This window comes from Falco cherrug, chromosome 1 (assembly GCF_023634085.1).
Source record: "Falco cherrug isolate bFalChe1 chromosome 1, bFalChe1.pri, whole genome shotgun sequence".
NCBI classification, from domain to species: domain Eukaryota; kingdom Metazoa; phylum Chordata; class Aves; order Falconiformes; family Falconidae; genus Falco; species Falco cherrug.
Genome location: NC_073697.1, coordinates 109,364,599 through 109,427,993, shown reverse-complemented (window position 1 = coordinate 109,427,993; position 63,395 = coordinate 109,364,599). Strand labels below are relative to the sequence as shown.

At 44.5% G+C, this 63,395-nt stretch overlaps 6 protein-coding genes across 19 annotated transcripts; 2 read left to right on the top strand and 4 right to left on the bottom strand.

Annotated features, from left to right (window-relative positions):
* Positions 1 to 8,512: 8,512 nt before the first annotated feature.
* On the bottom strand, positions 8,513 to 24,380 carry TRPV1 (transient receptor potential cation channel subfamily V member 1). Of its 4 annotated transcripts, XM_027806449.2 has the most exons (19): positions 22,180 to 24,380; positions 21,093 to 21,290; positions 19,579 to 19,637; positions 18,782 to 19,097; positions 18,081 to 18,247; positions 17,636 to 17,788; positions 17,103 to 17,243; positions 16,325 to 16,623; positions 15,544 to 15,720; positions 15,153 to 15,317; positions 14,790 to 14,885; positions 14,107 to 14,177; positions 13,259 to 13,424; positions 12,468 to 12,534; positions 11,730 to 12,046; positions 11,026 to 11,153; positions 10,658 to 10,773; positions 9,954 to 10,110; positions 8,513 to 9,279 (listed from the first exon to the last, which is right to left on the bottom strand). In XM_027806449.2, exons 3-19 carry the CDS (start codon positions 19,610 to 19,612, stop codon positions 9,219 to 9,221), a joined length of 2,631 nt encoding a protein of 876 aa, XP_027662250.2. In that variant the 5' UTR covers positions 19,613 to 19,637; positions 21,093 to 21,290; positions 22,180 to 24,380; the 3' UTR covers positions 8,513 to 9,218. The 4 variants fall into 4 exon arrangements, with proteins under 4 accessions (XP_027662250.2, XP_027662251.2, XP_055574430.1 ...); XM_027806450.2 differs by lacking the exons at positions 19,579 to 19,637; positions 22,180 to 24,380 and having other exon boundaries at positions 21,093 to 22,171; XM_055718455.1 differs by lacking the exons at positions 21,093 to 21,290; positions 22,180 to 24,380 and having other exon boundaries at positions 19,579 to 20,356.
* A 98-nt stretch (positions 24,381 to 24,478) lies between these two features.
* On the bottom strand, positions 24,479 to 42,675 carry SHPK (sedoheptulokinase). 4 transcript variants are annotated; one of them, XM_055718585.1, is made up of 7 exons: positions 42,540 to 42,675; positions 31,768 to 31,909; positions 28,779 to 28,962; positions 27,388 to 27,540; positions 26,098 to 26,273; positions 25,770 to 25,970; positions 24,479 to 24,902 (listed from the first exon to the last, which is right to left on the bottom strand). In XM_055718585.1, exons 1-7 carry the CDS (start codon positions 42,549 to 42,551, stop codon positions 24,508 to 24,510), a joined length of 1,263 nt encoding a protein of 420 aa, XP_055574560.1. In that variant the 5' UTR covers positions 42,552 to 42,675; the 3' UTR covers positions 24,479 to 24,507. The 4 variants fall into 4 exon arrangements, with proteins under 4 accessions (XP_055574560.1, XP_005439928.1, XP_027662253.1 ...); XM_005439871.4 differs by lacking the exon at positions 42,540 to 42,675 and adding an exon at positions 33,158 to 33,653; XM_027806452.2 differs by lacking the exon at positions 42,540 to 42,675 and adding an exon at positions 33,458 to 33,653.
* CTNS (cystinosin, lysosomal cystine transporter) lies at positions 33,753 to 42,012 on the top strand. 2 transcript variants are annotated; one of them, XM_014280517.3, is made up of 11 exons: positions 33,753 to 33,889; positions 34,310 to 34,383; positions 35,477 to 35,555; positions 37,176 to 37,260; positions 37,353 to 37,456; positions 38,464 to 38,595; positions 39,319 to 39,418; positions 39,521 to 39,640; positions 40,438 to 40,608; positions 40,819 to 40,936; positions 41,297 to 42,012. In XM_014280517.3, the coding sequence occupies exons 2-11, from the start codon at positions 34,326 to 34,328 to the stop codon at positions 41,425 to 41,427; spliced, it is 1,098 nt and encodes a 365-aa protein (XP_014135992.2). In that variant the 5' UTR covers positions 33,753 to 33,889; positions 34,310 to 34,325; the 3' UTR covers positions 41,428 to 42,012. The 2 variants fall into 2 exon arrangements, with proteins under 2 accessions (XP_014135992.2, XP_014135993.3); XM_014280518.3 differs by lacking the exon at positions 33,753 to 33,889 and adding an exon at positions 34,042 to 34,120.
* On the bottom strand, positions 42,650 to 46,392 carry TAX1BP3 (Tax1 binding protein 3). The gene is made up of 4 exons (XM_055718652.1): positions 46,267 to 46,392; positions 44,840 to 44,959; positions 44,434 to 44,511; positions 42,650 to 44,211 (listed from the first exon to the last, which is right to left on the bottom strand). Exons 1-4 carry the CDS (start codon positions 46,303 to 46,305, stop codon positions 44,074 to 44,076), a joined length of 375 nt encoding a protein of 124 aa, XP_055574627.1. The 5' UTR covers positions 46,306 to 46,392; the 3' UTR covers positions 42,650 to 44,073.
* Positions 46,393 to 46,488: 96 nt separating this feature from the next.
* On the top strand, positions 46,489 to 47,392 carry EMC6 (ER membrane protein complex subunit 6). The gene is made up of 2 exons (XM_055718661.1): positions 46,489 to 46,648; positions 46,823 to 47,392. Exon 2 carries the CDS (start codon positions 46,865 to 46,867, stop codon positions 47,195 to 47,197), a length of 333 nt encoding a protein of 110 aa, XP_055574636.1. The 5' UTR covers positions 46,489 to 46,648; positions 46,823 to 46,864; the 3' UTR covers positions 47,198 to 47,392.
* Positions 47,393 to 47,617: 225 nt separating this feature from the next.
* On the bottom strand, positions 47,618 to 62,848 carry P2RX5 (purinergic receptor P2X 5). Of its 7 annotated transcripts, none has more exons than XM_027806431.2 (13): positions 62,132 to 62,848; positions 59,615 to 59,765; positions 57,545 to 57,613; positions 56,345 to 56,464; positions 55,291 to 55,366; positions 54,841 to 54,937; positions 54,374 to 54,454; positions 53,392 to 53,530; positions 52,432 to 52,568; positions 52,061 to 52,154; positions 51,479 to 51,544; positions 51,057 to 51,139; positions 47,618 to 50,623 (listed from the first exon to the last, which is right to left on the bottom strand). In XM_027806431.2, the coding sequence occupies exons 1-13, from the start codon at positions 62,266 to 62,268 to the stop codon at positions 50,548 to 50,550; spliced, it is 1,326 nt and encodes a 441-aa protein (XP_027662232.2). In that variant the 5' UTR covers positions 62,269 to 62,848; the 3' UTR covers positions 47,618 to 50,547. The 7 variants fall into 7 exon arrangements, with proteins under 7 accessions (XP_027662232.2, XP_027662233.2, XP_014136012.2 ...); XM_027806432.2 differs by having other exon boundaries at positions 56,393 to 56,464; positions 62,132 to 62,846; XM_014280537.3 differs by lacking the exon at positions 57,545 to 57,613 and having other exon boundaries at positions 62,132 to 62,844.
* Positions 62,849 to 63,395: the final 547 nt, after the last annotated feature.

Below are 63,395 nucleotides of genomic sequence, written 5' to 3'. Positions count from 1 at the left end.
TGCTAGACTCACTAGAAACTAAAATGAACAAGATGAAGGAAACCCCAGATGGGAGGGATTGAACATTTGGAGATCTGCCATCTGACATCAGTGAGTCAGAGCTGCATTTTCTGTTCTGCTGTTACGTGACATTATCCCAGTCAAACTTGCATTAGAAGTTATTCAATTTTATGTTTAATTCTATGATTTTCAGTACCCCAACAGGGAATCACTAAGGGGAAAAGCCATCATCTAAAAAGTGTTTTTAACATTAACAGGTAACAGCAAGGATAATTGTAAATTATTTATTGTCAGCATTCCATCCCCCAAGCTCCTTAAAAATAATCCACAGCCTAAGTATTAAAACACTGCATGCCAACTACCAGTAGCAGCCCAATTCTCCTGAGCATAATGTTTAATTGATTCACAAGAGTCTTTCATGACTTTTCACTGTGGAAAAAGTGCGTTTAAATTCTTTTTGTTTCTGTGGAAAAGTATGTAGACTTGTTGGTCTGTTGGGGGACGAATCCACAAGATAACCCGTAGAGACTATGGCTTTAAAAGAATGTGTATGCATTTAATGCTAGTAGTATAGTTTATGCTGAAAAACCACATGAAGGTGTACTTCTGTAAGGTGTGATAAGATGGATGAGATACTATCATTTTCCCATAGTTTTTCCAGCTAATCTTTAGCCAGATAGTGAGAAGGAAGGAAGTAGGAGAGAATAGGAAGATCACAACAGTATGGCCATAGTGCTACCTCAACTAGAGCTCAGAAAAGGTGCTTTACTGCCAATCTTTTGTTTCAAGAGTGTAAATGCTGCAGTCATTCCACAGGGGGTGACGCTACAGCAAGGCAAAGCTCTCCTGATCTTACTGGCTTGCTTGCTAATATTGACCTCTTGATTTTAGGAGTCAGGTTTTTTTGGTACAGTCACTTCCCAGCACTGAGAGGTTTTCTGTAACTGATTTCTCTTCAGTCAGTTATGATAAGCAGTCAGTTGTCTCTCTTGCACCAGATCTTTTTTTTATGTTCCTAGAAAATACTCTATCAGAAAGAAAGACATATCATCCCACCTTGAATTGATAGATTGACCTTGATCCTTAGTGCTTCCCTTCACAAGGCATTTCACACAAACTTCGTAAGGGAAAAATAATGCCACAACTATTAATAGATCAGTGTTACTGTTTCCCAGTCTCCCCTACAAAAGAATGGAAGTCTAATCACATAGAATTCTATCTGAATTCAAAGAGATGCACATTGCTTTCTAAAGGTTGCTTTTCTGTTTTCACATTATTTCAGTACAAATATCATCCCAGATGAAACAAATCCTCCTCTAATATGCATGTCAGCATTTCCCCACATTAGAGAGATATGTCAGTCCTGTAAATGATTTAGGCTTTTTAAATAATTATGCTTGACTTTTCACCAAATTGTTCCTTGTTTTATAGATTATGTTATTTCAACATAACATTTTCTATTTCTCACTATTTATTTAGCTATTCTTACTCTGAGGGTTGAAAAAGAAGGGACCCTGCAGATCAGCAAAAGTATGTACTGAGTTTCTTACTGTGCTAACACTTCTGGAAACACACATCATGCTATATCCCAAGTAACTAGTAACAAACACTTTCAGATTCTGAGACTGCAGCCTGCAGAATTAAAATAGCATATTCCTGACTGCTCTTCAAGTACATAGTTTCAGCAACATTCTCTCTGATACAATGCTCTCCTCATTCCTCCAAAGTTAAACTTGCTCTAGGATCATATCTTTGTGCTGCTACTTGCATTTGAAGAGCTTTTCATATTGCTCCAGACAACTGAATAGCACTTGCAAATATTTCAATATTATGCTCATAAAATGTGAGGTACAAGATTGTTTTGTGCAGCCGAGCAACAGAGAAATGAATTAGTCTGTAAGGGTTTGACTGTCACCTAATAGGAGACAGCTTTGTGGAAAATCATACCAGGAAGACACTGGGATATCACTGATCAGTTGGTAGAGTCTAGACTGCAGGGACAGGTCAGCCTTTTTAGCAATACTGTTATGCATATTTGCATAACATATACGCCCAGAGATTTTATTCCCCAGAGATTCCTGCCATGAAAGAACAGTTCCATTCATAGAAGGATAGAGAAGTTACTGGAGCCTCCATCACAAGCGTATTCCCTGCAACTATGTCACTATGCAGCTTATTCTTTCACTCAGGCAAAAAACCAAAGGGAGATTAGCCTAATGCACTGAAGGAATAGCATTATTGTTGGGACTGTCAAAGCTACCCAATAGCCAGGCAACCTAATAATTTCCTGTTCCTCCAAAATTACATTTTCTGGACCCAATTCAAGCAGCTTTCTCCAGCTGCAGTACTGATGCCCTGAGACTGCTGCCTATCAATGAGCAACAGTGCTCATGGTATTCCTCAGCCTGTCTCTGCTACTGCTTTCCTTTCTACAGCAAAGTTTGGAAAGATAAACATTTATATTCTGAGTAGCACCTAACATAGCAGTGCCCTGCTGAACCATAACTAGAGCTCACAGAGGCTACTCTAACACATACGCTAAGAGAACAGAAATGAGCCTGAGCCTGTCTCAGCTCCCACCGGCTCCCCCCCAGCCCCTTGCCAAAGAAACAAAACTCTCCCTTCGTCTGTTATTATAGTCTTTCTCCACCTGAGAGTGCACTCACTTCCACCTGAATCTCTCTAATTCCTGCACCTGTAGCCAATTCCCTACTAAGGGGTGGGTTCAGTCATGAATGAGCTGAAATAAGTGCTGTAAAAATCTATTTAATATAAGTGGTATCAGTATTTGACTTCAGGTCATAGTTACCCTTTCTCTTGGCAAAGTTACAGGGGACTACTTAAGGACAAGATAATAATAAGTGATGGGAAGAATGACTCTCTCACTCTTTTCCTGTATCTGTGCTACTGTTAGGGTTCACTGCCACTCCTAAGGCAAAAAGTAACAGTGCAAACCTACAAAGCTTTACCAGTCAGCACTCTATAGATGTGCAGGGTATTGGGTACTTCTTCTTGTCCCTGTCCTGTGCACATATTCTGTCTGCTGGTACTGTAGGTCACAGGCTATGCACAGTTAGTAGGGGAGGCTCACATGGCTATGCATCCTTTTGAAGCTTCTATTAGAGGAAAACCAGTTTTAAGACCATGAGACAGGCAGGTTTTACTTCTACTAGTTCTCACTTCACAGTCACCCAGGAGGGTACCACGTCTGCTGGGTGAAACATGTAACACTTCCCTGAGGTCTTCAAAGTACAAACTTTGCTTGGTTGCTCTGAGCCTCACAGTCCCAACTAGGTCAGGGTTGTTCTCCAACTATTTCAGCCTGAGTTTGTACCCTCAGTAAATCTTCAGTTGGTGCATAGTTTCTGGTAATGCTTAGCAGTGCAGAGGAATTAAGCAATATGAAAATGCCTCAAGGAATACACCGTGAAGAAAGTGTGCCCCACCTATATGCTAGATTTTATTTTTGCTCGAGTCTGTACTGCCACTGTTTGACTCAAGGAGTCTTTGGAGGGTGATCATCAAAACTGGGGAAGAACCTTAATGTTATAATAATTTCAATCTGAACAGTGGTTCAGTCATTTGATTTTACGAACATCAAACCTCCCCCCTTTTTAAAAGGAAAAGATTTTTATCTGTCTCATCTCTCTAAATCTGGGGAATAGTTCTTTCTCCTTCTCCACCCAAAGATCTGGTTAGACCTGTAAATAACATGAAGGGAATAAAAATTCACCCACTATCAGACCTTACTCTGAAAGTTAAACTTTGCATCAACTATCGCAGCATGTGAGATGCTCACTAACTATGACAAAATAAACTCCCTGCAGCCTCCTTCCACTTTTTGTCAAGCTCTTTCTGGGAAATAAGTGAAGCAGAATTGAAGGTGAACATCTACCAGTTGAAAGAAACCCTCAGGTACTTGGTTTCACCAAAATATGAGAGCTAAAACCTGCAGCTCCCACATCACTGCAGTCAGGATGGCTCTGGATACATTTGCTTAGATGGGCTGAAGTTTGAAACTTCTACTGTTTCCAAAGGGAGTTCTTTGGGCAAACACACATCATATGTGCCCCATAGAAAGATCATCTTCTCAGGATACATTTTCCTTGTCTCAGTTTCAACCTATTATTCTAATTAAAACCCCTTTTATTATGTAGACCATCTCCCCTCCTTGTCAATGCTTCAATTTTCTGTTATTCAGTGCTTAGATAAGATATAGCTGTTTCCATTTGTCCTTGCAAATCAGTGTTTTGAGAAACCTATTTCTAGCCCTAAACTCCATTCTGTATTTTTCTGGTAATGAGTGACACTAGCTTCCTTCTGTCTTCCTCTGTGCCAGTTAAACACTCTTGGCTTTCCCCCTCTGACTAACAGAAACTGAGGATACGATCCCTTTTCTCTAGGTGGTTCATTATCCACATTCTCCTTTGGAATAAGAGGAGCTGTGTGGGCTAAACCTACTATGTCAGCTTGGAAATGAATGACTTTGCCTTAGTGACATGGCTTAAAACTGCTCTTACTGGCCGAGTGAGTCGAACACTTCCTTCCAGTTCCTGTAATTGGGAGCTGCTCCCACTGGCTGTGGAGCAGCTAGCTGACATGGCAATTCCAGGAAACATGAGTTTTCATACCAACATTTGGGTGACTAAAATGTTGAATTTAAATACTGATAATAACAATGACTGAGAAGTATGGTTGTGGATGACGATGAAGTCTGAAAACTTTGGTGATTCTGTAAAGGTTCACATCTCCTCATGTCCACTCATTGCCTGCACATTGAAACAGGAAGTGTTACTAACAATGACGTAGCTCTGCCACAGTATCACAAACACACAAAAAGACAAGTCCAATGAGGTCATTTGGTAATTTCTCCTCCTTCCCAGAGAAACAGGGTAATCATCACCATGTATTTCGAAGTGCTTTGTATAGTTTAACATCTGATGCAGGAGAAATCGGGTCCGTATTTTCTCTGTGGAAACTATTCCAGAGCCAGAAGTAATCCCAGCCTGCACAGTATGGGTGATGGAAAGCACTTCAGAGCCCTATAACCACATCAAGAAGACCCAGGATGTCTATGCTACATCTGGCAGCATCAGTTGAGACCTCATTCTCCCAAGCTCTAGTAAATTCATGTCAGTTGCCTAATGGAGCAAGAAAGATTTGTAAGAAGTATCCTTCACTGCAAGAGGGTTCTCTCTAATGCACCAAAACATGAAAGATGGTGTTAAAATATCCAAGACACTGGCTGATAGTGGGTCGCTCTGAACATCAGCTTATCTGAGATTTTTAACATACATAGATTGTTTTGAGTTTGGAAGTTTGTTTGTTCAAAAACACTGTATGAAATTCCTATTTATGAGGTTCTGAAAACTTCAAGCATCAGAACCTGAGTCCACTGGCTTTATCCCTTAAGGCTATGGGGTTGGCAGGATCCCCTGTGTTTTGTAGTACAGCAGCACTTGCTGGGCACATACCTTGTGGGTTTTTGAGTATTGAGGACTCCAACAAAGATGCATGACGGAGTAATATGTTAGTGTGATATAGATGCCACAGAAGAGTGATAGCATTAACTGGCATTTGGCAAAGATAAATATGATTCTGCATAATGAATTTGATCAGAGGCAGCAAAGTAAGACTGGTGTGAGAGGGAGAGGGGCTTTCCTGGGGCAAGTCAGTTATGGGGTAGCCCAGAGGGACTAGGCAGCGTCCCTGCATGGTGTGGGGACCCTGTTGTGGGCCCTGGTGTCTTCCATGGACCCAACAAAAACTACCAATGTGCTGCCTGAGAATGGATTAACATTACTGTTTAATTAGGACAAGGGCTGTTCAGACTCTAATGCCAGCTGTTGCAGAGGGTACAATGAGCACACAAAAACAACAGGCTATGTGGCTCCAAGTTTTTCAGGTAGGACATATATTTTTCTCAGCTAATTCAGAAATTATTGGAGTTTGAAAGATACAACAGTTCAGTTTATATGGCTGACTAGACAAGGTGCATTTCAGGTATAGCAATGCTGTAAAATACAGAGATCACATTTTTGCTTTTCCACGTTCATCAGTTCATTTTCAAATCCCAGTGAAATGCAGCCCAACTCACCCTCATCTAGCTCACTGCTTCTAGCTATCTCCCATCTCACATACATTTGCAGTCATTGCTAATTACAGTCATCACCCACAGACAGGAGGTGAGCACATCAACACCCTTCATTTCTTTTGCTTTTGTGCCAGTGTGATTATTGGGAGCTGGTGGATATATACAGTTGTTGAACCTGATCATCTCATATTAAGCATTTAGTGTGGACACAAATTACTATGACTAATAACAGTGAGAGGATAGATTTTTACCACCTGCAAGCCTCAGGGAGCAGCTTGGGAACCATGTTCTATTTCTAACCATACCCAGTGTGAAATAGTTATGCAGGCTTCATACTAAAAACATCCCTAAGTGCTCAATACATGGATTCTGCAAGACCATGCAAGATATGTCTGCCAAGGTGAGCAGAACCTCCACAAACCAATCCAAGTAAAGATAATTTATTGCAAAGCCATGCTCCTTCTCAGCCAGTGGAGGCACCCAGCAGTAGGAACAGAAAGGTGCTGGTCCTAGCAAAGCTGTTCTTAAAGCACAAATACTTCCTGACCAGCCACTTCTCTTCCCTGGGGGTTAGTTACAGCCCTCTGCCATGAGGGTGAGTATTTGTGCTCTCTGTCCATTCAGAACAAGTACGTCCCCATAGACATCCCACCTGCCCAGTCTGCATGAACAGAGACACACCTTCATTTCCAAAGGCAATTCTACACACCTAGGTGGAATGAAGATGAAGGAAGTAAACTGTGGCAAACAGATCCCTGGCCAGCTAAGTCTGAATAAATGTGTGTGATACCAGGCTGGAGTCTGCCAAGCTATACCTCCCCATCTGTGGGAAACAAATTTCTGCCAATTGCAGTAACTAAGTGATGGTAGAGCTGGAAATCCTGAGATATAAGTAATAACTCACTCTAGAAAAGTGGAATAATTTTGTTTGCTTCCCAGAGAAGACTAAAGGATTTAAAAAATGCAACCAAACCTACCCCACAAATATAGGGCATTTACATTTTTAACCACAGCATTATACTGATGTAAGTTTTCGGTTTTTTGAAGCATTTCGGTTTTTTTAAGTCCCCTGCAGTCTTTGTAATCTTGTTGGAGCAAAAAAGGACAGGAAAGCAGAGGTCTAGATTCTGTTTGGGTTACGCAGGGCAGCTGGTTAATCCTTCTGGAGAGGCACATGATGCAAAGCAAGATGGAATTTAAGCAATGGCTTAGGTCTCTACCCAGGCTGATATAATTATGAGAAGTGGATCCCTCACAGGGAATACAGAAATTTCATTAATACTTTCCAGCTATATCATGATCCTGGTGTGCTTTCAAACATAAATTTGCCCTGGCACACAAAGGCATGGAGACAATCAACTACGTTTTCCTGGTCAGCCCATTTCTTAATAGTTTTAATAACAAATTACTCCACTGTCTGAGCCTGTCTTGTCTGCTTAGCTATACTTGTTTTACATGTGGACTGTCTCTTGCCATATTCAGCATGGAGCATAATGAAGTCTTGAGTGGATCCTACAGAGACTGCTACCAAGTGTTTAGAGATACACCTTTGTAATGGTATGAAATTCAACACACCTACTTTAAATATCTTTTGTGGTTTCCCTGTCCACCAGAGACAAACTTGTTGGGTTTAAATTCTAATTTTTTTTTCAAGCAATTCTTTCAAATCCCTTGGTGAGTTTCTCTAGGTATACCCTACAAACTCTATGAAAATAAAATTACATTTGTCCTGAAAAACGTTAGCAAAAGAAACAAGAATTACTAGTCCTCTAGATGGTGCTACTATTTCAAACAAAACAGCTGGATGCTTAAAGATTTTGTTGTAATATACTGTATGTTGTAATATGCTGTATTACCCTGTGAGAAATCCTGGCCCTACAAAAGAACTGATGTCGAACAGCCCGAGCAGTCTGTATATAAATATAATAACTGCTTCTCTTTAAGGATAGTAAATGTTTCAGTATCTTACTAAACATAGAAAAATTATAGGACGTATTGATTAAAATTATCTTTCAAAGGTTGGCTCAATTTTCTGTCTTCGATTTCCAATTTTCCCAATAATTTGCAAGTGAGCCCTCCAGCATACACTTTTCAACTTCAATGACTCATATTAATGTTCTCTGGCCACAGCCTTTGGATGCATCACAGGCTAAGCATGATGGGCTTTCCCTGGCAAAGGCTGTGCACTCTGGCCCAATTTCACAGAAGTGGTGTAGCACAACTGTACTTCAAATGCAACCACAAAACCAGTGCTCATAATCAAACTGAAACCCATGGTTAAAAACCTTGCTGGCTTAAGGATACTTGTATACGCATGCTGTACTTGGGCATTAAATGCTGTTAAGTCTAAGTGCTTTAGTGAGACATAGCAAAGAAAGAAGGTAAAACAATTTACCTTTTCTTGCCCAACACAGCTACACAGGTCCAGCACTGAAATTTCAGGCCAGCTGTCTATAAGACAGATTTTCTTATCCTTAGCTCCTTTCTGTCCAGCCACTTTTCAAGAGGATGCCAAAGCTGCTCCTATTCTTCCCTCTCTTTCCATAATTCCTATCTGTAGTTTTGGAATATCTGCCTACTTTCTCTCAGATATATTTCCTGATTCTTTGTAAATCCAGCCAGATGGACTTGCAGCACCAGATTTCTTTCCTCCTGTTGTTGCTGTCAAAGTCAAGAACAAAAACTTTCTGATTTCAAGATTATTATTGTTACACATTATTATACACCTGACCTTTGAAACATATAGTCTCTATAACCACTATCTCTTACTTCGTGCAAAGTTCATCTGTTATCTAAATAAATGTCAAATTTGGGATCATGTTAAGCCTTTAGCCTTAGTAACTATAACTGAATTCTGGAGTTTATTCAGACAGTGTAAAAGAAACATTTATTTCATTGATTTTGACTATTCAACCTTTAAAATTTCACAGAGTATATTTGTTCTTGTGTTACGAGAAAAGAATAACAACATCTCTAGATCATTCACTATTTTGTATTCTTTCTCTGTGTCCCTATTTATTTATCTGCTTTCCAAGAAACTTTCCTCACAGGAACATACCTCTGGGCTCTTGGTGACTTTTACTGCTCTTTTGTGAGTCCTCCGTTCTCATAATAGTTTGGTTGGTTAGTTTCTGAGGGTGCAAAGCCACAAAATCAGGGCCTGTAGCTGCTCACAAAAATAATGTCTAAAAGAAAAAGAATGTAAAAGCAGATGAAGGTATGAAATCTACTATATTCAGGGTGCTGAGTGACAACATTTTTTCTATAGGCGTTTTTATTATTTTCATATTACCAACAGTATATGCACCATCAATGGCCACTTGCACCAACCTGCAAAACTTAGCGAAGATCCTGTTAGCTAAATGAAAATGTCGGCTCAGATCTCAGAAATGTGTCGAGAGAAATTTCGACGAGTACAAGAAATGGATGAAGACTGGACAAAAATCTGCATTAAAAAAGGGCTAGCTATGTTACAGATAGTTCTGAAGTGTGGGAAATTCTCAATGTGTTTCTTTATAAAACAAAACAAACAAAAGAACCTCCAAACTATGGGAACTATTTCTAACACTTCATGAGATACCCTAGATGCAAATATCTAGCCAAGTAAATATAAATCAAGTAGTATAGGCAGTTTCTTGCTGATTTGTATTAAAAATAAACATGAAGACATCAGCTTAAACAACAAGTAGTTTATTTAGCATACTTAATGAATCCTTGCACACAGTAATTTCCTAAGTCCTCTAACTTTTTTCCAAAAACCTCCTCTTATGAATGAAGCGCTCTTACTTGCCCTGCTTGTGAGGGCCAACACAGGCAACTAGAATTAACCTTCTTAAAAATAAAGTAAGATTAGACTGACTTTGGAATTGACTCCTTCAACGTCTCAGCATCTTCTGGCTCATAATAAGGTTCCAAAATAGGTTTTAATTTAACTTCTTCTGGTAGTTTTTGAGTCTCTTCTCTCCTGCTTCCATCTCTTAAAAGCGGAACCAATGTTTTCCAGTTTTTCCCTGAAACTAAAAAGGAATGGTTAATTTTTTCCTATCCACAGAAACAGAAGAAAATATGTAAGTGGTTTAAATAGGAAGCTAATGAAAGAAGCAGGAAGAAAGGGTTTTGTGGTTTTCTTTCCCATACTATTCCATGAGTTTTCCATATTTCAGCTGGCAAGTACAGCAGAGACTGACCATACAATTAAATCCTTCCATGCTGGATGCTGATCTCCCAAACTATAGGGTTTGGGGTCTCCAAAATAGCTTCTTGGCTATTTCGCTGCCATCATACACTGTTCTGTCTCCTCAGGACTTACATATATTATCTGTCTTGTAAAATCTACAATCACATTGATGAATATACGGGGCTTCTATTTCAGAGAGTAAAACTGCGATGTGAATAATGAGCCCACTTAATATTTACATTTTGTGCTGACTGAAAATGCCATTAACTTAGCTACTGCCATTATCATTAAGTGCATAAAACTGACTGCCCTCTAACAATTAATTGATGCTGCTTTTATCACCAGTGTGTAACCCATACTAGGATTTAGGTCCCTGAAACCCTCACCTCTGCCAGGCTTGATAGAGTAACTGGGATTTCGTTTGAGGTCCCCAGAGTACCCAGGGTCTTCGTTGATTATGCCCAGATTGGTATTCCATGTGGACCAGTTCACTTCATCAACCCTGGGGAGAGAACAACAAAACCAGTATTTATCCTAAGGATCACCAGACAACTCCAGGATGAGTTTATATCACAAACTGCCACCTCTCAAGCCTCAAATCTGACCCAGAAAACAGATTAATCTGAGTACTGCAGACAGTGGTAGCAGACTACTTTTCAGAGTGCACCAGGGGGAGAGTTCTGCTTCCCATTACCAGCTACCTTAATGCTGTTTGTCTAGAAAAGATTGTTCATTTGACATACAAACAGGTTACCTAAAGCACCATCTGTAATCATCTTGGCCGTCAGGTGTGACTCCCACCAAGACTTGCTTCCCAGACCGGAATGAGCGCCTCACACAGTTCAAGTAGCTGTTTTCAATATCCAAGATTGTGATGGCTCTCTACCAGGTAAAAGAAAGCAGACGACTGAGAGGCTGCTGTGTCAAAGTCATACAAATCCTGAATTCTGCCTTTATTTTAAAAACGTTGAGCTTTTACCATTATCACCATCTTAGAGCAGGCTTTGTAACCATCTCTGAAACATCATCCTCAGTTAATATGTCACTAAAAATGCTGAATTACAGCCCTGTGATCAGAACTATGAAGTTCCCTTTCTTACCTCAAAAAAAACTGATGTGCCTTTGAGATTCTGGTTAGGATTGTTTTTCCCCTGGCATAATCCCTGTCTTCATAGTCTGATCAGGATTTTCCATCATCAAAAGCCCAAGTAATTTTTTCTAATTACAAAAGTACTACTTTTCTTAAATTTTGAACATCTGCGGAACATCTGCTCAGGCAAAACATCAAATATGCACGGAAAAGGAACTAATATACTTTTTTTTAGGAACTGTTCAGGGGAATCAAAGAAGTGGTGACCTGTTATTTAGAAACGTGTCAGTTCCTAAAGATTCTCTCTGAAATTTTTTATGATCCCCACACCCACTTTCTTGGATAGTGGCCTCACAGAACCAATGTACCTGGAGTTTCCAGATGCTCTTGCTCTCCTGTGCAATTTTGCTCACAGTTTCCCCCATCAGTGCAATAAGCATGTTGAGCAGGAGGATGTATGTAAGGATAACATAGAGAACCAAAAGGATTACAAACACAGACTTGAACCTGTAGTTCTCTGTGAACTCCAGGTCCCCCATCCCAATAGTAAACTTGAAAAGTTCCAAGCAGGTATAATACAGACTATTGTAGGATGTGCGGCCTCGTTTCATATGGCAGTATCGGGCATATTCAGAACTATTTGTGTCTTGCCCCTCATTGTCATCTTCAATTAAAGTCACCACAGCTGTTGCAAAAGAGGAATCATATATGCAGGATGAAAATACAATTTGAGATCATAATTCCATTGCAAGCAATGAAAATGAGCATAAAGGTAAGGCATTTTATCTTTACAGTGCATTGTCCCCAGTTAAATTGCTCTATAAAATACTCCCCTAACTGACACCCTCTCAGAAGGTGTCGTCTCAGTTTTATCTATATAGAACAGGATGCCTGCTTTTCCATTCAGCTTTGCAAAGCAGTTTGAGACCCAGAGATGAAAAGCTGTATGAAATGACTATAGATCATTGTTATTCTGAAGAGATTTTTTTTATAATTAGGTTAATTTGTCAGGTTTTAGTTGGAAACAAAAAGTCTAAGCCACTTGAAAAATAAGATTTTCTGACATTCTCTGAAGTAACAAAAATTAACTCCAAGTATGCTATTACCTGTAGAAAATCCCAAGAGGAATACTAGATAGACAAACATGAAGCGACATAAATCTCTAAGGATCATCTGTAACATGGAAACAGAGTATTTTTATGTTGCTAAAACTTGAATATAAACTACAACAAAAACTGGTAGAAAATACTACTTCAGCTCAAGAAGGTATTTGCTGTGAACTGGCTGTTCATGCATTAAACTGTTGTTTATCCTGCTGAGATAATAAACTTTAATACAGAAAACATTCTCCTCCGTTATTCATGCAATGGTTTACACGCATATGCAAGACATACGCATGCCAGATAGTTTCATCTTTTTCAGTATGAACCACATTAAGACAGTTGCATCTTTCTTCCCCTCTTGGCTAGCTGTCTACATCATATACAGAGGTATTATCAGCCAGCTATTGCCTCTTAGCTAATTGCTCTGTTTGGTAACATTTAAACTATACCCAAAGAAATTTCCAGCTGGTAGAAAGCTGTGCCATTTCACACCAGACCAGTCTGCACTGTTCTCAGTCTACTTTCATCCATATCTATCCAACCATGGTTATTTTGAAGCATGGCAGGTAATAATAATAATATCAACACTACTATAAAATGTATGGATGAGGAATAGGAGGTTTTTCTACATAAATTGTATCACTTCACTCGGAAAATAATGACCAAATATGGTAGAGTGATATGAGATTTCCCAGTGGCATCATGGAGGTACATATGGCTACTTCTCTCCTGGAAATGGGGCTGTTGGCAGCTGTCCCCTAATCTGAGCACTCTGCCAGCCTCACTGGACTGACCTTGGCAATCATGACAGAGTAAATGCCCATCTGCTGGAAGCCACGGGTGTAGTACAGCATGTTAGCCCAGCCCAGCGCCAAGGAGAAGACCATGGAAGCCACGTACAGTTCCTGGCCACAGAAGTACAGCACCACAGAGCTCAGGAGGAGCAAGGAGTGAACAAAGCTGAAAGACAAGCATGGTCTGAATGGAGTGTGATGAGCTGGCCACAGATGGTGGGAACAAAGGAACCCATGAGGGCAGAATGAGGGATTCTCCAAAAAACAAAGGAGCCTTAGCAGACATTTCTTCCCTTCCCTTCATTCTTTCCCTTCTTAAATCCTACAGTTCCTCTTGCAAACTCCTGAGTTTCCCCACTTAGAAACTTCTGTAGTCTCATCCCTGCTCTTCCTTGTGACTGGAGGGAAGAAAAGTCCTTGAAAACACTTAAGTTCTTCAGCACTCCCTCTCTTTCCACAGACCCATGAAATTGCCCTGCTTAACTCCACTCCAGTTGGGAAGAGAAAGGACCCAAATTATTGAGAGGCAATTCTGCCTTTAAGAATGGAGGATTTATGCACATACATTGCATGCACTTGATTGCAAGTCCAGCTTGGAGATCTGCTCCTAACTGCTGCATGACTCAGTCACTGAACTTCTAGACACTTCATTTGCTTTACCTCCAAAGGAGGTTACTGATTCAGACCCACTCGTTCAAGTGCTATAATATCCACTTGCAACTATTTTTGAAGGACCCAGGAATTTACAGCAAAGTGTCTGCCTGTCACAAATGGCTTCAGCCAAAGCTACAGATCTCACACGCTCATCTGTTTCATGCTGAAAGGCAATCAAAGATATTCGAGCTTACAAAAGAACCTCACTGTAGCTGTCAACTATCAGCGTCTTGAATGATGGGCGCCTCTGCACGAAATACTGTATCTGAAAAAAAAAAATGAGAATGAAGACTAGGTTTGCATCCAAAGAGGGATTAAGTATTCCATGGGAATGCATCAACTAAGCATTGATACCCATACCAAGGAGCTGGTACCTACAAAGCATCTCACAAGAACAGCTCAAAACCAACACCAGGGCAACATCTAAGGAGGACTCTTCTATCAACACTTCGTTTCTCTTACATCTGATATCAGAGTTTTGAAGACAACAATCTATTCAGTCACTGGTTTGAGAACCTGTGATTCACTGTACACTCTCCATTGGCTGCCAAGAGGAATCACGGGGACTTGAAGTTAAGACAGGTAATCATTAATAGAGGCCTGGCTATTTGCAATACCCCATTCTTAAGCTTTGGCTAGGCTAATTGCCAAGATGCTCATTAACTTCCACAGGTTGTCTTTTTTATACAACAGATAAAACTGCATCTCAGCTCATTAGTAACCTGAGAACTCCCAATCAGGCCAAGAAAAAAGATTTTTAGCTCTTCACCAAAACATGGATCATCTTAGCAGCCAATGCTGATGAATAGAAAAGGCATATGTGATTCTCTCCTACACCTGCCCAAACAGCAAAAAGGAAAAGTTTCAAAGAACTTACCCCTCTGAAAAAAAAATAGAGACCTCCCAGTACACTCAGGATCTCTCCAGTCACTCGAAAATACTCCCCAGTGCTGTGACCAAACGTGAAGGGAGGCTGTATAAGACAGGAAGATAGATAGATATGTTCAGCAGAAATGGAGTTAGGAAAGACCTAGCCTTGCCAGCAGCTGAAAGTAACCACTTTTCTAGGGGACCAGTTAAGCTTCTGAAAGTGTTGCAGCAAGGGGGCAAGACTAAGAAGGAAGCAGGGTCAGAATCTCCCCAAAATAAAAATTCTGATGTTAGGAGCACACGTTCAAATGGAAGGCAGATCTAGGGTATTAAGCACTGGGTTGTCTGATATATGACAGGAGTAACGTACCTTTTCCTTCTTGTCTACAGGTCTGTAGTAAGCAGCTGCAGTGAGGATGATGATATGCATGGTATAGACAAAGAAGTTAAAGTAAAATAAGTGTTTGACAAACCGGTCCCACTTGTCTTGCAGCAGCCTGTTAAGGGGCTCCACCAGCAGCATCTCATGACGGTTCTGAGTGGAAGGAGGAAGAGGAGAATCTTGATGAGACCAGTATATACTAGGCTTTGAAAACAGCAAATTATATTAATCTTGAGCAAATGTTATTGTACCCTTAAACTCAGGAGGGAAGTTTGTTGTTTTATAGAAATGAGGCACAAGCTGCACTGTGTGGAACATGGAGCTCTTCCCCAACAGTCCCCCAGCCTGTGAATAAAATGCCAAGGAGGTGCATACTCACTGGCGTTTCACTACTGTAGGCAATAATCTCAAGCACTGAATTTTTCTCGCATGTGTCTATACAAGACAGGTCATAAAGAGATGAGTGGACAGGTCCATAAGCCCATTCAGTGAACTTCCTAGACAAGTGTCTGCACTCAGGATCTTTGATCTCTCGTCTGAGGATGTAAGCGAAAATCTAATTGCAAAAGAACAATACAACCAACATTTCAGTGCTAATGGACTTCTAGTTCCTCAATATCTCCACAGGACAGGATGGCTAATTTCTTGCTAGTTTAACTGTGCTAAAGTCAAACCACTGGAGCACCGCAGAGACCAATGTCTGAAGTAAACATAATTAAATTTCTCACTGGATGCTGGGAGATGAGAAATACAAAAACAGCTTGCCATTATCTGTTTCAAAACAGCCAGAAAAAAAGCAGAGATGTACGTTACACATCTCTGAGCACAGACATTTTGAATGGGGATTGCCAGAAGATGAGTTCTGTCAGCCAGTCAAAAGTACAAGGCCTCTAGTGGTTCAGATGATAGCAGAGACCCACTTTCTGTTTCCACTTTGGCTGCCTTGCATACCAGTGGTATATGAATAATGCCAGCTGGGCACATACAAACACTTCACAGCCTTTAAGGACCATGCAGTTTTGCATGTTAAAACTGCAGCGTCAGTTCCTTTTAACTAAAAGGCCCCAACAATAAGCAATGATAAAATCTGTCCTGCATAAATGTTTTGCATGTATAACTTGATAGAGTAATGGGACAGTTAAGCACATTTGCTCACCTACCCCTATCTTCCCTGTTTTGGCTGCTAGAGTTAATGGAGTCAGCCCTTTCTTGTTGGTGAGTTCTTCTAGCTTCAGAATTGGATTAATTTTGGCACCAAGGATCAATATGTTATTGTACATCTTGGTAACAAATTTGGTATTATCCTTAGTATTATCTGCAATCTCCACCAGTGTGTGCAGGACCATGTTGCCCATGGAGTCCTCAGCAGCGATGTTGGCTGCCTGGTAGGGGTTCTCCAGGAGGAATTTCACAATGCAGAGCTGGTTGGTGCAGGCAGCCAGGGACAAAGGCAGCTCCCCTACAGGCAAGGAATGGGAATGAGTGGTCAGAAAGCCCATTACTACACGTGCATGAACAGAAAAATCATCATCTTTCACCATGAGGAGAAAAGGGGAATTTCTCTGGCTGATACAGTAACAATTCTTGTGCTAGCTGTTAGAATTACATTTTCCTTGGTTTCGTTGCATGAGAGAAATGTGGCTGTTTAACAAAAGCACTGTAAGGACAGCTAGCAGAAGGTTACAACCTTTCAAAGGATAGAGTGCCAAGAAAACAAAGGGATGCAGACATCAAGCTCACACTCAACACCATCAACTACCAACTGTGTTTCTTTATAATCTCAGCCTTTGGGAGTAAATATTTAGACTAAGTGGTAGAACAGCCCATCTGGTACTTCTGAGCCTCCAGTCCCACATAAACAGGATTATTTAACAGCTTGCACTTGGGATAATGCTAGGATAACCCAATCAATAAAGCCCATACTGTGCTCACCCCTACCAAAATAAAAGCCGGGTTTCCCTTTGATTTTCCTGAAGAACTCCCCACAGGCCCTTGCGTGAACATCTGCTCCGTTCTGGACCAAGAGCTTCACTAGGTACATGTTCCTTCTCTCAATGGCGATGTGAAGTGCAGTCTGGCCTACAGAGACACTCATCAGACAGAAACCTTCAACATTTAATACAGACTGAGAGCTTTCAGGCACTGCAATTCATTCAACTCCATGTAAGATGGTGGAACTGAAAGTTTTGCAGACTAAGAAGTGCTAGAACTGAACAAAAAATGATGGTACAGACAGAAAATGCAAGTCCCCTGAACTTGCTATTAAATCACTGCATATTAAAAACGGCAGCATATCACACCTAACTAAACAACTGCCCTAGCACCAATGCACTGATTGTTAATCTCACACTGAAACTTCGAGGTGCTACATCCTCAGGCATAAGGCCTCATGCAGAAGACTGTCTGAGAGCCCCACCTAACCCTATCTTCAGGTTTAGCACCAAATTCACTGTTGCAGCTGTTTCCCTTACCCTTGTAATAGTTGTCAGTATACTCTGCATTAACAAACTCTTTCAGAGTTCCAGTTTTTCTTGCAATATCCAGAAGCAAAGGAATGGTATCATTTTTCCCATCATGTAGATTCAGCATAGCTTTCAGCAAGCAGGTTTTCCCAGTTTCTGGCTCTATAAGGCAAAAAATCACAGCTATACAGAAGTAATTACAAATCTACCATCTACTCCCAGGCATGCAGGAATTAATGAGGTTCTTTTCAAAAGACAAGAAAACTCATTCAGGGTTTCACAGAAAATTCGAACTTTTCTGAATTCTCCTATAACCTTACAATCAACGGGTTGCCCAATCAACAGGGAAGTACTGGCTATTAGAGGACCTCCTGCAGACACTTAATTATGTTTTTTTGTTTTCATCTTCAGAAGAATAAAAGGGCAATTTAAGGTATGTGACACTAAAAGGTACCTTTGAACTCATCATCTGTGAGATGCTTCAAGGTTCTATTAAGGTAGAGTAGCAGATCATCCAGGTCCCTTGTGTTGCCTTGGGCTACAGCATCAAAGATCCTTCTGCGGTCATAAAATTTGAAAGCTTTTTCTGAGCAGCCTGTGATGGAATCTGTAGATAGGAGCCTAACAAGGGTAAATTTCAGTTACCTAAAGTCAGATATTTAGCAGACCTTTTATAAAATACCATTTGCTTGTGTTAAGTAGTAAGCATTACAGATTAGTATAGATAGATCTGCAAAGTCTAAAGATCAACAAAATTTCCAAGCAACCATCCTGATAAAATTATGTATCAGTTGCAGAAAAGTTGAGAACAAGACTTAAAAGAGGCATTGAAGTAGGCCAGTCTAACTGCAGGCCTCGGAGGCAGGCAAGCGCATGTTCTCATTCTGAGTGGTGTCCGTTCACTGACCAGTCTCAAGCAAGTGAATCATGGCTTACCACTAATTTTGGGCGAAATATCCATGGACTGAATTTTCAGAGATGCCAAGAGACAACAGGTATTGTCACTTTCAGACGCAACACTCCTTATTTTGGCATAGAGAACAGCGAAACTGAAAAAATGGGCATGCTCATGTGGAGAGAATAAATGCTGCTCTAAGAAACAGCCTGTAGCTGTCAAACTATTCATTACAACCAGATCTTACATGGCAAACTTACTTGTGAAGTTTCCCCCTCTCCAAATTGGCATGAAATTTGATGACAGAAGGTGCCATCAGATGATCCATCTGGTAAAAGGAGTCCATGGGAGCCATGTCCTTGTCACTATCCCCCATCACAAACCGCCCACGTCTTGCAAAGATGTTGCTTTTGGGTGGTTGCACCTTGGTGCTGAATGTACCCTGGAGGCTGTCAGGCATTTCCAGCATGGAGTCCTCCCCATCCGTGTGTTCATCTGTCACTTCAGATTCCTCCATGTCGTAACTGCCAAATTTCTTCATCTTACCAAGAATGGAAGACATGATGAGCAGGCAGTCTGTGAGGAACAACACAAACACCTCAAGTCAGCACTTTACAGGGCCATGAGTCCCCTTTTGCCTAGGATTACTCTCCAGAAACAGCAGGGAACGGACTGATTGCTATCATCCCAGAAGTGAGACAGATTCACACATTATTTGCTATGCCCAGTTGGAACAGTTTGGTAGGTCATTACCTCCATGCTGTTTGTTACTGTCCCCACTGCCTTTACCCATTTCAGAATGGAGAAAGCAAGTCAGAATGTCCCAGAGCTTGCCAGCCACCCCACTGCAGAGCTGACTGCTTCTGCTCAAAACTACTGTCTCATCCTTATGCAATTGTTGTTAAAGCCTGAGCAATCTCAGACTGGTTTGTGCCACAATATATTCTCAAAAAATTTTTTTTTAAAAAAAAGCCTGCTTGTGCCATAACCGTATCACAGTGATGCTGCGCACAGAAAGCTTCCTGCATAAAGGAAAATTATCACTTAATGGCTTTACCAGTTACAGCAGTGCTAGATGAAAATAGGAGCATGTGATTCTTGGGAGATGAGTGTCACCTTAAACATGAGACACAGAAACAGAAAGGGAAAGGTTACCACAGATAAGAGATTAATTTAAGACCACATGTCTGATCTTGTCTGATTTATAACCACAAAGAATTTGGCACAAGTTAACAAATACGCTATACTGAAAGTAAAGCAGGTTGGTGGGGTTGGTGGGGTTTTTTTGCTTTCTTATCAAACTGTTTTAATCAGACAAATATTGGTCTTCATGCCACTGAATGCAAAATATTCTGGAACTCAGCAGTGGAGACAAGATTGCACCGTATTTGAACTGCTGCATAGCTGGCTTTTAGAGAGAGACGACCAGCCTTAGAAACATACTCTGAAATCCTAGGTTGATTGGAAATCTTACAGCTTTGAGCACAGGAATGTTATAAAATCTTTAAATTAAAGTCTTCAATTATAAACAAAATTACAGTGGTCAACAATCTTCTCTGTACATTCAGTGTAAAAACATTATAAACACGCTTCAAGGTTGTTTCTCTTCAAAAAAATATTCTGAGGGGTTCTCTGCAAACCTACATTGTACATAAGAGCTAGATTTTCAGTTCTGTGGGACCAGTTAATACATTAGGGGTCACTTACATTTTCCTGTGCAAATAGGACAGGAAAGAAACTTTTGTCAGGCATTTGCATTTCCTGTAATTTGGTACAATATACACGTAAAGAAAACATAAATTTGCAAACTTGGACATTTAGGGTTATTGGAAGCAAAACAGCATGATGGCAGTTTAACTCACTATGTCCTCCGAACTCACCTTTCAAGTTCTTTGTGTCCTTAGAATCACTTTGAATAATAACATAGCATTTTTTAACTTAATTGTTCTACAAGTAAGAAATTATATACAGAAAAATATTTCTATTTGGACTATGATACTAAAAATACAGAAGAACAATTACTTCAGTGAAAAAGTTATAAAAATAATTTTATAAAAATGGAAAATAATACACTGGGAATACAGCCATGTATAATTTTGAATTTTTGCCTTATTTAAATGAATGTGGATTAGCAAAAAACACCTCAGAGATGGCTATGGAAAACGGAATCACATTTTCCACAGAATAGGTGCAATATTAAAATCTGCAGAATAGACTCAATCCTCAATCCTGTCTCCTTGGAAATTTCCTCAAACCTCATTTAGTCATTATATGTGCTTTTGTTTCTAAACCCCGTTTGTAGTAACTCTGATAATTAAGACAAAGCCGTATTTCCTCACAAGTATGATTTGCAAGGGAAATAACCTTCAAAATTCTGTGGAAGGAGTCTTTAAAAAAAATATCTATCCTAAAAAACTGCATAATCTATTTGAACTCTATGAAACCTGTGTACACTGATGTTTGACAGAATAAATAAGGAAATACTTTTGAAAGAATGTCTAACCACATCACAACTTATAATAGAGTTTACAAATAACAACCATTTTATTAAAATATACATGCAGAACTTACGAATATTGCAAAAAAATTCCTGTCTTCTGCAAAATAGTCCAGTCTCAGTAAACAGCCTCTGATCTATAGGAATTTGGTGTTGGATATTCCTCCTCTAAGGTGCCAGAACTGAAAAGTCCTCAGAGTTTGCTTCTCCACTTCATCTGTCTGCAAAAGTGTGCTATGTGTCTGATGATTTTTAGAATCACGTGAAGTTCACTAGAAGAACAGAGTAATAAGATCGTTAAGAACGAAGCATCAGTGGCTTCTATTCCCAGGAGTTTAGCAAAGCTCTTTACAAGAACTGCAGTAAATTGTTCTTGCTTTTCCCTCCCCTTTAATTGCATTTAATAATGGATACTCTTCTCCAGATTTCCTCTTTGTAAATACACTCAAGCTTGCAAAAAACCCAAAACCACCAGAAAACAGTTGTTTCTGGTTCACAATTTCATTTCAGTTTACAAAACTTCATAAAATATACCACAGCTCTTCTCTGAGATCAGTCATCTTTTTGGACATCTGTTTTTGGGTGTCCACTCTAAGGCCCCACCAAGTATTTTAAAAGAGAACCGACTCTGAACAGAGTTGAGGGAGAACCAATGACAGAAATTCCCAAGGCCATTCTATCATTCCATGTTCCTACTATGATTTATTTAAATAATATATGTCAGCTTTTAAATATTTATGTCATTGGGGAAAAAACCTTCTTATCTAATCCAGGATGGATCTAACACCCTTAAAAATGGAGAACTGTGTCATATATTGTTAAATACATAATTTACATAAGACCTTTCTGCCCAAAACTAGTCTAGAGGAACAGCTTTTCCAGCAGGCTGAGCTGACAGGCTGTAGCTGTTAGGCTAGAAGCAACCTCCAGACCTCTAGCTCCTGAGGTTTTGAGTTAGGTTATGAAATTATTCAGTGAAATTATCTGGTTTGTTTGGTAACTATCTTTCTAGTCTTGCCATCTATCTATCTATCTATCTATTAAAAAGAATAATATATTTGCCTACTTAATAGCAAACTAATTATACTACTTAAAACACCCTACGGCACTGTACTCAATAGAAACAAAATGCCTATTTATTAATGCATAAGTGTAGATTACCAATAAGCCAAGTCCTTAGCTGGTGCTCCTGGAGCTTCGCTGAGCAGAGCACCTCATTCAACATTACAATTAACTCCACCATTTCCAAAGCAGAGACTCAGGAAGAAAACTATATGGATCAGTGGAGGGTCTCCCTGGTTCAGTCTCTAGCTTCTTGCTGGTCGCTTTTGCCAAATGATCCTTCTTTATCTTCTCCCAGCTCAGGCACCAGCTCCTTTCAGTCTTACTGTGCTCCGATGTACACACTTCAGGAACTTTCTGCTATTTTCTGAGTTTTGATGCCTCCTTCATCAGGCTCCTTGACTTGTATTTCTTGTCAAGATGTTATTTCTTACCAGCAACACTCCACTATTTTTTGCAACAATTGTTGGACGTATCATATTCCATCTCAGCAGGGAGCTGGTTTAAAGGTTAAGTTCATAAGGAGATGTGAATGCTTATCAAAACAGGCCAGTAATAACAAGGATTTTATTCCTTTTCTTGGGCCTGCATCCAACATGCTGCTTCAGTTTATGCAACTTCTGTGCTTGAGAGTGATTTTACCGACTAAGAGCCCTCTCCATCACTGCAAATGGAAAAACATCAGTGGATGAACTATAGATCTTAAAGATGTATCCAAAGCTGGCCTGCAGGTCAGAGATAGTCTTGCCTAATAGAACCTACAACAAGGCCACAATTTACCAGCTTCTGGAAACAAATACCACTTGATTTCACAGTTAACAGCATGCTGGAATAGTATTATCAGCTCTTTTCAATTATTCAATAAAAATTAAAAGTACATCCAATACAAAAATACTTTATAATAACATAAAAGGGAAAACAATATACAACAAGTTCCAACTTTTTACAAAACCCTTAATCTAGTCTACACTTTTTCTGTAATTCCTCTCTATGCCAATAGTTCCCTAAACACAGCATGGAACAGATGCATGGAGGGAGATGGAAATTAATCTATCTCTGTAATAAAGATCTCAGAACAGCTTTCTCACTACAAAAATTAGCCAGTCCTGATGTTGCTAATGTGCAAGATAGGAATACATGTCCATATTTCATTCAAAATACATGCTTCTAAATAATGAAATTGTATCTAGATAACACCAAACTATCTCACTTGCTTCCCAACCTCATCTGAGAGGAAAAGGTGTACATGCATCTTGCTTTAGACAAAGTAAAAATGTTTTCACATTAAAATAAAGATTAGGGGGAGAAATAAATTTTAAGAGCATAACATAGGGGATTAAACCCTGGAAATTTTAAGTGAATTTGCATGAAAAATACTTAACATTAAAAATAGATTACAGTCTAGCCTGGCAGCTGCTGTATTAAAGCTTGATTTGACACAATCCATGAAGGGCAGAATCAGAAACACCTTCAGATCAATAGCTATCAAAATAGCTATGCACTATACTACAAGAACAAATCTCTCAAAATGCTAATTGCATTTGGGCTTAAAATGGAAATCAGAGCTGAAAGAGGTGATAATTGGGCTTTTGTAACTCTGAGTTTGTTAGCTCCTCCAGTGTATCACAAATTCTGACCATTTCAGAGAGGCCCTGATCCACTCTACCAACCAAGAAACAAATGTAAAATAATTACATATGCCAAATAAGGGAAATAGTTACCTCCTACCCTATAAATGTATTTTCCACTTGGATATAAGCCCTGCATTCCAGTTATCTCCAGTCATGGTACTGGCCTAGCCATGCCTTTGACCTTAGTCCACTGCACCTGACCTGGATAGCCACAGAAATAATCCTGTGTTTTATTTTGGTTTTTTTTTCAACATCCACACCAAGGTTGTATTCCTTTTACACAGACAACATGCAACATGTGAAAACTGGCATTCATTCTATGCAAGAGCCAATGAACTCCCCAAACAAGGCTGACGTCCTGGTCTGCTGCCTATATATATGTATATTGTGAGACAGCTTAAGGACAAATACTCTCTAACGAAAGCTTCAGACCAAGTTACAGACAGCTACTCATCTCTCCCAGTCTTTCTAAACCTATTTCCTACCAGGAAAATGAGACTTGCATGAAGTATCATTTTATGCAGAAAGTTAATGGATCTTTCCTAGTCACTCAGTCAAATGTAATGTGGTAATTACGTCTCATTTCACAAATGAGAATGACAGAGCAACAAAATGCGTACACCCAGAAGCAGACATTAAATGCAAGTTGTTGGTTGGTTGGGTTTTTTCCCCTGTAGTGAGTGAGATTGCATGTTGAATATAACTCCAGAAAAAGTGAAAGAAGTGAAAGGAAATACTGTACAGCCAGTGGAAAAAAAAAAAAAAGGTGACTTTCAGGCCATTCCAGACAATGACTTTATTTTCTGTGGAACATCACCATGGCAGCCCCCACAGCAGCATCAACATCCTTCCCATAAACCACAGGGAATGGAAAAATCCTTTCCACTTCCTGCCTCAGCACTTCGTTCCTGGCAAGGGCACTCCCGCTCCCCAGAATCCTCCTTACTCCTGTATCCATCAGGCGCTGCACAGGTAGCATGGAACAGAGGTTTTCAACGATGCCACGGCACACAGCCCTAGTGATGTGACCCAGGGAGAGGTTAGAGAAAGCAATATTGGTCACTGATGCCAGCCGCTCTGGAATGTGTCTCTCTCCGAATACGGTTGGGTGGACTGAGAGTTTGCTGTCATTTTGGGCCAAGGCTGCTTTGATTATCTTCATATAGATGGCAGACTTCTCAACCTGAAATCCTGCAGATGGGAAATAGCATGTTACTAATCTGAAGGGATCTCGTGTGTCTTACATGTGGAGACTTAACATGGACAGTGATCCACCTGTTCAGCAAAACACTGAGTACTTTTTTCCATGTCCCAAAGGTAATTTTTTTTCCAGGATTATGAACCACAGCTCTCCCATTCAAGTGTACCTAGAATCTGTGATACTAGAAATCTTTTCCCAATTACAGAAACTGCCCTTCCTGATAATACAGCTATTCCTCTTTGCTGGTACTGTGCTAACAACAACAATACAATATCTTTAAAGGCACTAATAGCAGACTTCATCTTCAGTGGCTGGATTGCACGTGAATACAAAGTCCACTTCAATTACTCACTGAAAGAACAATTTCAGAGCTTATTTCTATACTGCAAACCCCAAGAGATTATTAAAAAACCTGGGAAGACAACGTTTAAAGTGGTTACAAGGTATTACATGAATTTGAGTCTTAAAATCCATTAGAGTGCTGCAAAACATGCCACAAAAGGCAATGGATCCAATCAAGGGACTCTGTGGACTGCAGTCATACAAAATTAGAGGCTGTCCTCAAATTTGCTGACCTTTCCTTTTGAAAAAGAACTTGCAAAAAAAAATTCTTTTGTGTTCTTGAAACCCAAAACCTAGAGGCAATGTGTATGTGGAATCCAAGCATGACTGTCCCAGCATGTTCACAAGCCTCAGCACGAAATTCCAGAGATGTAGGAAGCATGACCCAAGAGTTACATCCTTGTTCCCTATATGGCATGACAAAACAGCTCCAGGCTTGCTCCTTTGCCTTAGTTTCCTTTTACCTTGCTGATCAACCTCAATTTTAAGCTTAAGCTATCTTTGGAATAGCTTACCTAGCTCTTCTGTCCACTGTGCCACCATGTCCACAAATGTTGCTAGCACATTGCCTCCATTAAGTGATGCTGCCACAGCCAAGTAGTCACCATTGAAGTAAGGAAAATAAGTAACAGCTGAGGAAGGATCTGGTGTCTCTGGAGGCTGGAATCCCGGGGGCATTGAGATAGTCAGCTGAGCAGAGGTACCGATATTAAGAACTAGAACACAACAGGAAAAAAGAAGGGGGGGGGGGGGGGGGGGGGGGGGGGGAAATCAGCGTTTAACTACGCTACCCTGAAAGAGGAAAATGAGAAAACCGAATAAAAGATACCACAATAATCATACCTGCATCAGTCCTCTCAGTCAGACAGGAATAAACAGAGCACTGGAAGTCTCCCAGAGCAATTCCTACTTTGGCTCCTCTGGGTATTCCGTGCCACGCACAGATTGTCCTGCCTGCAATACTGCCAGGGTCTCCCACCTCCGGGAGCAAGTGAACAGGAAAGCCAGATTTTTTCAGTCTGCAATCAGAACAATTTTATTGCAGGAAAGCAGTATGGGAATGAGTGGCATGACTACAAAGACCTCTTTGAAGTCACAGATGAACCTGGCCGCACATTTGTGGCTGCTGGATTTATGGATGCTTTCACCTATTTAGAAAGCTTTGTCTTGGACAGGGGCAGCATTCCAGTTCAATGGGCTGGGTCAACTACAACAGTCTAGAAGAATAAATAGCTTTCCTTTATATGCAATCTGATTACCTGAGATTATCCAGGAGTACATGTTTAGCAAGTTTAACCTATTGATGTCATACAGACAAGCAGTTCCAGGGTAAAAAGAAAATCACGAAATCACCAAAAAAATGCAACTTCTAAGTGTCAAAGAACTTTAAGCTGTCATGCAGTTAGTGGTTCAAAACCAAATCACAAAGAGTTAAGTCCAACAAGCTCCTTACACAATCAACTGCAAGATACACTACATTGCTACAGCAACAACACCATATTAGTAAAAGTTCAGTGGGCCAGATACAAGTTTCAGTCACTCTTTCATACCTTCATGAGCACATCTTTTCACCTTGGAGTCCTAACCTAAACCCTGAAATATATACATAAGGCCTTAGCACTCAGGCCTGAAAGAGCAAATCATTGAAATAAGTAAATAAATAAACTGATTCCTTGTAAGACTTCCTGTAGCCTAGTAACTCTTAGGTATTATCACAAGTAAGTCTCAGTATTTATGAAGGAGCTCAGCTGAAAGAACTAAAGAGTAATAACTGTCTTTCACCAGCACAGTGGGAATACCTTGGCTGCAGCATGCACTTATCCATCCCATGCCACCACAGAAAGGGAGAGAACAGTTTGGTATACAAGGCCACACTGACAAGCTTCTCAGCTCTGCTGTCTTAGGTGTTTCTAAAAATACTGTGTCGTATTTTATATAATTTAAACACATATACCTTACAAACCAGAGCAAACTCTCAATAGTTTTCAGTACAGGCCACACCACAATTGATTAGGAGTAATTTCAATCACTTTTTTATCTGTAGCACATCCATACTTAGGGCCCAAAGAAGTGGTGACATTGCCTGACACAAGCAATGCACCACAAAACCCACTGAATGACCTTAGCACTTACATGTCAGTATTCCAGCTTTTTTTTCTAGAATTAAAATATCCCCAGCTGGCAGCATTCTGGATGGACATGAGTGGCTTCTTCAGGTCACACAACATGGCAACCACATAGTCATGGATAGTGCCAGCTGCATCATAAGACTTCAGAAAATCTGGGCTTTTAAACAAAACATTTAAAAAACAAAGACAATGAGGGATGCATTAAGGCAGTGGCAGCAAGATTACTTTCATTGCTAGAGGGAACTTCAGATACATGTGGCCCCATCTGAAAATGAAACAGCCATCTCAGTAAACAACCTGCATTTTGTTGGTTTGGTTTGGTTTTTTAAATGGAATTTGTTTTCCAAGCTGTTACCACAGCAGCAACGCTTCTCTCCTGCTGGATGATGCAGAGACAGCAGCTTTAAGGAGTGAGTTGTCTAGGTTCAAAACCACACCATTGCAAAAGTTACCAGGAAGGTAGTAATAGTTTGCACAAAAAAAAATTCCTCTTTGTTGATCCTGGACCATTTGGAAAAAATAGGTAAATTCCTGCAGTTGCTCTATGATCCACAAATTACATGAATGGAAATGTACCAAATGGTGAAACAAAACAGGAACAAAACAAAGCAGCTAGACTCATGAGTTATACAGCTCTAAAGCAAGATCATGCCATGTTCCATATATTTGCTGGACACGCTAGATCCTGGTTTCTTCTTCCAGCCTAAGTTTTCCCCCATTTATTGAACCTGAACTCACTGCAGAGGAAGACACTGGCCCTTTGATAAGCACAGCATATGCAGACGAAACCGAAGAGCAAATCTTGCTGATGCCAAGTCATAAGTAAAAAAAATCATATCCTTTGCAAACATGCCACAACAAAGCACACCATTTGTAACACCTCATAAGTATCTCAGTGTCTAAGGAAGGAAGGAAGGAAGGAACTGAAATTAATTTAGGGACTATTTGTTTTAGCGTCTGGCAGCAACCAGACAAAGCAATGCTGTTACTGTTTTAGGCATGTTTGTGCTTTTGACAATCTGCACAAGGCAAAGTTATAGTGTTCAAACCGCATTAGCAGAGCTCCTCGGAGTGGCAGGATGGTCTAGAATTATTCTGTGATACTTTAAGACTTCTGTTACTATATGGTCAAAAACTTTCCCTTTTTGTTAAAAAGATCTGTAATATTTTTATGAGGTCAGAGACTCTTGTGTGCTCAGTTGCATAAAGTTTATATTGAATACTGCCATTTTAAATATCCTTTGACTGCTTAATACTATGATTACAGAGAAACGCAGCCCCTCAGCCTGTAGTGGCATTAACATGCTACAGGAATACTAAGTGTCACATAAATTCAAGATGAGAAACTGCCAATGAAACAGCTTGATACAGAAGCCCTTTTGAGAAATGATGTACCTTTTCTTTGAATACCAGTAGACTGTGGCACATCCAAATCCTGTAGCCAAGCTGATATGTGACTGTGGCAGAGGAAGAGAAGAGAGGAAGGTGGGACTGCAGCGGCCGTCTTGCCAAGTAATCAGATGACTGACCTCCTCCGGCTCAAAGGTAGGGCCTGTACTACACTCTGTCCACTTGCAACCTGTAACACAGAGTATCCGAGAAGTCCAGTGACTCCCTGCAGTGTAGTCTGCCTGCCATTCTTCATTTCTGGTCACTCTTGATAATTTGTCAAATAAATTGGAAAAAGAGCAGAAACCGAGCCAGTAGTTACTGTAATCAAATTAGTCATAGTTTTCAGCTCTAGATAACATCATAATGCCAGTCATCCTTTGCTAAAACAAAGAACAGTATCCAAGGCCCTCGTTCTCTATAAGCACTCCTAGTGCCTAGAGGAAGAAGCAACTTGCACTAGCAGATATTAATGATACAACTTAAATAACAGGTGACCCACAAAAACAAACAAACAAACCAACCAAAACAAAAATCCATTGCACTTTGCTATGGGAAGTAAAGAGCTTATATAACGGGGATCTGCCACATCATGAGCCAGAGAATGCTGCATTAGTAACAAACTGCCTATGATGGATAGAACAGTTTCACCTTTTGAGCCAAAGCAACAAGAACCCCAGATCTATATGTATTAAGCAATGGACTGCAAAATACTAAACAGTATCCCTCCCCTGTGTCACACAACAAAGCTTCACCAAAGGTGGAATAGGGTTTCATTCAGTTTTCAGTTTTTCCAGTCCAGCATGTTCCTTTCAAACAAACACTACACCTTTGATAAAACTTTTGCATTCTTTCAGGTGAAGGTCTCAGCTAAATTATGGCAACTTCTCAGAGCTGCTCAGAGCCTTCTCAGCAATGCCCACTATTGCTTTGGCTCAGTGCTCTACTTCCTGCCCTGACACGCTCACCACAAGCATCCTGCAAAGGCAGCATACAGTCCCATCAGAGCAGCAAACTAAGCAAAGGCTGAGCTCAAGCACTGGCATGTGATGTTTGCTAGCATGCTTCATGGCACAGCTTCAGCCTCTGATGACAACTGCTCTCCCAGGTGATGCCTGGCCACAACGTGGGGCCAGGCCAGACCACACACTGTTTCCAGCTGGCTCTGTAACTGAGGCAACATTTCGGTTTTTAGCAGGGGATAGAGCAGTTTCAACTATGCTGTGCCACTTGGACTAGAGGTCAGAGAAGAGACCCGTCTGCTTAACTGACTAGCACAAATATAGCTAAGAGAGTCTTTCTTGGGCTGGATACAGGGATTTGAACTTACACAGCAAAAAGCAGCTGTGAAAGCTGCAAAGTACTATACGAAACATTCAAAGCAAACACATACTTTTTCTTGTTCCCTTAATTCCCTGTTCTATCAAGTCTGTTTAAACTGAATTTCCAATTGGTTTGCTTTTCTAGTTTTAAATGGATTCTAAGAAATATTACTAACCATAAATCTAACCCTAAAGGATGCTATTAAAAATGTAATTTGTGTCCCAAAGTGCACGGATTCACTTAGTCTACTCAAAACAAATGAGAGCGAACACCCTCTTTCAGTCGACAGAAATGAAACAAAAGTGGCATGTGGCTTTAGGAAATAAAATATTAACCAATATGACATAAGAATCTATGTCTACCATGAACCCATGAGGCTTTGTTATGCAGCCCTTGGGACAGCTGGAAAGCAAACAACAGCTCCTTCAGTCCATCAGCCTTTGGATTTCTTTCTTTCTAATCATTTTAGTATTTAATGTAAAATCACAGCCAGTAATGAATAGCATAGTGTCTCTTAAAGCAATTAAGACTCTGACAACTTTTGACAGGCAGTGACTAGCACTTTTGGGAAATCTACTCTGTGGTTTACAATAAATCTTTGCTTCATCTGCATAACTCCTATTATTATAAGACTTGCATAATTGCTCAGATGTGCGCATCATAAGGTAAAAAGAAAGAAGACACTGATCACATTCTGAAAGCCTTAGACTCCAGCAGGTTTAAAAGATGTTAGCCAAGAAGATAATCCATCCCTATCTCACAGGGCTGGCAATCCAAGGCCTGAATTTTTCAGACATCCTCACTGTCACAAAGATTATTTGACTTATTTACACAATCAAGCCCCATGTGACTACGTCACTGCAGTTGATTTTGTTTCTGAGGTCTTGACCCTTCATTCTACCAGCAGCAGAGTATCCAGAATCATGACCATAATCCTTTTTCAGCTCTTACTAACAGAAGTATAAACAGCAAGATGAATGCAACATGACAGTCTGACTCAGTAGAAAAAAAATTCCTTGAGATTTTTGGATGGGGTGGAGGGGGAGAAGCAAGGCCTGAAAACACCTTTTATTGAACTTCAGTCTTCCTCCTACTGTACCTTCAAAACAGCATTTCAAAATAGCATAGCAATATTCACTTTTGGATAGCTACTGCTATGCACATTCTAACATAAACTTTAAGCATAACTTATTTTTCAAGGCATATACAACACTGCTAATTCTGCTACTGCAGGTTCATTAGAAGGTATTGAGATACTGGACAACAGCTAGTTCATTGTTTTATGAGGTGAGTAAGATTCACCCCCACACCCCCCCAAATCATTCACATGATGCAGAAGTGTTTTCAACTGGCTGCCGATAGCAGATGATAGACAAACAATTAACAAGCCACAAATAGGTTATTCTTCCTTCGTATTAATAACTGTGCTGACTCTGCTGGGATCTCATTAGACTAAACTCTTTAACTAATGTGTGTAAGCAATATCGTTAACTATAGTCAGTAGCTGAAATTCCAATAATTAAAGCAAAATTCCCACAGAAGAGCTGTTATTTCTGTTTAATAGAAGACCAAAAATGAACATGCAGCACTTTCCTACAGATCATTTCAGTGTTAAAATTTTATTTTCTGCATCGTAATACTCTGAAAAGGAATGCCAAAGCATTAATGTTACCTTTATCTTTTTTCCAAAATAGTATCCCATGCATTTGTCCTGAAACACCAATGTGACTGACTCTTTGAAGTTGCTGCTGAGGTAGAGCAGCAAGGCATTCATTCAATGCTCTTACTATTCTCCAGACATTCTGCTCCATTCCCTGCAATCATAAAGCATTATTCTGAGGATAAAACCATTAGGATTCACTCAGGGTATTTATTAAACAAGGCTACTCTAGTCAGAAGTGAAGGACAGAATTCATTTAGCTTAATCGCATGTATTACAATAGCATTCACTACTAAATTGGGGAAAAAAAAAGCAAAAAAACCCCCACAAAACCACAAAACCTAGAAACCAATACCAGCAAGCTTAAATGAAATAACAGCCTCCTAAACTTAGGGCCAAATAATTCTTAATTTCCTAAGCTACCATACTCAGCTATAACATTTTTTAAAAATTCCATTATCACTCACTACATGCTTTCTTTAGTCCACCTTACATATTGCTTTTCTTTTGCCTCACGAAGAGGATTATCTGTGTGTTCTGACTGGCATGCAGTCTCCCTTACAGCTGCCTAATGCTCCTCTGTATCTACCTAGTGCTGGTTTTGATGATGCCGATGCTTGGTTTCTGCATAGTCTATTCCTTGAACAACTTAACAAACTAATACACTCGGCAAAACGGTGCCACAAGAGAAGTTGCATTCCAGCTTTCACACTTTCAAAGATTCAGATTACTTTGTGACAGACCCATATGAAGACTACAATCAAAAGTATTCTAATACAGTCTACATATAGATGTGAACTAGTCTGTGTATCTTTTGGCTGCATAAACGTGACAGTAGGGAGGCCTGTTTGGTATCTTTGATCAGAAATTAGCCCCTAGACTAACTACAATACTAGGCCAGAGGAATGTTTATACATATTTTTTTATGATTCTGATGCATACTTTCTTACATTGACCAACACAATGGATGGAAAGATCTTTAACAGGACTACATGTTCCCGATTATTTCCATGGGGAATTCCTGGTTGTGATTCCATCTCTCATTGAAGCGCAAAATACCCTTCCAGTTGGCAAGTGGTTGCTGTTTCCTGACTAGCAGTGTCAAAGACAAGGTGATGATTAATGGGAGAACAGTTTTAGATTGCCTTATGCAACTTTTCAAAAGCTGGGTCCTTCTTTAATCAAGCAGCTCTACTCTACTTTCTCAAACAGTAAACAGAGCACTTTAATTCTACTTTCCCCTTCAGATATCCAGACACCCACAGCAACCACCTGTCAATCTAGGCACAAAAACAATCCAGGAAAGCCACTGAAGTCTGCATAACGTAGCAAAACAACCTGGCCACTACAAGGCAAGGCCAGCATTCTGAAATTGCCAGCAGTGCTGTCTGCCAGGCCTTACCTGCGGTCCAGCTTCCAGGCTACTGGTGTGTGCCTGCGTCTCCCTGGAGCAGCTCTCTGCCACCACCTGCCCTTGCTCTGCCCCTGTCAACAGGGCTGCCTTAACTGACGTTGTGCCCAGGTCTATGCCAAGCACACAAGTGGGCGCTGGCCTGCCTGCCGCCTCGCTGGCCGCCATTGCTACGGGGAGAGGGGATGGCCTTCACCTTCCCCACCACACACGGGTCTCTCTACACGGTGACCAGACCAACAACCACCATGCTAAGCCCCACGCCGCTCCTTGCTCACTTTAAGAGGGCACCTGCCCCAAAAGGTGAGTACCGAAGGCACAAGCAGTGGGAGCTCCTACCCCAGCGGCACCCAGAGGCTGGGCTCGGAGAGCGGCCTGGACTTTGCCCTCCCCTCAGCAGTACCAAGCCACTACCCCGCCAACTTCAGCGTAACAAACTGTCCCTTCCCCAGCGACATGCGCAGCTTTAAATGAAACTTCAACAAACAACTGAAGCAACAAGCCATCCCGCCCCTCACAGCTCTCCCTCCCCATAGCCTGGGCGGCACCAGCGCAACACCCAACCCGCTCTGCCGCACCCAAGATGGCACCCGAGGGCGGCCGCAGCGGCGCCACACGCGCGGTGGGCGCTGGGCGGGGAGTCGATAGGCGGCCGCCTCACGTGAGAAGCTGAAAAGGGAAGAGCCGGGGCTGAGCGGGACGAAGCTGCAGTGCTAGAAGGAGGTAGGCGCTCTCTCCTCAGCGGTTTTTTTTCCCCCTCAGTATTAGCGCATCGCAAGACGTGGGACGGCCGCACGCCACCGTGCCTCCTGAGGGGAGCGTGGCGGGAACTGCAAGTCCCAGCGTGCACCGCGCCGCCAGGGGTGGGGGGCTGGGGCGGCGCGGGTGCTGCTGAGATTTGTAGTCCCGCATGTGTGAGGAGAGGGGTCCCGCGGGGGCGGGAGAAGCCGTGAGGTAAAAATGTCCCCGGGGAGGCCTGGGCAGGCAGAAAGACTAGTGCTGTCTCAGTGGTGCTGAGGGTCCCTCAGCTGGGAAGGGGCTGTAGTGCTGTGGTGGGAGGGAGCTGCCCACTGAGGGGATGGGCTGGTGCCCCCTCAGAACGTGTGGGCCCTAAGCAAGGCCTTCTCCCTGCTTCTTCTGCAGCTTTTCCACCAGGAGGATGCGATACTTGCTCCACGCTCTGCTGTACCTCTCGCTTGTGCTGCTGGGGCCTGGTGGTGAGTGTTTGGTCATCCCAGCTTGGGCCCACAGGGCTGGCGGGGGGCCAGGTCCAGACCAGTAAAAGTTGGAAGAGAGCTGTGCTGCAGCATCCCCATGACACCTGTCTGGAGAGACCCGTGCCATGCTTCCCATCAGCTCTTTCACTGTTACCTTTGACTTGCTCTGCTCATACACAGGCAGTGCTCTGCTGAGGCACCACTGTGATGGAGGACTCGCCTCATGCTCTGAACTTGCCTCTGCAGAAGCAGATTAAATACTGTCTGTGGTACAGTCACTGATTACCTAGGGAGCTCTCCTGCACTGAACTTCTTAAGAACAGTGTAGTAAGAAATGCATCCAGGGCAGCCTGTTTATCTCTCCACTTATGGTCTTATTTTTATATAGTAATTTGTTCTTCCTCATCTCTTGTGTCCTTTAAACATACAGTGAATAAAATAGACTTGGATCCAAATGCCAAAATTGTTGACAGGTGACCAGCTTACGGTTTTGATACCGGTTGTAGTGGCGCTTGGAATCTTGGCCTCTCTTAAAGCGTGATGTGGTACAGTATAGTTGGATTGTTGTAAAGTGTACCCCTTAACAGCAATATTGCAGAGCACTATAGTAAGGTCCTAGTGATTACTGAAGTGTTAAGATAGATGTTCAAGAGAATGTACGCTTACTGTGTACCTAGTTTGAACATGTGGCCCAAGAAGCAATTTTAAACTAAATATTGGACATTTATGACTCCTAAGTTACTAGGATCACATTGAGAAACAATTAGTGGATCTTTGAAGTATCTTATAGCATTCATTTGGCATGAACTTTTGTTGCACTGGAAGTACTTAAAAATAGCTTCCTTGTAACGTGTTCAACGGATGGTTATTTACTTCTCCTTTTTTAAGTTGTTTAGTCTCCTTGAAACAAGCTGTACTCCCTTTGGTGTTTATCATGTGTACTGGTTTTGTTAATCTGACACTGCAGGTACCAATGGACAAAATGGCTATATCACAAAAGAAAGTAGGTAGTTCTGAAGGAGCTATTCACCATTCGTACTAATTGAGACTTGTGTGGGTTTTTTTGTTTGGTTGTGTTTTTCCCTGCCCCCAGATGGACTCACTGTATTGTCTGTCCCTGAAGTGGTTTCATTAGAAAGTGGAAGTTCAACCAACGTCACTATCTCTCTCAGGTAAAATCATAGAATCATCTAGGTTTGAAAAGAGCTTAAGGTCAAGTTCAATGTAAACCTAACGCTGCCAAGTCCACCACTAAGCCTAAATCAATCAAAAGTGCTTTTCCAAGACAATAAAAGGAGTGCACAATTTATGAAATTCCAGTGAAGGACAAACTCACTCATACGCCAATTTACCAGTAACCCATACCCCAAATCACAGATATCTTCCCATTGGAGAAGAAACAAATCATTAGGTTTTGTAAGATGATATAACTTGATTAAAAGCAGACACCATACACACCCCCACGCCCCACCCCACCCCAGTTTTATCACTTCAGTCCTGGCTCTCTACATTCTATTTTTTTTCTGTCTTTCTGCATTTGTAATTAAGGCAGTTGCTTGCATCTTTATTTTCTCTTTGGAACAGAGGATGAGCAGGTGGATAGAACTTGGCTATATACCAAGACTTTCCTGCAGACTCAGTTAACTGTTCATACAGAGTGAGTCTCGTGGGTGTGACCGGCCACTTCTAGACCATCACATTGCTTAGTACTAGTCTGGACCAAGATAGTGCAGCATTCTCACAGACAGCCTTATATGGCTGGCTTCTGACAATATCTCATGCCATTTGTATGGGAAGCTGAGCAGGAAAAGGGGCTTCATGCTCTGTAATTAGCTTACCGAACTGTCTTCCATACGTGAACATAAAGTTCTTCAATTTCTAAAAGTTGATGCTTAAGAGAAACTTGCATACCCTAGAAGGATCACCAAAAAAAACTTTACCAAGCAAACAGAACTTTGCATTGCTAGCAAAGAAATGCAGCTACTCCAGAGCGGAGGCTGATGCGCCTTAGTCTCATTGTTTAATACAGTGCACTGTTTACCCATAGTTTTGTTTTGTCAGCCTCTTCCCAGGAAAAGATTGTTAAACACGTGCACCCCTCCCCTTTGGGGTCTCAAAGTTTGTGTAAAGGAAACAGTCAGATGAAAATGTAAGAATTGTGATAAAGAGGAAAATAGCAAAACATGGCTGCAACAGTCTAGAAGTTTTGTTTGCAAAGAAAGATGTGGTACTGTAATCTCGTTCATGGACAAGTACAGGCATTTGAACCTTATGATATTTTAAGTACTGCTATGCAATTAAGCCTCCTGGACAAGTGGTCAGTGGAGTTCTCTGGGAAAGCTGTGCAGGACTATGTCACTTGGTGGTTTTTTATTTGAGGGTTGTTGGGGTTTTTTGTTTTTGTCTTACTGCACTGCTATGATTTCTGCCCTTCATCACCCCAAGTACATGTCCATCATTTCTGCCCCTCTTTACCAGCAAAGGGTGAACAAGCACAGTGATAGGATTCTGGCAGCAGTAACTTTGATTTGCTACTTGTATGGAGAAGAGGGAGGTAAAATGTGGCCATGTAACTGTCTAGTGCCCATCGCTAGTTCAAATGAAAGAAATAGTACAATGCTAACATACTTTGGTGCTGGTGTTCCTCTGAGTACTAGGTAGGTACTGTGGTGTATGGACTGTTTGTTATGTTTGCAACAGCTGTGCGGATTTAGCAGATACTGTCCCACAGCCCTGAAGCAATTTTTCTGAACTCAGGCACTGGTCTAACTTGTTCTTTTCTGCCTTTACAGGGCTCCATTAAATGAAACACTGGTGATAACTCTTAATATTACACACTCATCAAAACATAGCACCATTGTTGAACTACCTGATGAAGTAAGTGACAGAACAGACTTCTGACCTTATGCAAAAGCTTCCCGCTAGTATGATGCAACTCTCCTCTTTCTTCTTTCCACTTTGCCTTGCAGGTACAATTGCCTGCAGGTCACACTAAAGCAGACTTCCAAGTGAAAGCAGATGATGTTGGACAAGTAACAGTTTATCTTTATACCATTAATTCCAACTTAACTGGGTGAGAAACTGGTTTTTAGTTCCACTTACTGTCCTACAGCTTTTTAAACTTTGGGGTAACTATTCCCTCCTTATAATTAAATAGTTAATGGGGCATGGATGGTATGTAGTTGAGAAGATGCGGTAACCCTCCAGCAATCCCCATGGTATTCAGGTAAATACAGGGTATGTGAAGCAGAGTGATAGTCTTGGCATCTTAGATTTTATTACTAGATGACTGAGTTCTCATGGCTCCTTAGTCTGGTTTTAGTAACCCCTCCTGAAAGTATCAAAACTACATGCCAGCTTTTCTGATCCAGGAAACATTTGGTTGGAATTATCCAGTGGGATACTCTTCTTGTTGTGCTGAACTTGTTCTGGAGTGCTAATAGCCTGATGCAGCTGTGTGCCCACATGAATACCGTGAGAAACAGGTGTTTTGCTTTCTGGTTAGGGGAGCCCTCTTTTCACAGATGCCAGTCCTCCCTAAGAGGAAAACAGCCTAGCAAGGTGGAGAAAGCTGGATTGTATTTGCTTGTTGCCTAGATGCTACTCAAAAACAAGAGTATCCTGTTGCACTTCCTCATTTTACTTCTGCTTTTAAGACACACACACAAAAGCAAATGCAGAGGTGCTAAGCACATGAAATGCTCAACAGGACAGGCATGATTGTGAGGTTTTGCTGGCAGAGCGTGGCAAGTGGAACTGCTCTTGCATAACAGACCTTGTGCTGAGACAGTGGAAGCCATAAGCACAAGATGACCTTTTTTTAAATTTCTGTGGTAAAGGAATGGAAAGAAAGAGTGAAGCAAGAAGGAAGGTGTAGGTTGAGGGTAGGAGTAGGAGATGTCCTGAACATAACAAGGACACTAAAGAAAAGGGGAGCAACTCAACTGAAACCAACAGTGAACCTTTATTGTCTTATCTCAACACCTGGACTCTGTTTTCTCTCAAAGCCAAACAAGGCAAAATCTCCTGAAAAAAGTGTGAACAGACAAATTAACTAATTCTGTTTGCATTAACCATTAGACCTAGGATTCAATTTCAAGTGATTCATAGCATCATAGTGAGATACGCCGATGAGGTGATTGGCTGGATCTATTTCCTCGCCTGGTCTATCTCCTTTTATCCTCAAGTCTTTGAGAACTGGCGACGAAAAAGGTAAAGAGACTTAAGATGTGTTTGCAAGTCACTTACTGTGAGTTGTGTTCCTAGCTTCGGTTATATCTGTCTGGGTCATTGTGAATTACCTGTAGAAAGACTGGGGAAAAAAGCAGGGCAAAGAGGGGGCCTGAATAAATACAGCCCCAGTGAGCATGCAGGTCAACGAAAACTAAGTGCATCCTGTAGACACCTAATCCTAAGGTCCTAATTTGTGAAAAGGAGACCTCCCCATTCCCGTTGGTGCCATGTCACAAATCATCTGGCTGAGCCAATTGTGATGACCCCCTTTCAAAGGTTACTGACCCTGTGAACTGTTTATCAGCCAGCTCCTCTTAAACTAAGTGACTCTAAACAGAAACATTATTATATATGAAAACTAAAGCATTTGTTCTGGCAAAGATGTACTACTCCTGCTCTGAATTCAGGCTGGAATGGTTTTATCAGACTAGCTGAGCTCCTAGAGGGCTGAAGTTAAACAGCAGGGACACAACCTTGTCAGCAAGAGCTGTTGTGAGTACCAGTGCATGGCATATGAGGGATATCTCACCTTGCTTCCTCCTAAACTCACAGCAGCATCATGTTGTTACAAAGCCTGCAGCTTTCACTTGCATCAAAAATTGCTTATAAATCAGTACATTCTACGGTCAAGGTGTCCCTGGAGCTGCCTGTAATGCTCTGATACATATTTCTTTTTTTTTTTTCCCCTCCCCCCTTCTCTAGTGTTGTTGGACTAAGCTTTGACTTTATAGCATTAAACCTTACTGGCTTTATAGCATACAGTGTGTTTAATATTGGACTCTTTTGGATTCCCTTGATAAAGGTGAGTGTGATTATCTCCTAATACTTGCGGGGTGGGGGAGCTGTGTGTATCTATGGAAAGGAGTCAAGGCATTTGGCTGGTTTTGGTTTCTCTTACATTTAGGAGGAATTCTTAGTCAGTTATCCCAGTGGGGTGAACCCTGTCGCTATCAATGATGTTTTCTTCAGTCTCCATGCATTAGCTCTAACTCTCCTCACCATAATTCAGTGCTGCATCTACGAGGTAAGTCTCAGTGCTGGGCTGATCTGCCGGCTCTGGCCGAGCTCCCTCTGCCGGGCTCCTCACCACTCACTGCCCACTCCTTGGGCTCCAAAGTCCCTCTTCATTGCACTTTCCATTGGCCTTTCAAGAAGTCAGGCTTCACAGTCCTGCTGCCTTTATCTTTCCTGAACCAGTAGCAAGTCCAGTAAGCTTAGCTACTTCAGCCTCGTGGGTGTTCTAAGCTTAAAAGTAAACTCCTTGCAGACTCAAAATAACTAAGGCAAACAGCCAAGTTCATAAAGTTCCCAGACAGATCTCCAAGCAGGACATAGATCACAACTCTACATGGTAGAAGTGGTAGTAGGTGCTTTGCTGTTTCTCACTACTTGAAGCATTCTTCAAGCTAGGACAGGACCTTAGTGATTCCCTGCAATTCAAACTTCTAGCTTTTTTCCACTTTTCTTAAAACAGCTGCAAAGGCCCTTTTATAATCCCCATTCATTTTCAGACTGATTGCTATAGTCAGGTAGGTCTTTGTTTAACTCTTATTGTTATAGTCAGGTGGGTCTCTGTTTAATTGCCATTGTAAAATCCTCTGATCTGAACAGCCAATTTTCTCTACCTAATAACTTACTTTCTTGGGGTGCTTCCTTTGGTGACGCTAAACCTAAAACTTTTAACAGCCCATCTTTTCTAGCAAAGAATTAGAATGCAACCATGAATCTTTAACCATAACAGCATTAGCATATAACATCTTAAAGTGTGTCTGGAGATGTATGACCTAGGCCAGTCTAAGTGTATCTGCATTTCTGTTTCAGAGAGCAAGTCAGAAAGTATCCAAAGTTGTTGTTGGACTACTGGCACTTGCATGGATCTTCACATTTACAACACTGTTTCTTGCTGCAGCTGAGGAAATGACATGGCTACAGTTCTTGTTCTGCTTCTCTTACATTAAGTTAGCAGTCACACTGATAAAATATTTTCCACAGGTAAATCTGAACTTTTATGCTTCTACACTATATTCCTGTCACCCTAAGCCTGCAGTGTATGCTCTTGAAAGCCGGCCTAGACTAAACCAGCAATGATTTATGAAGTCTTTCAGTGACAAAACCAGCATAGTTAACATTTAAGAAGCATTCTGTATAGTCTCAGAAATGCTCATACCTGATACACTGACTGACAACTTGTTACACTCTCAGGCATACATGAATTTCCATCGGAAGAGTACTGAGGGATGGAGTGTTGGAAGTGTATTACTAGACTTCACTGGTGGAAGCTTCAGCCTTCTCCAGATGTTTTTGCAGTCATACAACAATGGTAAGGCTGGAATTGAAGTGCTGGGGCATTTCTTAAGGGGGTGGGAAAACCCTGCTACAAAGCAGATATGAACTAGTACGTTATCTTGGGAAAATGATCTTTGTGCTGTAACATGGGTAGCTCTTCTTATACAAAGAATAAAGAATCTGTATTCCTTGAAGATAGAAAATGAAATAGCTATTCTGAAGAAATCACAGAAAGTTATTAATTAGCTTTGCATAAGATGTCAGTCAGTCTTAAGGTGTGCCTAAGTGGTCCATGATAAACATGAACTTCTCCAATACGTATGGTATGACCTGGCAGTCTTGAGACAGGACTACACTTGAGTTAGCCTTAACTCTCTAATTTTGTGTTTGACAGATCAGTGGAAGTTAATCTTTGGAGATCCCACCAAGTTCGGCCTGGGTGTCTTCTCCATTCTCTTTGATATTGTTTTTATGGTCCAGCACTACTGCCTTTATAAGAGACAAGGATATGAACCTTGTGAATAACATCACTCGAAGACAAAAACCTTAAATTGAACTTGCCCTTAACCCTGGCTGAGGGCTTTCAAGACACCTGCTGCCCATTACTAGAAATACTGATTCTGATCTCCGTTTATACTTTGATCCTCTCTGGTAGGGAATACAAGCTATTGCCTTGCCACATTGCCAGATGCCTTAAAGGACAGCGGGCTGTCTAGCCACCACTTGCAAATGGAAGACTCATGCCTGTTGAAGCTGCGAAGACAGCTTGGTGTGAGCTGTCTAAGAAACATGTGATTCTTTTTCCGTTAACAACAGGAAAGAGAAAGACCAGAGTGATCTCTTTCTCACTAGAAGTAACTACGAAGAGCAGAGTTCTGGCTTCCAGAAATCTGAGATTGTGTTTAAGCAACCACATAATATCTTAATGTAATGACAAGACTGGCTGTGGATCTAAGTGCTGCTGCTGACTCCTCACAAACAGATCACAGTAGAACACTGCTCAGGTTGGCTGTTAACCCCTTTTTTTATGTACCACTACAGCTGTTGGTAGCAAATACCCAAATATTAGAACATGAACTCTAGTAAAAAAATACTGAGAAGCAGCAGAAACTGTATTCTTATTTCACTGAACGCTCTTTCAAAGACAAGTACCCAGATTTATCTGAATACTTCTAGTGCACTAACTTCATTTTGCTCAGTTCTACTGACGTGCCTTGAATTCTAAATGGTGGATGGTAAAGTTTACAGACTTATTGAAGAGATTTCAGAATTATCAAAGAGATTTCAGACTTAGAAAAAATCTCTTTAAGTGGATCACATTAACAGCTTCATGATTAAAGTTGGAACATACATTTTTGTTCCTGGGCAACTTTTTAACTACATGTGATACATTCTAGGTAGAGAACAAGTTCTTGAGTTACTTGAAGGTAAGCGTTATACCCTTTAAAAGAACTAGAAGAGAATCCATACATGTACTTGAAGAATATTTGAATGCTCAAAAGCCAGTATGTCTTACTAGGTGTCAACCCAAGGAAAACTAGAACCCCTGCCCCCCGCACCCCTGACTAGAGACCACGTGAGGTTTGACAGCTCACTAACACTGCAAACACCCACCAGTACAATCAGACATGACTAACCTGAGACTCCATTGCATTGATGTAGGCCACAATCCACTTAAAGCCAGAAAAAAGGTCTCAACTGGAGGCATTCACGTGATGTGGTCTTCTTAAATGTAAGGAGAAACAGCTCAGGAAATCCAACTGTTTTATTGTGTGTAAAATCAAGTGAAATAGCAGTACAAATAGCAGTGTATCTTTATAGTAACAAAAATAACTTCAACTTGAAAGCCTTAAAATTTACCACTGAATTCTTAACTTACAAAATTCAAAAGCAGTATTGTAGTAATTCCATAATATAAAAATTGTAAATAAGCATCTGCTGGTGTGTACAGAACAGTCTGAGATGCATTAATCACAACATACGTACATGGCACAGCAGTAATGTACTGAATAAGTTAGTCTGCCACCTCCTCATGTTCTATTTACAACAGCTTACCTGAAGACCGTTTAAGGAAAGTATAGCTTTGTATAAATCAACTGAAGGGGATTAAGAACTCCAGTTTTTGGATAACTGTAAAGCTAACTGGTTAAAAAGCCACTAGGATGCTAGATAATTAACTTAGTGTTGCATCAAAAATCTTAAATCCTGTGGCATGTTGATTTAAACAACTTAGTATCTTACCGGAAGTTTAAATTTGGTCAAGAGGCACTTTTGCAAATTACTGGCATATTCATCTCTTCCATCCAATAATCAGTGATTTAAGCAAAGTCTTCTATAAGACAGACCAAAATCCACCCTTCCCATTTAAAGTCTCAAAGTGGAATGAAGAACTGAAAACTCTACAGCTACGAGCAGCTTTCTTGCCAAGTTCAACAACAGTGTTTTCTTTCCTATTCCATATTCCCTTCATTTAAACTTGATTCATTTGTCATTACAAATTACTTGGGAACAAGGAGAATTAAGGTTTTACTCTGAACTATAGTGTCTATGAACTTTTAGTGTACTTCACAGGCATTAATCTAACTCGTGTTGTAGTTGTTTCTTGTCCAAAGAGGCTACTTTTGCACACAGGGAATCTTTGTAGTAACACATAATGCCCCAAACCCTTCAGCATACTGTGTCTAGCTAGCACACAATGTGGGATTAGTACAGTGCTCCTCCCCACAGCAGCATGCAACTCTAATTCTAGCATTTGCTAGAGTGGGAAGACAGGACAGCTCATTTCTAAAAGCTTCAGCACAGCAAACCCTCTATCCTCCATAGCAGAAACCACATTTCCTCTTAAAATAGGAAGCTTTTGTGCTGTGTGTGTCAAAGTTAAGGCTTTTCCAGTTGCTTTCTTAAATAACTAGGGTTTGTCCTGCCCTCCTGAAAGCCCTGACTACAATAAAGTCTTACCATGTACCTGCAGGGAAGACTTTAGAGAGGCGCTCTGCTGAGGGGACTAGATTTTACTACTGCCAGTTACACCAGAGGAAGGAAAAAAAAACGTGTTTACCAGTTAGGAACATGCACTCCTTCCAGACCACCTGCTCCATCTAGTATTTGCTTCCTTGCTTGATAACGGTCTATACATCTCCCTCCCCAACCCTTCCCCAACTTGGTGATAGATTAGGACATCATGGATTGTTGCACAGCCTTCTGCAGAGATTGCCGGGTCACCAGCAGCCGTACCACTTCTTCATTCCTTTTTGTCAGCCTCTTCCTAGCTTGGTCATGGGTCACCATTGTCATATCCCAGCCGTTCACCTAGGAAAGAAATATTAAATGAGGCAGGTGCATGGACTCACAGGTGTGCTATAACTGTTCCATCAGCACCAGGTAGTAGACATGCTTATGCCACAGCTCAGTTTATTTGTAAGCCGTGCAGACTATCCTGGGAAATATCCAGAAGACAGTATTTCCACCAGCAGAAACTCCCACAGTGTGCACCTAGTACTACATTAGTATTTGCCTTATCTTGGTGTTTACCTGCATGATTTTGTCTCCAATCTGCAGTCCTGCAACTTCTGCTGGGCCTCCTTCTGTCACCCTTGTGACATAGATACCCTGGGGAAAAAAATACTACGTGTTCATTGACTACATTCAGGAGCACTGAATACTCAAGGGCCATTCTGCTGACAACACAAAAATACTTTCCAGTATATTGCAGGTTTCTAGTTAAAAACAGGTTTGTGCAATGTCGGAAAGTAGAAAAGGCAGACAGCTAACTTCAAACAAACTCAGTCTGCAAATGATAACGTGGCAACAGAATAACTTTAGTAGCAAACTGTGTGAGAGGACAGAAGAGATGCAAGTGAGTCGAGCTTGCTGGCTGAGCTGGATATGCCCAGGCTTTTACAGAGGGGGCTGCTAGAGAAGACAACGAGCATCTGACCTTGTCGGTCTTGTCTTCAGAGAAAGGGTTCTGAGTCGGATCCTGATCAATGCCGCCTCCAATGCTGAATCCCAGAATCAAATTGTCACCTTGTCGAAGCTTGTGTATTTCAATTCTTTGCTGAAAAGAAAAAAGATAAGACAGCTCAGTATTGTCATCACTGGAATACATCTCAAGTGTGTTTCAGGCACAGATACTTAAGAGTCAGTTTGTTTTTCAGAGGTACTGTATACCTGTGCTGCTACAGGTAGTAGCGCCTACTACAGCAGGCTGCATCGCAGCTTGGTAAGCTTATGTATTCATAAGCAGTGAGCTCTCAAAGCGCTTGGCAGCACACAGCAATCACACGGCACTCGCTGCCAGTCACATGCGACCTCGGTGTTGACAGCAGTTGGCTCTGAGCTGTTCTCAGCCCCACCACGGGCCAGCAGGGCAGGAGTGGCATACTCAGGGTATGGCCAAGCTCCTCAGCTACTCGCTGCTTTACTGCTTGCCCCGAGATACAAGGGGAAGACACTAGAACCAGTGCAGGTCTCTTAAATCATGAGTCATGTCTTAATAACTAGCAGTCACTCACAGCTAGACTCATCTTGCTCTTACCCGCATGCCTTGCTCCTGCCCAGCCCTATCAGCAGGAATAACCTATTATTAGGGCGGTTCTTTTCCAAGATAACTTATCAACACTTCCATAATCCAGAGGCAGGTTCCCTGCTGTCTGGTGAACACAGGCACCTGACAAACGCTGCGCATTACCTAAGCGTTGTACAAACGCCAGCTTGTGCAATTCTTGTGCCAAGACCAAAAGCCACGGTCTTGGCTGAAACAGCCACCTAACCCAGAAGGGTCGTCAGGCTGATGGAGCGGGTGTCCCTGCTCACTGCAGGGCCTGGACCAGGTGACCTTCCCGGTCCCTTCCAGCCCAAACCATTCCACGGTTCTCTTCGCACCGCACCCCCCCACCCCCCCGGCTCCTCGGGGCTGCCCCTCTGACAACCCGAGCGCGGCTGGGCTCCGGCTCGCACCGCCCAGAGTGCCGGTACCGTCGGCACTGAGCCGGGGGATGACACAAGAGGCTTCTGCTGGCGCCGCTCCTTGATCAAAGCTACGGCTGCGCTGGCACAGCCCCGCTTCCCGGGGAGGGCGACGGCCGGGGGCAACCCGCGCGTCCCGCCAGGCTCCGCCGGCCGCCACCGGCCCCTTCTCGTCCCCTGCAGAGCGCGGCTAGGCAGGGCCCTGGGCCGGGGCCCGTGCCCTCACATCGGCGGTGCTGCCGCTCCGGGCGCGGCTCGGTGCCGTTACCCGGGCGGGCCGGGCTCGCCCCAGGCACTGACAGCCCCCGCCGCAGGAACTGTCGTCTCCACAGCCCGCGCCCCTCCTCCCGCCGACAGCCCCAGCCCCGGCCGGCAGCTCCCGCGGCCCCATCTCACCACCACGGCGGTGACCGGCTGCCCCGGCACGTACGACATGGCCCCGCCACCGCTGCCGCCGCCCGAACAAAAGCGCCTCGCCCGGCCCCGCCCCCCGCCGCCGCCAGCCAATCAGGTGCCGCCTCGCCCGCGGCGGAAGGCGCGAGCGCCGGAAGCCAGGCCGCTTTCCCGGCGGCCCCCGCGCCAAGATGCCTGACAGGAGCTTCCGGTGGGGAGGCGCGAGGCGGCGGCGGCGGCGGCGGTAGGTTGGGCCCGGCGGGGCGGAGCGGCGGTCCCGGCTCCTGCGGCGGCCCGCGGTGACGGGCGGTGCGCGGTGTCCCTTGGCAGGGTGCGAGGCGTGACGGGAGCGCCCGGCGGAGCGGCGCGCCGCCGTGGATGAGAGGTAGGTACGGGCCCAGGCCGGGGGGGGCGGGCGCGGCCGGGGGGCTCCCGGCGTGGCTGAGGCGGCGGGCGGGGGCGGCGGGCCCAGCTCCCCGGAGGTGGCAGCGCCTGGGCGCGGGGCAGCGCCCGGCCAGCCCGCACCCCGCCCGCGCAGCCCGTGTTTCCTTCCCCCCAGCCCGGCCGGCAGCGAGGCGGCGCCGCAGCCCGGCCGGCAGCCATGGCCGCCGTGGTGGCCAAGCGCGAGGGGCCGCAGTTCATCAGCGAGGCGGCGGTGCGGGGGAACGCCGCCATCCTGGACTACTGCAGGACGTCGGTCTCGGCCCTGTCGGGCGCCACGGCGGGGATCCTCGGCCTGACGGGCCTGCACGGCTTCATCTTCTACTTCCTGGCATCCGTCCTCCTCTCCGTGCTCCTGGTGCTGAAAGCCGGCCGGCGGTGGAACAAGTACTTTAAATCCCGACGGCCGCTTTTCACGGGGGGGCTTATAGGGGGGCTCTTCACCTACGTCCTGTTCTGGACTTTCCTGTACGGCATGGTTCACGTCTACTAAACTAACCAGGAGCCACGTTAGCTGCAGCGGTTTTTAACGAAGCAGGAGGACTGTTGCCAAGTTACCTACACAGCTAGGCCAGCTCACCTTTTACACTGTTGTTCATCGCTTGTATTGTTAATACTGTCAGTAAATTATGTCCAAGTACAAATGAATCGGTAGTACTGTTCTAATTAAATTGAATGTGAAGCACCACTTGGATGCCTCCCATGAATATTTGTTTGGTGGGTAAGGAATAACTTCCATCCCTAACGGCACAGCCATGGGGTTTGGTTAACGTGGCCCCTTGTATCCTTTGCATTTTGGGTAAGACACACCAGTTAATCCCCTCGAGATTTGCTGCCTGTCCCTACACGCAAATGCCAGTAAAAGCAGTGTGTAATGCAGCACTCTGAAAAAGAATTCACTGACACAGGGAAATACTGCGCAGTAACATGTAATTAACTGTATGTAAAGATTCGGTACAGAAATGTATTTGAGTTGCAAACATCTTCCGCAGTTGTTACATACACGCTGTCAGCAAGTTACGCTGTCATGGATGCTCCTCGCTGGCGTACACAGTGGTCGTTAAGCAATGCTCTCGCAAGTCAGACGCTTTGCTCCTTTTTAGTACAGTTGTGTCCCGTGAAATGTAGACAGTCGGGTAAGTGCAGCGTGTTATTCCCTGCCAGCTTGGTCTGCACTGAACACACTCAGCCTGCTGGCATTTTCTGTGATTGAACAGTACTTTGCTGTGGTTCCATATGCCTCTGGCAGGAACAGAAGGGCAAATTCAACTACCTGCCGTACAGGTAACAGCTTTGCTATAGATCGGCTTTGCAAACCTAGTGTTCGGTTGACTTGCTTAGCACAAGTATGTTTTCACAAAGAGGTGATATCTGCAACCTAAAACCCACGCTAAACAGAAACGCCATGGCGAACATTGCCCTAAAGCGACAAATTTTATTGCTGTACACAAGGAGGCGGGGGGGGGGAAATCAAACCTAAAGAAAAAGGAATCTGGTTACGTTTTATTAGCAGCAGCAGTTGTAGGAATTGTGTTAAACAGGTGGTATAAGGAGGGGAAATATTCTAGGGGATTTTGAGGGCCTGAAGACTTAAATTCAGGAAACAGCTTTGGTCGTCTACCAAGAGGATGGTGCTTTGTTAAGTTGAAACACTGGTTTCAGTAGAGCACGGTCAGGTTTACACGTTACGATGAGCTACTTGGGCTCCATGAGCTGTGGCTTGGCCTGATGTCACATGTGGGGTTCACTATCTAGAAATTATTCAAACAGAATTAAGCTCTGACAGTCAAAAGCCTGTGCTGTTGCAGCGGCACGATAATTCTGCCAGGCCTGACTAGTGCAGTTATGTGCATCTTGACTCATGTTTGCCTAGAGGAGAGGCGTGTGGCATGAAGAGAGGCAGCATGGGATGTGATTGTAGCAGAGGTACACAGCTTATCCTCAAATTATTTTAAGTCCACTGTTTAGTTCTATTTTCTGTCTAAATGTTTGACTCGGTAACTCACTTGCATCTGAACAGAAGCAGCAGGAGTGGATGAGACTGGGTGGGGGTTGCTCTCAATGGCTGGATTCGAAGTTTGCCACTGCTAACAAGGGTGAATTTTAATTGAGAGTCAACCCGTACCTCAGAGTAACCACCCTGCAGCAGTTAGAGCACAGGTGAGTGCAGCTCGCTGTCCTGTTTGTGCGCAACACTTGGTGACAGCAGCTCCCTGCAGCACCACCCTCTATGGCTGCCCAAGCACTAGGCAAGGGCGCTGCAGCAGGAGTCCTTTAAATCCGCATATTCAAAGCGTGCACAGGAACAACCTTTAGCATGACAACTTCTGATCCATGACAGTGTGGCAGCATCTACAGAATACTGCTCGGTTTGTACCAAGCCACGGTGTCGAAGCTTTCAATGAAGCAGGGGTATTTATTCACCTGCTGTCTTCAGGAGCTGGTGAGATGGTTCCTGTCAGCTCGGGCAAATGCGAACTTGCAACGATGACGTTCTGTAAGCACTTTTCTCTCCTGAGATTAGTTACATCCCCACATGAGCAGAAATTCACGAAGTGGGCTGCAGTGATCTTGCTTCTCTACTGAGAAACAAAGCAGCCCTCATTTCTTGGAAGTTACCGGAGTGCTGAAGTAGCATACATCTGTCTTCTAAACTTTTCCTCCTGTTGGTGTATTTGGCAGAACCTGGAAAAATCCGTTTCACCTGACAGAGGTCCCCTTCCCAGCCTCTGCAGTACTGTTCAGGGTGCTACAAGAAACAGCAGAAGGATGAAGTGTGCCGCCCAGATTTCTCCCCACCACAAGCAATGGGTAAGTTACGCAGGAAGGACAGTCCCCAGCAAATGAAACCAGCCACTGAACAAAGGAGGAGGGAGAACATGAGACTGTCCTTGTGCAGATACTGCCAGTACCATGTTGCTTTTCAGTGCGTTAACACCCTTTTCCCTCCACTGTCAGCCACAAAACCATCTCCCTGCCTCGCTTCAGAAATCCTCCTCCCGGCTGTTACCTGTGCTGGGCTCAAGTGTCGGTTCCCTGGGCCAGCTACAGCCAGAGCCGGTGGGTAGTGGGTGAGGTAGCTGGGACCCAGTGGCTGAACTGACGCTCCGTTCAGAGCTGCAGCAGGACATTCTGTTCCTGAGATGAGCTGAGCACCTTGTTGCAGCTGTTGCAAAGGCTTTGCCCAGAGGAGCACCGCTTCTAGCGCTATCGTTGCGCAACCCCCGCAGTAAGAGTAATGGCCCCCACTGACACAGGCCCGGCTGGCACGGGTGCTGAAGGACAACGAGCCCCTTCCCCTCCTGGCTCTGAGAGCCGCTAACTGCTGCCTTTCGTTGCGCTTGCCGACAAGAGCAGTCCTGCTGCTTTACATCTAAAGCTGCACGTAACACAAGCGAGAGCTGGAAGCGGTGGCCACAAGCCAGGGGAGCAGGAGACAGGTTGAACATCAGCCTCGACACTTCTTGGAGTGCCAGTGATGTTTCGCATCACGGCTCTTCTGCATGTGGAAGCAAAGCGCAGCCACAGGATAACGCTGGCTACCAACGTAGGTACACATACATCTACCAGTAGATACAAAAACATTCATTTGGTGCCTTCTTTTTCCTTTTATAAAATCCTTTTATAAATCCATAGTGACGACACACTGTTGCAAGCTCAGGATACCAGAGAGTATCTCAGGGAAAGAAGGGCGGTCTTTAAAGGACCTTTTTTTCCCCTGGGTATCCCGATAATAGACAGCAGACCTGATCTGGGGTATCTCCACCTCCCAGTGCTGGTGTGATTTCACACCTGCATGGTTTTCCTGGGACACACGTCCAGCTGGCAGACCCATCACTGTGCCTAGAGCCCACCGAGCTGGTCGGGGCTCTGATTCCCGTTCAGCGTAGGGCTAGATAACGATTTCCTGGAACTGGACCTGAGGAAACAAGCAAAGGTGATGGGCAAGGCGAGCAGCCTATTTTTGTTTCAGGAAGCAACATGGGCAAGAGGTTCCCAGCCAGGCCTGCCCACCCCACCACAAAGGCTGTCACCCTCCGGACAGCTGAAGCCCCAGGTCTCAGTTCCACGAGGCTCTGGAGCCCTTGGAGCTGCCCCAGTTCCACCCCCAGCCATTACAGACCGACAGTGCAAGGCCATTTACAGTGCAACCATGACACAGCAGCTTCCTAACTGCAGCAAGGGATTGCAGAGGGAGGGAGGAGCTTGTAAACTCACTTGGAGGAATATAATTTCCTGGAATTGGCCTTTGTTTGCCATCAGTGTTTACTGTGTTCCCATATCTCCTTCTGCTTCTGTTAGTCATAACAATAAAACCATTATATTTAAATGCAAAAGCCAAGCCCACTTACTTTACTTCCTCATACTTCTTCCCTCGATAAAAGTTACTCTTTTTAATCAGATACAGCAGCACCAGGTCACAAAAGAAAGCTCCCTGCAAAGAGAAACAACTTGTGTTTTTATCTTCAGAGGAGAAGAGGAAGTGTTCCGGTCTAATTAGCAATCAGCATTAATTAAAGAAGAATAACTTGTAGGAGCTGTATTTTCCTTCACATTCCATGTAATCTCAGGGGTATTTTGACTACCCCTTAGTACTGATGTACTAAGGTACATTAACAAGGGCCTTTAAGCCAGGACATAGACACCTGACTGCCCAGAGCAGCAAAAACTCTGCTGGAGAAGATACAAACTAGCTGTCCTGCTTTATTCTCACATCAGCTAAATGAGGGATGGGGGTCCCAGCCTGTTACTTTAAGAAAACACATTCACTTACCGCTCCCATGAGAGCAAGCCCCGAACCAACATTGATAATGGTGGGAATGATGTTAAATTTCCCTGCCTAAAAGAAAAAAAGTCGTGAGGTACTCTGTGAAAGAAGCAGTCAAGAAACGTGCTTGGTACTGTGTGGTACGACAGGGAAGCTGCTCGTGCCCGTGACCATGTTTTGTTAGCAACAGGCAGGCGCAGCCCCAGAAGGTTTGCAGTGGACAGTCTGGGAGGCCAGAGGTCTGTGTCTGCGATCCAACTGTCCATGGCTGCGTTCCTGGGCTTGCACCACCCCTGGCTTAGGCTTCTTTTTTCTGCAGTGCATGTGCACGGAAAACAAGTCTCTGGGGCATAGTTACTTCTGTCAGACTTCACACAAGCCTGCTTTTAGGTAGAAGAGATGCTGACTTACGTGCACTCCAGGTCATCTTTCTTACACAGCTAGCTCCACATGGATGAATGGCAAGAGCCCTTTCCTACGCCAAGCCAGGGAGGCTGTTCTCATCCCAGAGCTGCCTTCTCACTGAGAAATGCCCCCTGCCCCCTTTTTTCTCTGCAGGCTCCAAAGTATTCTGGCCTGGGTCCTCACCTTGCCATTCACCATCACATCAAAGCGGATTCCATATGCTTTAATGAGCGTCCGGTAGTCAACCCCCTCAGCATCCCGGTAATATTTGGCGAACCTGGAATACAACAATGCTGATTTTAACTCCATCATCTGCCCCCTACACACAAGAACCCATCTGAAGTCACCTATCTCGTCACACAGATCCATTCCCCTATCAAAATCAGCTTTAGCTTGCCACGAGCGTGACTTCCACCCTCCCCTCCTCTCCAAGCAGTGCACCTGGCTGGGGCCGTGCCTGGCACAGTCCCGTACGACTTCGCTGCCAACCTCCAGTGCCCGCGAGCCAAACCAGCCCAGCTGCAGCACTGCACTGGGTTCTCCTCTTCACCTACCTGAAGTTGTACCCAGAAGAGATGGACTTTTCTGCAAACTTGTTATCCAGCCGGCTAAAAGAATAGTGAGGATTACATTCAGAAGGGGCTTTATCAAGATCACAGTTCCATTCAATCTGAATTCCTATCACACCACCCTTAACGAAAGAGAGAGACAGTGTGAGTTTTTTAAACTTAATTCAATTAATGCGTCTTCAGATCTGTCAGATCCTTGGGCAAGTTTTCCCCAGGGATGCGAACAGCTGCACTTCTGGTCACAGACACGAGCACACACACTTCTGGATGGGCTAAATTCATGCTTAGGATATTAATCACATTACTCTACCCACAACCCTAGCTTTCCCTATGCTGGTATCCTAGGAGGAGGTTTCTCATCCCAGGGCACTGATTTCGTTAATTTAGGTGGCTGTAACCTACTTCAGTGGAGATGATGCTCTTTTATGCGGGGATGAAGTTCACAAGCGCAGAAGCCAGCACAAAGCCTGCCCTCTTCTCGCCCTGCGCTTCTCGGGATGCCTCAGGCTGGCTCCATCTTCCCCACTGTGCTCTGCACACCGGGTCGCAGCCTGCCTGGCACTGAGCCCCAGGACTCCACGCAGAAACGTGTCTGTCCAGGGAAGCCTCCTGGGGTGTGCTCTGAGCAGAGGAGCCCCACTGGCCTTCCAGATTCCTGGGTTTAAATCGATGGTGTACTAACATTGAAATTAAACAAAAAAACCCTGCTGGCAGGGCAGCGGTTTGGGAATAACAGACAACTGACCTGAGCATCTCTTCCAGAGGACCCACATCCCCCTGTCTCCCGTGCCCTGGGGACAGGATAAATGGGACCGGCTTGACTTTAAGCACCAGCATCTCTCCACTGCAGAGTTCCTCAGGCGGTCACCAGTGGCTCTCCTCATAGCCACCCAGCGAGCGGTACGGCTGGCTGGGAACACACCTGAGCCCGAGGGGCACTCCTACCTCCAAGGCCATTTCCTGGAAGTCGCTCCCAGCCCACTGCACGATGTTCCCCAGGGTGAAGATGGGGCAGTAGGGATGCTCCTTGCTGTAGTAGCAGCTCTTCAGGTAGGACTCATTGTTGGTGGCCAGCACGTTCATCCTGCATGTAGGGAAGAGGGAAATCCACCTTGTCTCCCTCTTTGCTTGCCTGCACAGCCTACGCCTCCCAGACTGCAGAGACAGGAGACTCCTCCAACACCCCTCGTGCACAACAGAAATGGTACCTTGTCACCAGCCTTGTCGCCCTGTGAGCCTCTCTACTGCTGGCCCAGGGAAAGCAGTCTGCCCACACAAAAACAACCTCCAGGCCAGACAGGGACTAGGCCAGCTGAATCTGGGCTCAAGAAAGGACTCACAAGGAGCAGGTTGCCAGAGGGCTCCAGGGCCACCTGGTTTTCTCAAGGAAAAAAAAATAAAGATGCTAGAAATGTCTAGCTGAGCCTGGGAGAATAGCAAAACCACACTCCTTTCTACACATATTTGTTTTGTTCGTATGTAGCAGCAAATGCAAACAAATATTTTTTAACTTGCATTTTCCCAGCCTTGTCCAGGCACCTTCATTTTTAGAAAAGAGGAGGAATATCTGGGAGCAGAAGCAGCTCAGGAACCTGACTATGCACTGGCTGGCAGACAGATGCATCTGCCCTAGGAGCTCTGGCGCATCCCATGCTGTAGGAGCCATCGCAGACCAAATCTGGTGAAGGACAGGCTTATCCCAGTTGCTCTCTGAGGAGCTCCAAGCCCTCATTACCTCCTTGCTGCTGCACAGCCTGAAGCCAAAGCCCCGCTCCCCCCCACCCCCCCACCCCCCCCCCCACCCCGCCTCAGAAGAGCGAACACCATCTGCCCACCCCAGCCCTCAGGCAGAAGCACAGTGGAGCAAACTGAGGTTACTGGTGCTGTGATGCAGAGGACAGAGGGATCTCCAAGCACCTGCACTTACTTGGAGAACTTAAACTTGGGGAAGTGGATTGAGTTCTTGATGTAAACAGTGAAGTTTTCTGCACTGGCGAGAAGTGGTTTCCTGGAAAAGAAGGGTTTGTTATCTGTTTTACTTTTGTGCCCTGCCCACGTGCTAGAGCTTGAATTGCCATTTTAGAAACAGCTAGGTTTCACCCTGGGGCACTAGGCCAGCCACGCCGCTTTCCCCACACTGCCAGCAAGGAGTTGGCGGGGAGCGTGCAGGATGAGGGACAGCCCTGAGCGCTGGAAACAGCCCTGGGACAGCCAGTGAGCGAAGCAGGGGGGAGCAGGGGGCCTGTCCTGCCAGGGGGCCATGCCGAGCTCCCTCCTGCACTTGAACAGCCAGCATTCAAGCAAGCGTCCAAGCAGAAGGAACCCAGGAACCGTCTTGAGTAACATGCAAGCCAAGCAACCCAAGCTTGGAAATAGCATAGGATGGCCACGTACTTGGGTTTGGACCTTTTCTCCACTGGGCACCAGGCCAGTATCTCACAAGTCCCTCTGATGCTGTCCCTGTCTTTCACACAACGGCCAGTTTTAACCCCTGCAGCACAGACATCACCAAAAAGGTCACACAGAGCAGCCACCTCCTCTCCTTGCCTACAGGGCACGTGAAAATCAGATGCTTTTCACTGCTACCCTAAGCCCTCCTCCCTGCTGTGCAAGGGCCTCTCAGCTGGAACAACCAATCTCTTGTTGCTTCTCCGAGCAGCCCGGGGTGCTCTGGCCCAGCCACCACAGAGCTGTAAGCAAGGCAATCATCTTAATAAAAGACAGTAAAGAAAAGAAAGTCCTTGCCGCTCTCTGTGATCAGAGATATCTGGAGCCGTAACCAGGCTGATGCCTCTGAAGCAACATGACTCTACCACAGTGCAGGAGGAGGGACCCTTCTCTTACCATTGCCAGCCACCACTGCTTCCCCTGCCAGGCAGTCCTCGTCCTTGTAGCACAGGGCGCTGGGGATGCTGATGCTCTGTGAAGTGAAAGAGGGCAGAAGTGAGACCGGTGACAGGACACGGGACTCAGAGGGGTAAGAAAGAGTTGCTGATGTGGGGTGAGCTCTCTGTAGGATGGTGAATAGTTTAAACGTGCAGCTGAAGTGGTAACCGTAGGTTGTGCAAATAGCTCAGCGGTATCACACCACCAGCGACACCGTGGCTCAGCTACAGCGCCCTGCTTTTGGGCTCTGTTCAGTCTGGAGAGGGACGGGCTGGGGAAAAACCCTGACACCACGGAGCACTCACCGAAAACAGGCAGGAGCCCACAGTACTTCACCTGAAGAGATAACCCCACCTTTGAGTTCAGCTGCAAGCTCTCCGAGCCCCAGCTTACCCCCCTCTCGGCTGCACGGCCGGCTAACGCAGCCACTAGAGGACAGCCGCGTCCTGAACCAGCACGCTGCGCTCGCCGCCCGGCTATATGGAAAATTAATTTCTGCTGCATGGAGACAACACTGCCTGGATAGCCAGCGTCCTCCCCCAGGCTCCATCCCATCCTGAACCACAGAGGACAATTCAACACAACACAGAAAGAACTTGTGCCTCTGGTCCATCAGGCACGTTCTGGAAGGTACTAAGCACCCTCCCATGTCCTGAAGGTAGCGAAAGCCTGAATGTTCAGCTCTTCCCAGGATGGAAAACTCTCAGAAAGTCCCCTCTACCCGTAACTAGGCTGAGTCACCTCAAAGTTGTTCTCCCATGGCTTCTTGTGACCCTGAGCAATCACTGCTCTGGTCTTATCCCCAGCTGGGCAATGTCCACCACCTTCAACTAAAGCCAGCAAAACTCCTCCACATGATCAGTGCCTCTGGATATTAAGGCAGCTGAAGCTCCCAGGTTTGCAGTAACCAGCCCGATTTTCACAACTGCGATACTACACTACAGAAAAAAAACGTTCGCCTTTCATCCTTCCTGTAGTCGTTGCTCCCCAGGTGTCCTCTGTCAGTTCTTACCCCCAGTTTTGTAGGGGTCTGGGGGCCAAGGGGCTCAGTTCTTCCTACCTCAGGACACGTGGCTTGCCTCTGGTTTGGGGTCACAATCAGATTCGTCATGACAAAGAAGACATTTTCACCCTAGAATAAACAAAGTAAGGCAGGAAGAGTTAGAAAACCTGATTTACTCTTAAAGTACCTGTTAGGAGGAGGCTGCAGCTCTGCAGAACAGTAACGCCTCCCTCCCTCCTGATGCTCTTCAGGCTGAGATACAACAGCACCCTGTGTCTGGATACTTGTTTGGACGAGGTCGGTGGGTCTCTGACTTAAGGGGTTCTGCTTGCTGGCTGCTGGGCAAGCACTTGTCCTCCTTTTCCATAAGGACATGGTGCCTGATCAGGGATCAAAGGCGCTGTCCCACTGCCGAGCCAGGGTGTTTGTTCTGAGCCAGGGTCAGGCTGGCCGCCCCAGCTGTGCTGCTACAAGCCCAAGCTCGTGGAGCAAGGCAGCAGGGCACAGCGCAGGAGCAGACTTAGGGCGACACTGTGGACGTGATAAAACAAAACAAAGCATTTCTAGCACAGCTGTAATAGAGAGCATACAGATCCCTTTATCAAGCTGTCGGGATGACTGTCTGAGACATGTAAGGTGAGACTTGACTGCATTTTCATCCCTAAAGTCCTTATTTCTAGCAAAGTAGTGTTTCCTCTGTATTTAGGCAAAGCCACAATATGCACAGCTGACTCCCATTTTGGTGCCTTCCTTTCTTTGCACATTTATAGATTCCATTTGGTCCCTTCCCTGCATTCACCAAGAAGTTAGAACAGTTAACTTTTGCCCTTAACGGTTTCCCCTTAACAACCAACCACCAAAGGAAACCACAGGGAAAACAAGCCTGAAGGCAGTTCTACAGTCAATGAGAAGGGAGAGAAAGCAGCTTACCATGGCACTGTGGATGGAGGCTGGTTCCCCACTCAGAAATGAAATCAATGTCAAAATAAACCACGTGCTTCTACCATTTCTGCTCCATACCGTGTGCACGTGGGCAAGGGAGGAGGGTCAGCACCAAGCAGCAAGTACAGAAACACGGGTTGTCTCCTGACAGCCCCCCAGCACTGGGGAGCCTGACCCTCACCGTGCCGAGGGGGCACACACAACCATCAGAGCCAGCCCACGGTCCTGGCGTGAGGCACGGCAGCCCTGGGACAAAAAAATCCTCACCCACAACAGGAACCAGCAGTGTGTCCAGCCCCGCCGTGTGTCACACCGGCTGTGTGCGTGAGCAGGCACCTGGTGATAAAACACATGACCAGGAGCAAGCTCGGGAGCCCTGACCCCACAAGGCTGCTCTGAACCACAGCAGGAAACAAGACATTTCTGCAAACCTGTTGGAGAACAAGCCCAAGAAAGCAACAAGGGAAGGATTCACCAGGTGAATCCCTGCTCTATATTAAGCTTAATCCCCAAGTGCCAGTGGTTCACCCTGTCCAAGGGCATTCGCAGCCCTCAGAGTGAATTTCAGCACACTGAGTACATGCTGTTTGTTCCGGAGTCTCTCAGAAAACCCCTTCCAACACACAGCCCTGCCTGTTGCAGGCAAAACCCAGAGATCTCCGGTTTCCATGCATGAGAACAGAGCTCAGTGCTCTCGCAGTCGCCTGGCTCACTCTCCTTCCCTCGCTGTGCTTCGCATGGGGTGCATTTATCCCACACTCCACCAGCACCCCGGGACATTGCTACACCTGCCCCAGCAGGAGGGACAGTCAGTCAGCAGCTGCACTGGTGGGCTCAGGATTGCTGCCCACTGCTCTGGGGAGGAGAAAGGGTTTCTCCCAGCCCTCACTGCCTCCTGCTCTGCTAGCCAGGTCTCTCCGTGCAAACCAGCCCACCCAGACCCAGCAGGACAACGCAGGACTCTTCCTCCACAGTGAAATGAGACAGATTACGCAGCAGCTAGCAAAGCAAGTCACTTAATGTGCTGGTAGCAGGTGTTCAGATACTCCTAAAAACCCAAGCAGAATGCATTTCATGGCTGAGCCGAGACATTCAGCAGACAAACAGTAATCAGCACATGGAGCAGGAAACCTTGTGAGATGTCTACATTTGCACCCCCAGCTTGCTCAGTTGAAGTTGCTGAGCTTCGCTGTGAGCCCCGGGTCTAACATCACCGTGGTTGCTGAAGGCTGATGCACACCAGAGCAGACTGCAGTAATGCTGGATTTAATGTTGTAGCCTTATTACACAGTCTCATTTGGCTTCATGATGCCATACCCCAGACATCTGCGTCGCAGAGCACAGCAGCAGAGGCAGAGCTGGCTATCTTTACTCAGCACAGCACACTACAAGGCCTCCCAATAAGCCAACAGCCAATAACAGGGCCATGGAGTCACAGGAGAAACATCTGACCAGTTAAAATACAGGTCAGCATCACCATTTCATTTCTGGGTGCGCACACCAGCCACCTGCTAAGTGTCCCAGGGCTTCCACACAGCTTGAACAAGAGGCACCGCAAGCACCTGCCTGGCTTCCTGCTGCACAGCACACGTCAGCCTGGGACTGAGGCTTTGCACTGGAATTGGTGGAGATACAGAGCACAGATCCACAGGTCTGAGTAAGAGTGGGCTGCAGCAGGAGGAATGTGAAATGTTATTCTTTGTACAGACAAGTAAATTGTTCAATTTACAGCTTTCTGCCCCATCAGCACAGGGGCACGATTTTCCCCTCGCACCTTTCCACACACACGGTGGATGCTGGCAGGGGAAGCACAAACAGCCCCTGGTGAGCACAGCTCGGCAACTTCCAGCCTGGTGCTGGGCCACGTCTGCTGCCAGCTTCTCCCCTTAAGCATCAGCCATCTCACCTCACCCAAGTGAGGGAAGCAGCAAGGCACATTTAGCCGGACACATTTCAAGCAACCCTCAACTGCACCACATTTTCTTTCCATCTCCCCCGGCTCTGAGCTGCCCCGTCCATGCCTGCCCCAGCCCAGGAACAGAGGCAAGCAGATACTTTGCTCAGCTGAGCAGTCCCACCAAAGTCCACAGGACTTCTGCTTGCAAGGTTCTGTTTGCCAAGTGTCACAGACCTTTGCAAGAGAGACAAGGCTGCTTTGATATTTAATGAAAGGACCTAAGAGAAGGCACAGCATTGCTTTCTTGTAGCCCACCTCCTGCTTATTCACAGGAAGGACCTGGATATGGATATGTCACTTCAGCCCTTCCACCAGTGACCACGCTGAAGGATGTCTTTCTAGCTGAACAGCAGAGAGAACAGCAGCGGGGTGATGCCAACCTGTGGAGGGATGACGTAGTCTGCAACATCCCACAGCCTCTCCCCCAGCTCCGAGGTGTTGGTGAAGGCTACCCCTTTCAGCTTGGTGATGACAGAGCTCTGGAGGGACGTGTCTGTGTCCTGATAGCCTTTCTTGACAACAAACACCCACCTGTGAAGAACACATCAGGTGGCAGCATTAGCAAGTGGGGTGAGGGAACAAGTTAACCAGAGAAGATTTACACCAGGGCCAAACACCATTCAAGGGCAAATCAAAGCATGCCAATGACACCAAGCTCTCTGCAACTACTACTGCAAGTTTATTCTAAACTCTCTGACATAAGCTGTGCTTACCTACAGCACTGGAGAAAAAGTCAGGACTAAGATCCCCCATGCAGGGAAAGGTGTAATAACTGCTCACAGGGTAAGAAAAGCCAAAGCCTCCACCTCCCTGTCCTGTGCTACGCTCAGCAGCCTCAGTGGGAAGAGGGGAGGGGAGGGCTCTGTCTTCCTCAAGATGAAAAATAATATCAGCTTTTGCAAGTTGCAGTGAGGCGTGGTTGGCTTCACAAATACGCGACTGACTCCCACTTTTGCAGCCTGCCATTAGGTTACTGGTCCAGCAACAGACCACGGCTGGGGAGATGCAACTCCTGCAGGTCACCTGAGTATTACTACCAGCAACCTGTAGGGAATCCTCTCAGATGGAGACAGGATCTTTTGTAAGCCAGCGCAATGGTAACAAACCTGACTGCACTCTGGCCTCTGAGCTGGGCTTCAGGCTTCTCACTGGCACACCTGGAAGGGCTGCTGCCTCGCTAAGCAGTCCAGGGAAAAGCTTTGCTTATTTCTCCCCACTGCAAGCAGCAAGAGCTTTGTATCACTAGGTGAAAACCTCTCTGGCGTAAACAAAATGCTTCCAGCTTCCCCGCAATACTGCCCAAGTCACCTGCCAAGACAACAAATCACCCAGACCCTTGAAGAAGCTACGTGTGCCGGGGCAGGTTTTGGCAGAGGGATGCAGGCTGCATCTGCTGGCACAGCTCCCCTTTGCAGCACGCTGACCTGGAGTGCACTACTGAAATGGAAAATGCACTACAGAAAGCGAAAGCATCCATCTCGGCTGAGCAGCACTGATAAATGCTGCCCTTCACCTGCTACTGGTGATAAACCTGACTAATTTCCCACCACTGTGAAGTTTCCTGCTTTCCCGTTTTCCCTGAGAACACTCTTCTTCTCTCCCAGGAAGGCTCAAAAGCAGACCCTTACATTTTCCGCAGTGAATTGGGGAAAAAATGGCAGCTGCTTGCAAGAAACAATCCAGAGGTGTTTGATGATCAGGTGATCACAATCCCCGAGCCAGCCTCTAAGCAGGTACAAGGGGTACATAATCAAGCAGTCATCAGACTAACACTAACCATGTCTGCAATAAGCTGTAAGCCCCCAGCCACAAAACAGTCACTGCAGGCACCATCAGTGACAGTGCCAAAGGTGTGCAGAGGCAATAGATGCCTAGTGAAGAAAACAGCTGGTCTCTGAACGCTCACACAGTCACCGGTCATGCTTATCCCTCTGGGATGGGAGATGTGTCCTCAGCAATGTTATCTACAGGATTCCTTCTCTAGCAGCTAATACATGCCAGACCACTGAGACTTCATTTCTGCCGTCCTAACTAACACAGGCTCTGGAACTGTACCTCTTTCTATAAATAAACCCAGCACATAAAAATGACTCTGCTATATTTAATCAGTGAAAACATGAGGTGTGAGAAAGGTGAAGGGACTCAGTACAGACAGTGAGGGGAAAGAATTATGAATCACGTTCTGAAAAGCCTCAGAAACTCAGGAAGCAATGACACAGACAGCACATAGGCTGGATAATTCCAGGTCTGAGCCTGCAAGCTGCAAGGAGTATTGCTGTGCTCATTACATGTCAGTGTGACCAGCCTCTTGCAGAACTGGGCCTTTTCTGAGAAGTGCTCTGGCTATCATCTCCATGCCAACTCACCCTGCTCCAAAATAAATGCATGGCAGCTGACATTTGTGCTGCCTCAGCCTCCTCAATCCCCGCTGCTGCAGCCCACTCCAGCAAAGAAATCTGCCGCTTTGTGCTGGGTTCGCTCCCCTTCAGACTCGAGCATGTCACGCAGACAACCCAGGTTTGTCCCAGGGCAACCATGGCCATAAATGCTATCCTTCCTAATGAGTCAGGTATTGAGGTTTGGCACTATGCCCACCAAATACAGAAATAAAGGCGTAAATAATGCAGTACAAAGCCATAGTGCCGTTTGATCTATTTTTAACCCGACCTTAATCTGGAAGGTAGAACTAAATTTAGCAATCCCTAGCAGGTGAAAAATCAGATATAACCTATTAGACATTATAAAATCCAGCTGTATAAACAAGCATAACTAGCTGCATTCGAATCCTAAGGCACAGCAAGCTGTCACTGTACGCCGAGTATCCTACATTCATCTTCATCACAACACAGCAAGCAAACACAACCGCAGCAGTACGTGAAACGCAGGGTGATTCTTACCCCACCAGGTATGCCAGGATGGAGAGCTGCACCACTCGATAGAGAACCCCCACCTTCTTGTTCTTCGCAATGACGTATTTCTCTGTTTTGTAATCAAAAAGCGATAGAAATAAAGCCTTCCAAGCCACCTGCCCCATGGTCCCAGCTCGCTCCGTACCCGCGGCTGGAGCCGGCAGCAGCGTTTGCAGCAGCTCACATTAACCACACATGCTCTGCACGGCAAACTGACACACCAGCCCCTTCAGAGCGAGAGGCTGATCTCCTCCCTCCCGGCAGCTGCTCTCAGGTCACAAAACAGCAGCTGCACTAGCACCAGAGCCTGCCTTAGCTACCTCCCTGCTAATTCATCCTCTGGGGAAGCCCCCACCTCAGTTTTGGCCCCAGGCTTCATTTCTCCCCTCTCAGTCACAAAACGTTTATAATGAAACATGTTATAGCCTGAAGTCATGTTACAGCATCCAAGGTGACAGAGCTAGAGTCTCTGTCAAGTATGAAAGCCTTTCTTCAGCCTTTACGTGATGGCAAAGCACCTGGTTAAATTTTTCATTTCTTATGCATTTGTGTGAGCAATAAAAACTTGGGTCCCTACCAGCTGTCCAAAATACCTGCCTGTCTACTACATCTTCCCAACTTAAAAAAAATGACAATCCAACTTAAGAAACTAATAAATAAATTCTGCATGTGGTTAAGGGATTAATCACCATCACATCTCACTCAAATGCACAGCAAGTGCTGAGCTAGGCACATATAGATGCCAAACATACAGTCTGATGCAATACAGAAGGGAGAGGAACAGTTTAACTTTCACCGAGATAAGAGTTGTTTATTAGCCCGTAGTGCAAGAGATAACTCCCAGTATAACAGAGACATTGCACATGCAAGGACATGAAACCACCATCACTTAAACCAAGAAGAGTGGACACTGTCTTCTGGCTCAGGAGGGAACGAAACGAGCTCCAAGATGGAAAATGAAGTAAGCCTGGATCTTCCAGCAGCCTGGCTAAAAGAGCTAATGTACCTCACCAAGAGGAGATCCAGAAGCAAGCTGGGATCCAAACTGGAGTGTGCCCTTCCCAGTGGGATCCTGTACTTGTGCACTGCCAGGAGATGCCTCCCAGGGGGTTATTCTGAGGTGGGACTGCCCATAGGCTCTAACAGAGACATGAGGTGGTGTGTCAGTGCATAAAGCACAGGGTTTACTGTGTTCATGCATGAGCACCCAAACAGCTCACACCTGAGCACCCACAGTTAGCTCACAGGGCTT

Coding starts and splice junctions, on each gene's coding strand:
- TRPV1 (XM_027806449.2), bottom strand. CDS start 19,612: ATGCTCCTATTTTCATCTAGCACTGCTGTAACTG. Junction 17,789..18,080: donor CACAGATGATGAGTTCAAAG/GTACCTTTTAGT, acceptor TTTGCCTTATAG/AGCCAGAAACTGGGAAAACC. Junction 15,721..16,324: donor CCAAAACAGGGAAGATAGGG/GTAGGTGAGCAA, acceptor TTTTGCAATTAG/ATTTTCGCTTACATCCTCAG.
- SHPK (XM_005439871.4), bottom strand. CDS start 33,334: ATGGCGGCCAGCGAGGCGGCAGGCAGGCCAGCGCCCACTTGTGTGCTT. Junction 31,910..33,157: donor GCCTGGAAGCTGGACCGCAG/GTAAGGCCTGGC, acceptor TTATGATTGCAG/GGAATGGAGCAGAATGTCTG. Junction 27,541..28,778: donor TACTGGTATTCAAAGAAAAG/GTACATCATTTC, acceptor TTTGTTTAAAAG/CCCAGATTTTCTGAAGTCTT.
- CTNS (XM_014280518.3), top strand. CDS start 34,077: ATGTGTGAGGAGAGGGGTCCCGCGGGGGCGGGAGAAGCCGTGAG. Junction 37,457..38,463: donor ATTAATTCCAACTTAACTGG/GTGAGAAACTGG, acceptor ATTAACCATTAG/ACCTAGGATTCAATTTCAAG. Junction 40,609..40,818: donor TGATAAAATATTTTCCACAG/GTAAATCTGAAC, acceptor TTACACTCTCAG/GCATACATGAATTTCCATCG.
- TAX1BP3 (XM_055718652.1), bottom strand. CDS start 46,305: ATGTCGTACGTGCCGGGGCAGCCGGTCACCGCCGTGGTG. Junction 44,512..44,839: donor CTGAAGACAAGACCGACAAG/GTCAGATGCTCG, acceptor TTTTTTCCCCAG/GGTATCTATGTCACAAGGGT. Junction 44,212..44,433: donor TTGGAGACAAAATCATGCAG/GTAAACACCAAG, acceptor TTTCTTTCCTAG/GTGAACGGCTGGGATATGAC.
- EMC6 (XM_055718661.1), top strand. CDS start 46,865: ATGGCCGCCGTGGTGGCCAAGCGCGAGGGGCCGCAGTTCATCAGCGAG.
- P2RX5 (XM_027806431.2), bottom strand. CDS start 62,268: ATGGGGCAGGTGGCTTGGAAGGCTTTATTTCTATCGCTTTTTGATTAC. Junction 54,938..55,290: donor AGCAGTGGTGGCTGGCAATG/GTAAGAGAAGGG, acceptor TCTGTGCTGCAG/GGGTTAAAACTGGCCGTTGT. Junction 52,155..52,431: donor TCTTCTGGGTACAACTTCAG/GTAGGTGAAGAG, acceptor GTTGTATTCCAG/GTTCGCCAAATATTACCGGG.